Here is a 72,089-nt window from a genome sequence, read left to right as displayed (position 1 = left end):
CAGCATTATATTGCTGCCAACATTCTACATCCTCCTCTGCCATGCCAGGATGGATCACTTCCAGTGAAATGCCTCTAGTTTTTGGGAAATGCTTAGTATCCAGATCTAAAAATAGTATTTTCTGAGGGATTATAGAAATGCTTGGAAATGCATTAACAAACAATAACAAACATCACTTTCAAATCTTTAGACAAAATGTAGATATGCCTAGGAGAAAAGCCAAGGACGATTTCATTCCTCAAAATGCAATTTAGATTGATATGGGAACTTGTATAACTCCCGATGCTGTCACTAAATTAAAACAGCTACCCCTCTGCCTCCTGCAGCAGCAAAGAGATGCAAAAGGAACTATATTTTTCTCTTTCTTCAGCAATGGGAGAGGCACAATGTCACAAAGCTGCACTTAGTCCAGACTCTGCCGCATAGTCCATTTCTGAGACTGCCTGGTATTCTAGGCACATCCCTGTGGCAATAAAAGCCTTAGCATTACATCCTGGCCATGACAGCAGAGGGAATCTGGAGTAGCTAAAAATACAGACCTTACAGCTTCAAAAGTTTGCACACGACAGGCGATTGCTTGTGACCTCCACATCCTCTTCCTCCATGCCTGATGCAGACATCAGAGGCAGGTTGCAAGCAACCTCAGGTCCAAAGGCAACCACGAGCAAGAGCACCATTATTACACAAAACACATCAATGAACCCCTCTGGAGTCAGTTGGGAAGAAATAGAACTGTCCTTTCCCCCACCCCCAGACCTGCCTAACAACTCAGGACAAACAGGTGGGATCTGTTGCTTTGTTGTTCTTTGTGGGGTGATCATTTCTCATTTTTCTTTGCATAGCTAAACACCCCAAAGATCCCTGGCATTAGCATGCACTATAAATCTCCTGGATGCTGCAGCTGTGACTGGATTATTTATAGCTCTGCTCTTACATTACCAACTCCAAAACATCACACAAAGAGGAAGGTAATAAAATCTCCTTCTCTCCAGCCGTGCTCTCCAATCTGAAACGGCATTTCCAGGAGCCATTTTCACTGAACCAGGGAGTCCAGAAACAAACACATTCTTATTCTCCCACTCACAGTCAGACAGACTCACAACTCTCATGCACATACACAAGCACACATTCTTCCTCTTCCTCACACACAGACTCAGGCATATATTTGAAATTTCACACACAGACTCAGGCATATATTTGCAATCTATTTCTTTTTCTTGATCTCTCTTTCCTGCTCATATCATGAACACATACTATACTGTAAGTACAAGCAGAATTTGGCCAACTGAAAATAGCCCATATTTACATCTATTATAGACAACAGATTTACAGTCTTGTAAGTAAGGTCAGAATCAGCCTCTTATTCTAACTCATACGTAAATATCCATAGCTGCTCTTGAAGTTGTCGCTTTCCTCAGCCCCCTCTCTAGGCATTAATCATTCAACATTTAAGTAAGCCATCATCCACTTGCTTCTTTTTGCTTTGTCAATGAAATTTTTTCAGCGTTAATTATCAGATTCATTCTCTACTGAGATTTTCTTGGCTCTTTTTAATTAGTGGGTGTAAGTGTCGGTTTACAGTCATCTTGTTCCATCTTCAAAAATATCCTGTGTACCATCTCAATTATGAAACACATTTTGTGTGTGAGAGAGACTGTGAATGTGTTTGAGATTATGAATGTGTAAGCTTTTGAATGCATGGATGAAATTGTGAATGTATGTGCATATCCATGTGTATGTACAAAACACATGGAAATGTTTCAGCTTAAGGAAGTTTGATGTTTTGGAGATTCTATTTTACTGTTTGGATTTTATCCTATGACAAAAAAAATTCTAAGGATTCTAATCCCAATGGCATACTACTTTCAATCAGCCAGGATGCAGAGCAGGCAATCTGATTTCTGAGCTATATATGCTCAGAGGAAATAGTGGGATAAGGATCCAGTTTTATCTCATGGTTTATTATGAAAAAACTGTATTTTTTGGGTCCAGCACTCAAGTGCAATCCTGCAGTACCAAACTTATGTGCCCAATTTAATTCACATAAGCAGCCCCAAGATAACAAATGAGAGTGGTGCAAAAAATAACAAATCATGATGTAAAAAAATACATAGACTAGAGATTTTAGGTTATAGTGGACATTTTTTGCCATAGAAACTAAAAATAGTGTGAAAGAAGCTGAATTACATTTGAACATGTAAGGTCATTAACTGGAAACTGATTACGATCACCTTTGCATGTACACATAGACCTTCACAGTTACATACACCTCTGAGATGGAGATCATTTGTGACTGAAATGTTTGTAACTCTGATTCTTTCAAAAGCTTACAATTGAACATTGACAATGCAGTTTTGTAAACTCTTCTATATAGAAACAATGTTGCTTTCTGTTTTATTAGTTTTCATTGTTTGTGTTTAATGCAATACTGTACTGCATTTGCATGTTTTTTGTTTTGTTTTGTTTTGTTGTGTCCTGTCTCTGCTGCTGCCTGATTTCTTACTTCCAGTTCCAAATAAGGTGTGCGATGACTGGTCAATTCGTAGCTCTGAAGTTTTAGTGTACAACTTTCACAATTATGAAAGGTCTACTCAACTATTCCAAAGCCTAAGCTTTTCCAGAGCATAAACTGTTCCCAGTTTCCTTATTATGCCGGTAGTCTGCAGCCTTAATGCAATCGGATGAATATTATCAAGAAACAACTCCTTTACTGGCAATCGTTACTGTTACCAGATGCATAGAAATGCCAGCTTGGGAAAAGACAGGCATTCAGGGGAGATTCTTAGTTCTCTGTAAAAAGAGATTACTAGCCAATGTTAGATCCGAGTCAAGAAAGTAAAGTAAATAAGATCCACAAAGCAATAGTGGAAAGGTGATGACTCTGAAATGCTTTCCTTCTGTTTGGACAAAGGTTCATGCTTTCCTATTCCAAGTACAGCAATGATGTCATCCCTTTTCATAAAGCCTCCTCTTTGTGGGGAACGAGATGGTTAAAGGGAAAAAGCACGTGATATGAAGCTTTTCATCTCAGGGCTACAGACACGAATTCTATCCAGATTTATTAGTGACCAAAATGTGTTACCCTTAGAGAGGTATTCAATATTTTTGCAAAGTTATTATTATTATTTGTATGATCATAATGCCTAGGAGTCCTATTTGTGGACTGCAACACAGAGACCATTTGGTAAACAGTCCTGTGGACTGATAAACTCATGACTAAAAACACATGACTTATGGGATATGTTGCATAAACAGAAGTATCTAAGGTGTGTACATATACATAGCTTATGAATTGTCAAGATTTATAATCATTGCAAGACATATGCAGGTAATATTTAAGGAATAATGTATTTATATTGACAGTGTGCTTTATGGCAGGCACAAGGAACATTTTTTGACCGGAGACCACTGACCCCAAGAAAAATCAGTCAGGAAACACGTACAAGTGAGAATCAAATTAAAGAGAGAGAGAGACTCATCTTAGTCATTCTCAACTTGTAGGTCTGCAGCTCTGCTCTTGCTCTAGCCCCGCTGTAGGAGGGAAAGGGGTGCTGAGGCTCAGAGACTTGCCACAAGGGTAAAGCATGAACCTTGCTGGAGATGAGATCAAAGTAAGCCGGGGCTGGATCTGGCCTGCAGGACATAGGTTGCCTGCCCCTGCTTCATGGACTTGGAATACAAATAATTCCCAGTGTAAAATAGGCCTAAGGATGGCATATTCAGGAAGGGCAGAGAGTTGATCCATTCCACTTAATTAGTGAGGCATTGTTTAGCCTTGTACAACACTAATGGGAAACCATCACAGGCAAACATTCAAACCTATTTGAATGTAGAAAAGTAACTTTAGAACAAGACAGGTTCGCGGACTGCTAAAGGGAAACAGAAGGCAGTTTCACTTTGGTGTACAACACAGAAAAGAAAGAAGCACTCTGTCTTCAGTCAGGCTGTGGCCACACTAGCCCCTTCTTTTGGCAGGAGTATGGTAATGTGGCACTTCGGGATATGCTAATGAGGCACTGCCATGAATATGCAGCATCTCATCAGCATAATGGTGGCCGCACGCACTTCAAAACTTCTGGTTTCAAACTGCAGCCGCCAGTGTAGTTGGGGAGCTTTTCGAAACAGACCCCTGATTTTGAAAGCCCTTTGTTCCCAAAACTAGATGGGAATAAGGGACTTTTGAAATCAGGGAGTCATTTCAAAAGGCCAACGAGCTACATGGGTAGCCATGTTTTGAAACCGGCAGTTTCGAAGCACATGCGTTGCCATTATGCTGATGAGGTGCTGCATATTCATGGCAGTGCCTCATTAGCATATCCTGAAATGCCACATTACCATAGTCCCACCAAAAGGAGGGGCTAGTGTGGCCACAGCCTCATTGAGGAAACTCCTTGTGGAGCTGAGGAGTCTTCATTAACGTTTGAATCCTGGTTCTTGTGAAACCAGCCAGCTCTGCAGACACAATGAAATTATTTTGGGGGGAAGGGGGAACATACTTTATTAGACAGGAAAGGTAACTATTAACAAGTGTATGCCCTACTGAATTTTTTTAATTTTAATTTTAATTATAACCATTTGTTTCCATCACTCCCTCTCACTTCTGTTTGAATCTCTATTTGTTTTGAAATATACCTTCTTTTGTTTTATTACAAATGTTGTGTGTGATACATAAGCAATGATTTAAGGTCGTGGTTCTCAAACAGGAGTACGTGTGACCTGGGGCTCTGCAGAGGTCTTCCTGCAGTACGTCAACTCATCTAAAATTTGCCTCATATCACAACAAGCTACATAAAAAGCACCAACAAAGTTAGTACAAACTAAAATTTCACACAATGACTTGTTTATACTGCTGTATATATTATACAATGAAATGCAAGTACATTTATACTCTAATCAATTTATTTTATAATTACATGATAAAAATTAGAAAGTACATTTTTTTAGTACTAGGATTTGTTATGTTTGTCTGAGTTTGTAAGCAAGTAGATGTTAAGGCAGTAGATATTTGGGGATATGCAAGACAAATCAGACTCCGAAAAGGGGTACACTAGTCTGGAAAGATTGAGAGGCCCGGCTTTAAGATAATGTAGTAAAAGGAGCTGTACTAATCCTGTGGGGCAGAGGATCTGGGATTTCTTTGAGTAGCCAATGTCAGGGACTGAATATTATCGATTCAGTGACTGGGTGAACCTCTTGTTAACCTGCAAAGCAAAGACAGGCACACAACCCCCTGAGAATGGCTGATAGGCTGGTGGTGTTAAGAAGCTAACAGTTAGGCTAAGTCTAGACTGAAGAGACCTGTCCGCAAAAGATATGCAATTGAGCAATGCATTTGCGTCTCTCCTGCAAACAGATCTGTCAGGACAGGCTCTCCCCACATCTGGCCTGTCTACACAGCTCCAAATGTTGGGAAAACCCCCTCTGCCAACCCATCTCTTCTTCCTTATGGAACAAGGATGACCAAGCTGTCGGCAGAAGGCTCCTGGAGAGGCAGACTTCTGTCAGGAGACCTCGGGGCTCCTGACAGAAGCCTGCAATCTAGCCTTAGCCTTAGTTACCACATGCAAGAATCTCTCACGCTGAAAGCTGGGGCTAGGAAGGTGAAACACAGTCCTGGGTGCCCTAAAAACCATCAGATGGATTCCATTGTGCTAGACACTGTACAAACACACATGAGTTTGCACTTTCAGTTCAGTTGCGAGAGGCTGATGCTGGCCACAAAAATACATTTCAACAGGCTCCAACTGGCCACTTTGGTAACAGCTTCAGGCCAGGGACTGGAGGGTCAGCCTCTCCAGTTAAAAGGGCTATGTCTACACTAGCCAAAAACTTCGAAATGGTCATGCAAATGACCGTTTCGAAGTTTACTAATAAAGCGCTGAAATACATATTCAGTGCCTCATTAGCATGCGGGCGGCCGCAGCACTTCGAAATTGAGGCAGTTCGCTGCCGCGCGGCTCGTCCAGACAGGGCTCCTTTTCAAAAGGACCCCGGCTACTTCGAAGTCCCCTTATTCCTATGAGCAGATGGGAATAAGGGGACTTCGAAGAAGGCGGGGTCCTTTCAAAAAGGAGCCCCGTTTGGACGATCCGCGCGGCGGCGAACCGCATCAATTTCTAAGTGCTGCGGCCGCCCGCATGCTAATGAGGCACTGAATATGTATTTCAGCGCTTCATTAGTAAACTTCGAAATGGCCATTTGCATGGCCATTTCGAAGTTTTTGGCTCATGTAGACACAGCCAAGGTGAGGTATTGGAAATGGTAGAAAATAGAAGCTGGCCCTGGTTTTACCCAGGCTATAGTACTGTGAATGAACAGAAACCTTCAGTTTCTAGGGCCATCAGCCAGCACTTTTAATTAATATGTAAAAATGGAATAAACACAGTTTACATTTTGTTCAATGAAGGATATAAATAAGCAGAAATAACAGTATTTTTTTCCAAATAATGGAGGATCTCTCCAATATAATGGGAGTTGCATTGATCAAATACTCAAGCACTGAGTTGGGAATACAGCCCAGGATTTTATTGCTTTTATTTTTTACACATCTTTTCGTGTGCATCTCTGACATGGGTAGCACACAACCCAGAGTAGCTGTGTAATGTGTTATTCAGCCATTATCATATTCAAAAGCAGTATTACCTCACTTAGTCATATGAAGGTTTAAAAGAATATGAGCCTGATTCTCATTTTCACTAATGCCATTTTACTGTTTTGGCAGTGTAACCAGAGCAGCATAGAAATAAAACTTGACAAGGAATCTGAATGAGTGGGTGACAATAGCCTACTACTGTTTCTGTTAGTATTTTGCTGGGATCAGCACAGGGATCATAAAAAAATTCTGTGGTTGATTAATATGAGTCCAGTTCCCAGTGGACAACTGTTCACGTTGCTACAAAAACCATTAGTAGCAACACAACTGATCCCACTCTTCAATATTCAGCAGAGAGGCTGAGGATCAAATATGCCATGGAGTGTGATCTCCCTTTTTCCCTCTGGTATCTCCAGGTCAGGGATGGAGTATATTGGTTGGACAGTGTGGGTAAAGTTTGTGCTTTCACTACCTTTGCTTTCTTTTTCCCAAAGATAAAGAATTTTGGTCATTAGAGTGATCAGTCCAATGCCTTTCATCACCACACAATTCTTTGAAAGAATGTTTAATGCAGTCAGTTTTCAGTATTGTATTTTTGTAGGGCTTTTTTAAAATTATTTTCATTGTCTGTAACACCGACTTAGCCTTTTAAGCTCATATTTCTTTCTGACTAATCTTATCCTTTTCCACACAGCAAGTGACTTTCCAATAGCAAATAAAACGGAATTGAAATCAACACAACCCCTTTTTTATTTACTTATCTCTCTAGGAACTCCCATTTTGATATTTGCTGGAAAGTGCAAAGTCTTGAATTATTGCTCCTGCAAAACCACCAGAAGTTCACATAAGCTATGTCTATACTATACTTATTTCAAAATAACAGCTGTTTTGAAATAACTTTGCTAGCATCTACACTACACAGATGCGATTTCAAAATAAATTCGAAAGAACAGGTGTGTTATTTCAAAATTGGTAATCCTCAAGTTGTGTCTACACTTGCATTCCTCTTTCGAAAGAGGCGTGCAAATGAGGGAAATTGAAAATGCAAATGAGGTGCAGATTTACTGGCACCTCGTTTGCATACTCTTCTTTCGAAAGAAGAAAAGGAGCATGGACGCAGCTCTTTCGAAAGTGAACCTCATCTTCGAAAGAACCCTTCTTCTCTTTTTTAACCTTGATAAATCAGAGAATTGATCCAATATCAACAAGATGAAATTCAGAAAGAACATGTGCAAAGTACTTTGCTCAGGAAATCAAAATCAAATGCGCAACTACAAAATGGAGAATAGCTGGCTGGGTAGAAATACTAATTATAAGTATCTGGGGTTATAGTGGATCACAAAGGCTGTGGCTACACTAGCACCCCCCTTTCGAAAGGGGGATGCTAATTAGCCACTTTGGCAGATGCTAATGAGGCGCTGCCGTGCATATGCAGCACCTCATTAGCACTATGGCAGCAGTGCATGTTTCGAAGGTGCTGCTTTCGAAACACATGCAGCCAGTGTAGACAGGCCTTCCCAAAACTAAATGGGAAGAAGGGGCTTTCAAAATCCGGGGGTCCTTTCAAAAGGCCCCCCTCTACACTGGCAGCGTGTGTTTCGAAAGCAGCACTTTCGAAATGCACGCTGCTGTCATTATGCTAGTGAGGTGCTGCATATGTGTGGCAGGCCTCATTAGCATCTGCTGAAGTGGCTCATTAGCATCCCCCTTTCGAAAGGGGGGTGCTAGTGTAGCCATGGCCAAATTGAGTAGGAATCAACAATACAATGTGGTTGTGAAAAAGATTAATATAATTCCTGGGAGCATTAACAGGAGTGTAGGATGTAAGACATGGGAGGTAACTATCTCAATTTACTCGCCCTGGTGAAACCTCAGCTGGCACACTGTGTCTACTTGTGAGAATCACACTTTAGGAATGATGAGGATAAACTGGAAAATCTACAAGAGAGTAAGAGATGTGATAAAAGTTTAGAAAACCTGACCTATGCTGGCCTATGGGGAAAGGCATATGTTTAATTGTGAGAAAAGAAGCCTCAGAGGGCATTTGATAACAATCTTCATATATGTTAAGGACTGTTATAAAGAGGATAATGGCAAACTATCCTGCATGCCCATGGAGGTAGGAAAAGAAATAATGGGCTTAATCTTCAGCAAGGGAGATTTAAGTTAGATATTAGGGAACACTTTCTAACTATAATGGCAATTAAGCTTTGGAGCAGGCTTCCAAGGGAGACTGTGGAATCCCCATTACTAGAAGGTTTTAAGAACAGGTAGGGCATACCTGTCAGGGACGAGCTAGGTTTACCTGGTCCTGATTCAGTCAGTGTAGGGGAACGGACTTGATAACATCTCAAAATGCCTCTTAGTTATTCATTTGTATGTTTCCATGAGTAGTTCAAATCTATCTACAGTAAAAGCAGCATTATCTGTCTCTGTACCAACCAGAAAGCTCTATAAACCAGCTTTTCTGATCTTCATGGAAAGTGTTACTCCTGTTGATGCAGAGCTGGTAAGCAGCTCCTACCTGGCTCCCCCTGGCACTCCAAAAGTGGTGACATGTCCCTGCTGCTCCTAGGCAGAGGAATGGCCGTGAGATTCCAAGTGCTGCCCCCATTGCACCTCAAGCACTGGTTCTGCAGCTCCCATTGGCCAGGAGCAGTGGACAATGGGAGCAACAGGTGTAGGTAGAGGCAGCACACAGAGCTGCAGCTGCACCTCCACCTAAGAGCAGCAGGATGTGTTGCTGCATGAAGACAGCCACTCCAAGTGAGTGTCGCCTGCATCCCCTGCCTTGAGTTCCCTCCTGCACCCAAAACTCCATCACAGAGTCCAAATTCCTTACCCCTCCTGCATTCTGAACCCCTTGGCCTCAGCCTAGAGCCCCCTCCTGCACCTCAAACCCCTCATCCCTGGCTCCACACGATCTTGCACCCTTAGATCTCACTGCCTCCTACACCCTGAACCTCTTGTTTATGGTTTCACCAGACCCCACATCTCCAGCCTAGACCTAGGCCATACCCCCTCCCACACCCAACCTCCTTCCTCAGTCCAGAGCTCCCTACCACGCTCTAATTCTCTGTTAATCAGACTATTTCACTATCTGCCCCTCCCCCTGCTTCTTCAAACATTTCACATAACAAAGCTTTTAACATGGTTATGTACAAATGGTCAGCTGCTCTCCATTTTAGAGAGACAAAGTGGCTAAGATAGTATCTTTGATTGAACCAGCTTCTGTTGGTGAGAGAGGAAAGCTTTCCAGATTACACAGATCTCTTCTTTAACCTGAAAAAGAGATCTGTGTAAGCTCAGAAGTTTGTCTCTCTCACCAACAAAAACAGGTCCAACAAAGATATTACCTCATGCACCTTGTCGCTCTCATATCCTGGGACCAACATAGCTACAACACCACTGCATACGCCCTCCATTATAGGGATGTAGTACATTTGAATTCAATCACTTGCATGTGCACAATCTGCATTTATGGATGCAAATTGGATAATTAGGTGCAAAATTACTTGATTTGAATATGCAATGCTAGAACTGAACATATAATGTGCAACAAAAAGTAATACTATTAATATTTTCTTCACAGTCTGCTACTTGACTGGGACATTGTAATTTTAATAAAAATTATTTGTCTACTTCACAAACAAATAATTTGCAGCCTTGCGGATTGTTTATGAACTGTCCACTGTGAGTAGTTCAGGTTGTGTTGTTTAAGTATATAAATGAAGTACTGATAGTGGTTCTGTTTTCTCTTTAGATAGCCTGTATAACTAACCAGCTCAGAACAAACTCTGAATTCCATAACCAAATCAACAATTTTAAATTTACTATCAGTGAATATTAAAGCTTAAAATTCAATTTTGTCAGTAACTGCACAAATAAAGCTTGAGTACTAGAATGTTCATGAAAAGTGAATAATGAAAAGTTGTAAACACAGCTGCATCAAACACTGCTTTTGATTTCAAATATTCATTGATTTTCCCCATTATTCATGCACCCCAACTGCTGTTCGTTCAGTGTGTACAAATATGTGGTTTGCATACAAAAGCAGCAGCATTTACAGAAAAAGAGAAGCAAGCTGAAAACATTCCCCTTAGAATCTGTGGGATTGTGAGGGGTGTATGTAAGACAGACACAGCTCAGCAAAGGGTCCCTGTTCTTTGAAAATAACTCTCACCTCATGCCTGACAAACTCACTATACCAAACATGTCTTGAAGGGTATTTTTTATCCATCAGGGTAACAAGTAAGGTATCTAAAGAAAGACTCTACCCTATCAAGATTGTTTGTACAGGAAATATTTAAGCAATAATGTGTTTACACTGAAAGGCTGATTTATGGTTGGGGAGTAAAAGCTAGTCATCAGGGGATATGTTCTTAAGGGTAGTCCACTACTGGACCACCATCAGAGGGGCAAATGGGGTAGCTACTCTGACACCCAGGATTTAAAAGGACCTGGGGCTCCTGGCCACCAATACTGTAGCAGCAGTAGTGACCAAAGTCCCAGGATATTTAAATCGCCACAGGAGCCCCTGCAGATGCAGTATGGGCAGTGCCGAAAGGCTGGCTGGAGAAGGGTAACTCCCAGCCCTGCCCCTTCTGCCAAAGGCCCCCCGCCCACTGTTTCTGTGGGTCTGCAGCCACCCCTCCCCGAACATGTTACCCAGGGGCCCAATAATTCCGTCAGTAGCCCTGGCCCACTTAAGCAGAAATTGTCATCCCATCCTGGTCAGCCAATGATGTTGTGCTTGCTCCATCTCAGGACTATCAATGGAAAATTACCAGAAACAACTGCAGTCAATCACAAAAAGAAAGGTGACAAAAGAAACAGGGTTGCCAAGCCCTGACTGGAGACAAAAGATTGTTTCAGTGTAACACAGGCACTCTGTACACTTCCACTGAGAATACACTTTGTGAATGGGTGGTGTTCTCATGAATGTTTGATCCTTGGTTCCTGTAAAGCAGGGGTGGGGAACCTACCGCCCACAGGCCGCATCCTACCTCCAGCTTGCCTGGATCTAGCCCACAAGATTCAGCTCCCCACCCCTTCATCAGGGAGCTGGCACTGACATTCCAGCCCATGGCTCCCTAATGTGGCTGATGCACCTGTGCTGGCTTCCCAATGTGAGGATGGGGGAGTGATGAGCCTTGTGGGCTGGATCCAGGCAAGCTGCAACTGGATTGGGCCTGTGGGCTCTGCCTAGCAGGGGGAGGAAGCAGCTCTGTGTGTTGCCAGTCTCCCTTTCCCCCATCTAGGAGAAAGGCTGGGAGTGCTGGCCTGGAGGCTTTTCTTGGATGCTCCCATTGTCCAGAATCATGACCGGACGCAGCAGTGTGGGGGAGAGCCTGGGAGTGGTGGGAGCACAGAGCTGTGCATGCCCCCAGGGAGCTGCACCAGATAACCACCCCCTGTTGCCATCACATACCCTCCCTCCCATCCAGATGTGCCCCATCTACTCCTGCACCCACCCTCCTGCCCAGACTCCTTACTCCCAGTCTGCTCCTGCACCCACCCTCTGACTCAGACCCTGAACTCCCATCTCACTAGCTGGCAGCCCCCTCCCACACACTGAATCCCTAATTTTGCCCCCTCAGCCCCCAGAGCCTGGGGCCCCCACAAAATGTTCTATTCCCAGGCCACCAGAATAGTCTGGCCTGGGGGAAGACACAAACCTCAGTCCTCCCTTCCCTTCTCCCCCATGGGGCTGGAGTGGAAAGGGAGTGAGGTGTCTCAGTTGGGGGCCACATTAGTGAGGGTTTATTTTGTTTTGTCTTGTTGTTTTCACTTCTCGCTTTTGTGTGGCTCCTGACTGATTTTTCTGGGGGTCCCTGACCCAAAAATGTTTCCCACCCCTGCTGTAAATCAGTCAACTCAGCAACAGAATGAACCTTGGAGAAGAAACCTACTTTATAAGATAGGCAAGATAATTATTAACATGTAAACCCTTCTTCATGTTTAATTATTTTATTTTGCATTGTAATCATTTCTTTCCATCACTCTCTCTTGTATTCTAACTTAAACTCTGGTCTTTCTTAAATAAGGTTTATTACATGTTAATATGGCTATGTCTACACTAGCCAAAAACTTCGAAATGGCCATGTAAATGGCCATTTCGAAGTTTACTAATGAAGTGCTGAAATACACATTCAGCGCCTCATTAGCATGAGGGCGGGCGCGGCACTTCAAAACTGACGCGCCTCGCTGCCGTGCGGCTCGTTCAGACGGGGCTTCTTTTCGAAAGGACCCCGCCTACTTCAAAGTCCCCTTATTCCTATGAGCAGATGGGAATAAGGGGACTTTGAAGTAGGCGGGGTCCTTTCGAAAAGGAGCCCCATCTGGACGAGCTGCGTAGCAGCGAGCCACGTCAATTTCGAAGTGCCGCGCCCGCCCGCATGGTAATGAGGCACTGAATATGTATTTCATATTCACTTCACTTCATTCATTCACTTCATTGGCATGGCCATTTCGAAGTTTTTGGCTAGTGTAGACACGGCCTATAAGTAAGGTAAGGAACTGCTGAGAAAGTTTAAGGTTTAAGGTAAAACTGGCAAACTGGTGTATACTGCTCCTTTAGGACAGAGATTCTGGTATTTGTCAGTAGTCAGCATCAGGGGATGAATATCAATGGGGAAAGATCAAAGGGGCTTAGGAACTGGGGTGCATATCTTGTTAACCTGCAAGGCAAAGAAAGGCCTGGTATAGCCACAAGAGAGCGTTTGAGTAGCTGAAAGGCAGGTGATGTTAGGGAGTTACCACAAGCAGGACTCTTCCATGCCGGAGACCAAGGTGACTCGCAGTCATGGGAACCTCATCAACTCTATACAAATCCCACATTAGGCCTAAAGGAGTTAACAAGAGCTTGTAGATGCAATCAGGCTCACCCCACTATGCCTGCAAAAGTGTCAAACCTAGGAGGAGTTAAAAAGGCTGAACCTGGCTCAATTAGGCCCTGACCAGGAAGGTGAGAAGATTTCTGGCTCTCACTCTGGGGCTACATCTACACTATGGAATAAAGTCGAATTCATTGCAGTTGACGTTTTACTGCTAGGTTTTATAAAGTCGAAGATGAGTGTCCACAAATGTCCAGAAAGTGGAAAAAGCATGTCTCCATTGCCTTAGGTACATTCAACTGTGTCAGCAATGCATTGTGGCTACCTATGCCACAGTACATGTAGCCCCATTTCATTCTGGCTTTTTGTGCCAATTGGTTATGGGGAAAAATCTGCCCCAAGTGCTTGTGAGTGTTTGATCTCATCATACCAGAGTGCAATGCTCCCGCACCCCTACAGCTGGAAAACAAGCAGCTGGCTGATGGAATTTTGGAACATTTTTGGGCCATTTTCCTGAAGCCTGCCACTGGCTCACACTACTGCACAGCATTAGCATGTATCCTGCACAGCTTATAGGCATTGCACAGTGTGTTATGGACACTTCCTGAAGTGTTCTGCAGTATTTAATTAGACAAAGTCAGTGAGAGGATGAGGATGATTCAGACTGAAGGACTGGAGAGCAGGAATGCAGAGCTGCTGGCTGCCCTGGATGCATTGCTTGCAGTGGAGCGCTGGTTCTGGAGATGTGAAACCAGCACACGCTAGTGGGACAACATAGTTTTGGAGGTCTGGGATGACCAGCAGTGGCTGCAGAACTTCCACATGTGCAAGGCCACTTTCATGAAATTTTGTGATTTGCTATCACCAGCCCTGCAGTGCAGTGATACAGGAATAAGACCTGCTTGGACAGTTCACAAGCAAGTGGCAATTGCTCTGTGGAAGTTTGCAACACCCAACAGTTACTGGTTAGTGGGAAATCAATTTGGTGGGGGCAGATCTACAGTGGGGGCCACAGTGATCCAGGTAGCCAACGTAATCTGTGCCCATCTGATGTGGAAGACCATGACTCTGGGAAATGTGCAGGACATAGTGGACAGCTTTGCTGCCATGGGGTTTCCTAACTGAAGTGGGGCAACAGATGGAACTCACACCCCCATCCTGGTTCTGGACCACCTAGTTTCAGAGTACATGAACTGCCAGGGGTACTTCTGTATGGTGTTGCCGGAGTTGGTGGATCACAAAGGTCATTCCACCAACATATACATGGGATGGTCAGGAAGGGTGCACGATGCACACATCTTTAGAAATTTAGGTCTGTACAGATAGCTCCAGCATGGGACTTTCTTCCCAGACCACAGAATCAAGATTGGTGACATGGAGATGCCCATAGTGATCCTGGACGACCTTGCTTACCCTCTGTTGCCTTGACTCAGGAAGTCATACACAGGCACCTTAGACCACAGCAAGGAGTACTCCAACTACAGGCTGAGCAAGTGAAGAATGGTGGTGAATTGTGCTTTTGGCCATTTAAAAGCTAGATTCAGGTGCCTTTTGACCCATTTGGACCTTTGCGAAACCAACATCCCATCTCTCCCTGCCCCGCTGTTGTTGCACTGTGCTGTATTCTCCATAACATTTGTGAATCAAAGGAGGAAAATTTCATGCCAGCATGAATTGCAGAAGCAGATGCCCTGGCCAGTGTTCATGCACAGCTGGACACAAAGGCATTCAGCAATGCACATGCAGAAGCAATGGCAATCAGAGAGGCTTCGAAAAACAGCTTTATGAATGAGCAGCCAGCCACATGAATTTGCTGCATTTAAATATTGTGATACCACTTCCACCCCGCACAATGATGTGTGCTTGACCTTTATGAAAGCACCTCCAACTTCGCCCCACCCCATGTGAACTAATAAATGACATTGGATTTTCACAAAAACATTCTTTTTATTTAGGGGGAAAGGGTTAAGGGGTATGAAAAGGAAGGGAATACTGGTATCATGTGTGGTGGAATGTGAGCCTTTTGCAGAGTGGAGATGTCCTGGGCGTAGAGCGCGAGACTGTCCTTGGCCTCTTCCTGCCCCCCCACACCCCTGTGTTCAGGGACCCTGAAGAGGGGGAGGTTGAGCCATATCAAGGGAAGGCCAGGCAACAGGGTGAGGAGGCCCCATAAGTCCTGTGGTGGGTGTCCCCCTGCAGCTCCAGCATGAAATGCAAGATGTCAGTTTGCTCCCTGAGAGCCATAAGGAGCTCTGTTGAGTCCTGGTTCCTGGATCAGAGCATGGCTTGTTGACACTGCAATATGCTTCGTCATCACTGCTGTGTCCACTTTCAATCAGCAGCAGGTTTGGCTCACTCCCTGTCTGCCTTTTCAAGCTGCTGCAGAATGAGCTCCTGTTTGCACCTTTTCTTTCATCTCATTGCAGCAACCTTGTCTCACCAACTCAAGCTATCTGTTGAACATAGTGAAGATCGAAATTTAGATACAATTTTTAAACGTGACAAACAAAGCCCTTACCCATAGAATGAATGGGTCTCTGATTGACAGACCCTGCAACTTTTGTTTTCCAAGGCCACTTTTGACTTCTTAAGGATGACAATGCAGAACGGAAGCAGAACAGAAGCTATTAGTTATCCAGACCATTTCACTGTGGCCATGGTAAGATCTTGGTGGCTTAAAGATGGCAGGGGTGTTTGAAACAAAGCCCTGTAAAGTGCAGAAAAAAAAACTTTCTCAGCAGCTCCTCATAAATCCTATGCACGGGAAAATCCATTTAAAGCATGGAAAGCCCACAATGGACATGTTGGTGTCTGGAAGCACGGTCTGCACCGCCTATTAGCCATGTGGTGGGGGGGTGGTTCGAACCCACTGGCCGCATGGTGAACTGGAGGGTGGTCAGCCCTGTAAACCCTAAAGTGCAAGAAAAAATCTCTCAGCAGCTCATGGTGGGCTATGGGGGTGCTCAGCCCTATAAACTATAAAAGCATGGAAAAAACTTTCTTGGTGGTTCATGGTAAGCTGGTGTAGGGGGTGGTCATCCCTGTAAACCATAAAGCACATAAAAAAAACTTTCTCAGCAGTTCCTCATAAATCCTATGCAGGAGAAAAGCCATTTAAAGTAGGGAAAGCCCAAGCTGGACGTGCCAGTATCTGGGAGTAGGGTCCACACAGCACAGCAGCCACCTGGTGGGGAGGTGGGTTTGAGCCTGCCGGCTGCATGGAAGGCTGAAGAATGGTCAGCCCTGTAAACTGTAAAGTGCAGAAAAAAGTTCTTGGTGGTTCCTTGTAAATCCTTCGCAGCTGTGTGGTTGTGGCAGGGTGGGGAGCTGGGGAGCCTTCAGCAGTGTGGTGGGAGGGAAGAGGCCCAGGAGAACCTGCCAGCCTTGCAGAAGAGGGAGATGGAGAGCATACCAGCCACAAGGAGCTGTAGGCCAGTACTGGGAAATTTAAATGGCCAGGGAGCAGTTCGATAATGTTAAGGGGCCAAACTTTAATGAAACTTCTCATGCTTCTTCTAGGTTGCAAAAATAGAGATCAGCTTCCTAAGAATAACAGACTGTGAAAAAGAAAATATGCTCATACTGTGTGAACACAGGTCGGCAAAATTTGCCAGAATGCAGTGTGGTGCTATGATACGAGATTACGTATTGGTTGCCTGGTATGGCAAGGTGTGCTATCATGGAAGCCACAATAAATCAGGCCTCCACAAAAACCTCAAGCAAACAAGTACCTGGGTGAGACCTTTATGGAGATCTCCAAAAAGCATAAACACTCCATCCCCAGAAATCTTAATAAGCTATTCTAAAGGGCATAGATTTGCTATGCCTGAACTGCAACCCACTTGAAGCAGTTTTAAAAATATGCTCAACAGAAGTAAACCTATACCTCAACCCAGCTGAAATCCATTTGTAGCATTCTAAAAAATATACTTACCAGAAGAGTCCTCTCCAGCATTGCTGGACTCCAGAGCATCAGGTTTGGATGAGGGGACTGGGTCCAGGGTGATGAAGGGCTGGCATGATCAGCTTCTGCAGGCACCTGCTGACTGTCATTAATTTGACCTTTTAAATTTGAACTTGGTGTTACACTGCATTGGAGAGGCAGGGTGCAAAGTCAACCTTAGTGCCCCTTAAAATCAACCTATTGGTATTTGCAGTGCAGACAGTCACATTGTAAAATCAGGCTAAGTGCCTTAAAATTGACTTTATGCTGTAGTGTACTCATAGCCTGAAAGAAAAGCTTAGCTGGAGTCAGTGAGCTGAGCAGGACTGCTGGAAGATAGAATCTCTTGGAGAATGATACATCTGCAATTGGGAGGCAGACCCAGGATGTTGCAAAAGAAATGTCAGGAAGTGAGTCTGTCACAACGTTACAGGCTGCTGAAGGGGCCTGAAAGAGACAGGAAGAATTCTATTGGTTCAGGAATAGCCCTGTGGTGGGAGAGGGGAAAAAAAACATCTTGTAGCAGAACTAGCTGGGTGGTAGACAGTGATACAAAGTTCTGAAGTGAGCCTGTAGAAGAGACACAGAGAAAGGGAAGCTGATGATACATTGGGAGTCTGTCCAAGAAGAAGCAAAAATAAAGGCTTAAGACAGGGTTAGGTACGAAAGAGCCCAGGAAGACTGCCTTCTCAAGGGTCACTGGACCAGAACCCAGTGGAGACATAGGACATGGGTTCACCTACCAATCCAATGTGAAGCTGCAGCACTATTAGTTGTTGGATTATTACTGGTTTACTGCTGCAGGCTGAATTAGAAGAAGAAGCAGACTACCATAGGGCCAGAATGGCTGTCAGGAAGGGAAGCTAAAGGATAAGAGCCCGCCATACAAACACAGTATCAAACCCAGCCATTAGGGGAATGCATCAGCCAGCGAGTCACATGTTTACATGGATACTTGCTAAGGAACTACACTATAGTATAAAGCAGGGGGGGAATAAACTTTTTATGTCAGGCCCCAGTTTTCACCCCTGCAACTAGCAGGGCTGCCTATCCTGTCTAACATAATCCAAACCAGTGGAAATGTTGATTATGTTCATATAGAAAAAAAACAACTTTCAGTGCATGTATGAAAGTAAGTCTGTAGAATGTAAAAGCTTTATTAATCAGTATATAGATGTGAATACACATACATAAAACCAGTAACATATTTCAACATTTTTAATGAGATGGATGAGCCTGAGACGCAGCAGCAGATCATGCTGTGCCCCCCTTAGGAAATTTCACACACACCACCCAGGGACCCACCCCCAACTTTGTGCTCCTCTGGCGTAAAGTAGATCAGTCACATCTTAGGGATAATCACATTTGAAGCATTCTCTCACACACAGGCTACATCTACACTAGCCCCAAACTTCGAAATGGCCACGCAAATGGCCATTTCAAAGTTTACTAATGAAGCGCTGAAATGCACATTCAGCGCCTCGTTAGCATGCGGGCGGCCGCGGCACTTCAAAATTGATGCGCCTCACCGCCGCGCGGCTCGTCCCGACGGGGCTCCTTTTCGAAAGGACCCTGCCTACTTCGAAGTCCCCTTATTCCCATCAGCTCATGGGAACATAATCAGCTCATGGGAATAAGGGGACTTCGAAGTAGGCGGGGTCCTTTAAAAAAGGAGCCCCGTCGAGACAAGCCGCACGGTGGCGAGGCGCATCAATTTTGAAGTGCCGTGGCCGCCCGCATGCTAACGAGAAGCTGAATGTGCATTTCAGCGCTTCATTAGTAAACTTCGAAATGGCCATTTGCGTGGCCATTTTGAAGTTTGGGGCTAGTGTAGACACGGCCACAGAGACACAAAAGTTGGGCTTGTCTTAGTGCAAGATAAGCATGCACTCAGAGAGGGATTTGGGATCATCCCCATCTTCTCTCCCACATCTCCTGTGTCTGCAGATCTGTCTATCACACCTTGGCTACATTACATGTGTACCACCGCCCTTCCTTTGGTTCATCATCCTTTGCTGTGCTCTGTCTGGCTCAGAATGTCTGATTCAGAGGACAGCCTGTTAAGGCAGAGTGACCTCACTGGTCTATAAAGCACCATGTACATCTATGGTGCTCTGATTGCAGAATGAACAAATACATAATTCCACCTCTGCTACAGTGACTAGCCAAATCTTCATTTCCTTTCACATCTACTACAGCAACTATCTTCTCCATAGTATCCTGAAGTCCCAGATGCCAATACTTCAGCATGTAGGACATTCTGCTGTCTGCCCGCTAATAAGTGCAAAGAAGCATGATCATGTTGCCTCATCCTGTGACAGCTCCACTAGTTCCCTATTCATTTCAGGATTAAATTAAAAATGGCCCTTTCTTGTTTGTAAAATTCTGAACAGACCAGCACCCTGGACCTTGTCTCTCTGCATTCTCTTCTTTGTTCTCTCTTCCTTCCCTCAAATTCAGCAATGTTGTTATGAGAATCTTTCTTCAGTAACTCTTGCTGTATGGAACAAGCTTCTCCCATTTCTGCTTCACAGCTCTCCTTCGCTCTTAAAATAATCCCAACCAATATTTCTGTTTTCTTTCTTGCTTCTAGCTAATAATTTCTTTCTCCCTCTGCTATTATCAAGGGAGCCAACAAACTTATTGGGCCCCTGGGTGGTGGAGTGGCTCTGTGTTCCAGGAAGAGGTAGAGCTTCAGGGAAAGAGGTGGAACTGGAGTTAGCCCTTAAGCGCTGCCCCGGGCTCTGGAAGTGACTTAAAGGGCCTGGGGCTCTGGCTGCCACCACTGCCACAGTTAACGGGCACTTTTGAATCACCAGGTCCCAGCACAGTTACTCCTTTGTCCCCCCATCAGCAGGCCTGGCTATTATTTATTCCTGTAATTTAATTATCTAACTTTGCAAAACATTTTTGACTAGTTGGTAAGAAAAACACCAAGGCTGTGTCTACACTACAAAAATAACTTAGAAGTTGCAAACTTTGAAGTACAACTTCAAAGTAAGCAACTTCGAAGCTGAGTGTCTACACACTCCCTTCTTCAAAGCTAAACCTCAAAATAGGGCACTACTCCCTTCCCGGGAATGGAGAAAGGACTTTGAAGTTGGGGTCCCTACTTCAAAGTTAACTTCAAAGTAAGGAAAAACGTGTAGACTCTGCTAGCTACTTTGAAGTAGTGCCTAACTTCGAAGTTAACGTCGAAGTTAGTTCCTAGTGTAGAGGCACCCCATGTAAAATAAAACTGTATTGTGGGCAACTGTTTTGCACTACAGTTGTTTTTATTTTTCCCAGGTATTCTTTTGCAGCTAATATTTAAACATGCAAACCTGCAGCAAATGTCTGACTTTTTCTTTATACTCTTCTTTCCAAAAGCAGTATCTTCATTTTTGTAATACTTTTACACTTTGTGGATCTGTTATAATTTATAAAATACAGCTGTTGTTTGATTGTAGTTAACTCACATGATTAAACTAAAAAAAAATAAAATGCAATTAAAAATGTACCACGGTTAATCACAGTTTATGCACAATGTTAAATAACAGAATATTAATGGAACGTATTGAATATTTTGGATGTTTTTCTATGTTTTCACATATATTAATTTCAATTCAACACAAAATACAAAGTGTACAATGCTCACTTGGTTATTTTTATTACAAATATTTTCACCGTAAAATTATAAAAATAATATTTTTCAATTCACCTTATACAAGTATGGTAGTGCAATCTCTTTGTTGTGAAAATGCTACTTTCTAGTGTAAATTTTTTTATACATAACTGCACTCAAAAACAAAACAGTGTAAAACTTTCAGAGTGTACAAGTCCACTCAGTCCTACTTCTTGTTCAACCATTCACTAAGACAAACAAGTTTATTTACTTTTACAAAGGGGAAAAGCTGCCTGCTTCCTATTTATGTCATCTGATAATGAGAACAGATATTTGCATGGCACTTTCGTAGCCAGAATTGCAAGGTATTTACATGCCATATATGCTAACCATTCATATGCCCTTTGTGCTTTGGCCCCTATTCCAGAGGACATAGTTCCATGCTGATGATGTTCATTAAAAATGTGTTAATTACATTTGTGACTGAACCCTTTGGGGAAGAACTGAATGTCTCCTGCCGTGTGTTTTACCCACACTCTGCCATATATGTCATTATCACCATATTACATGTTGTTCCTTTTTAAGAACACTTTCACAGCAGATATGACAAAATGCAAAGAAGGTACAAAAGTGAGATTTCTAAAGACAGCTACACCACTCAACCCAAGGTTTAAGAATCTGAAGGGCTGTCTAAAATCTGAGAGCGCCGGGATGTGGACTATGCTTTCAGAAATCTTAAAGGCACAATGCTCCAATGTGGAAAGTACAGAACCCAAACTACCAAAAAAGAAAATCAACTTTCTGTTGGCAGCATCTGACTCAGATGATGAAAATGAACATGTTGTGGTCTGTACTGATTTGAACTGTTATTGAGAGGAACCCATCATCAACATGGACACATGGATCCTCTAGAATAGAGTCTGAAGCATGGACATTATGAATCATTAGCTCATCTTGCACGTAAATATCTTGCAATACCAGCTACAACAGCTCACTGCAAATGCTTGTTGTCATTTTTAAGACCAAGTTGTAAAGAAATGGGAACCATTATCTCCTGCAAATATAAACATATTTGTTTGTCTGAGCAATTTGAGCAATTGGCTGAACAAGAAATTGGACTGAGTAGATTTGTAAACTCTAAAGTTTTACATTGTTTTGCTTTTGAATGCAGTTATTTTTGTATATAATTCTACATTTGTACGTTGAACTTTCATAATAAAGAGATTGCGCTACAGTAGTAGTATTAAGTGAATTGAAAAATATTTTATTTCATTTTTACAGTCCCAACATTTATAATAAAAATAAATATAACATGAGCACTGTACACTTTGTCTTCTGTATTGTAATTTAAATCAATACATTTGACAATGGGAAAAACATCCACAAATATTTATCTAAATGCTCTTTTACTATTAAAAATGTGATTACTATCATGATTAATCTTTTTATTCACATAATGAATCACAATCTTGTAATCACTTGACAGCCCTACTTACAAACACAGCTAGAATGAGTGTAGATGTATGCACTACAGTGGAAAAGATTACTTCTCATCCCAACAAAGTGTTATCAGTTTATGATGACTCATTTCCAGGAAGGGGAGGAAAGGCCTGAGGGCACCCCCTCAGTGAAGCACATCTTGTCTGTACTGCATTCATTAGAGTATAGGTACAGACATACTAAATCACATTGTAGGGTGAAAATCCCAAGTTCCTGATGTATATTATGGTTTCTGGTAAGAACACTCACTTTTATGCCCAAATTTCATAGTATGGTATAAGACCTAACTAACTCATAACATGTACGATGGTTCACAAATACAGCTAGTGTGAGAGGAACTTACAAACAGAGCCTTAGCTTTCTCATAGTCTGGAGAAAGAGATAATAACCACAGCAACTGTGCTCCAAGGACAAGTCCAGAGGCTGAGAGACAAGCCTGAGCTGCCAGGGATGAGATACCCTCCTCCCTCTCAGCATTCTCTACAAAACATTTCCCTAGTTCACTAATCCAGGGCCCCAGACACAAGAACAATGTGTTACAAATAAGTGGTTTGTTATGTACTCTCATCGTTTTATTTTAACTCCTTCAGACATGGACCTGTGGATCATACCCAATCAAACAAAGGCATCATTACTCCCATGGATACATAAGCAGGACTAAAATCAATGTATATGTTGTTTAAACAGATGACTAAAGAAAAAAAACACCTGTGTATTGTCTAAAATGTTGCTTGTAAATTATGGGCGGAGTCATTGTGTAACCTTTAAGATTATTGTGCTCATCACATCTTGCTGCCAGCAGGTATCCAGGGGCGTGGGACCTCTCACCCAGTCGTTTCTCACCGCCCACTGATATCCTAAATAATCACTTGTAACCTATTGCTTGACAGTGCTTCACTGAGCCTAGCCTGACAGGCAAGGTGGCACTGTGCCTGAGTTGCGCATTATAAACCCCCCTGCTTGATTCTACATGGTATCCAGACTTTGCTCCTACAACATCCTGTGCCCATCAAATCTGGAATCCTGTCTCTAAAACAATGTCTAGAATTAGGTGTTTCAACAGTAGGGAGATGTAGGATAGTCTGCCCCAAGAGACTCTTATAACTTCCAAAACTCTCATAATTACAGATGGCATTAACCCCTGATGCCTGAGGTTTCAGATCTCTTCCAAAACTATTTTAGTGTTATAACTGTGGTTATTCTTGTTGTTCATAGAAATGACCAATTCCTTTTTGATTTTAGCTAAGTCCTTGTAATCAACAGCATTCTGTGACAATGAGTTCCAAGGTCTAATTATTGGGAAAAGTATTACCCTTTTTCAATTTGAAGCTATGAAAGTAATGACAATGAGACCTGTTTCTCGACACAATAAGGCAATGCAGACTTCCAAATTTAAAACCCATTACTGAAATAATACTTAGACTGTATACTGGGGTTTTTATAATAAACATTCTTTACATATATTTAATTAAACCTCATAGCCCCCATAACAGGTAGGTAAGTGGTGTTATTCCCATTTCGCAAAAAGAGCAACTAGGAGGCAGAGAAGTTAAGTGGCTTCCCTGAGGCCACCTGAAGTCATTGTCACAACCAGGACTAAAATTAAAGAGGACCTCAGCTTTCCCCAAGCCTACACTTAAAGCACTGAACATTTATCTCTGTTAAATGACAAAAGGAATGTAATTAACTTGTTTGATTGCAGTCCTAAAAAAAATCAGCACCTACCCTCCATTAAACAAAAATGCCAAATAGCCAGAGAAGTTTGAGATGCATGTACTGCATCTATCACTATCCTAGATCTATCACTGCCCTACAGCCAAGCAGCATATGGTAGGATTGCAATTTGTTCATATGGCTCAGAAATATCAAAAGAATATGCTTTGGGTTACAGTATCTTTGGGCACAATACTGTAGCCTTCACTGAGGTGAGAAGTCCCACTGACTTCAATGGGACAACTTCTATGAACAACGATTAAAGAATGAAGCAGTATTTCCACTTTTCCACTGGCTGCAGCATAGATACAGGGAAGGTGGTGGGGTTAAGTGGAGTGAGTCTGCCCAGGTCTACTCTATGGGGGGGGGGAAAAAATCGATATAAGATATGCAACTCTAGCCACAAAAATTGTGTACCTGGAGTTGACATATCTTAAAATGATTTTTATTACTGTCCCCACAGTGGGAAGTCAACAGCAGAAACTCTCCCACCAACTTCCCTTATGCCTTGAGGAGTACCGGGGTTGATGGCAGTGCCCTGATCATTTGATTTAGCATGGCACTAGGCACACTAAATCAAACCCCAGGAGATCGACCGTCAGCACATTGATCTTCCAGTAAGCATAGACATGCCCTATGTGAGGCTTGTGAAGCAAAGTCTGAATTCTACTCTTGCTCTCCCTAAACATGTTGCTTGCCATCTTACACATTTTTCCCATTAGTTGCCATCTACTTTCTACCTCTTTGCTAAATATTGTAGCCAGGAGAGTTTTTAAAGACAACAGTGAAAATCAAATTTCAACCCAAGATTTTTTAATAAATACAGAGTGTAAAAAAAGCTAATATTAATTCAAATGTTCATTATTTATAAAAAATGTCAGTGAAGGTACCATGCTTATATGGGTTGAAACTCTCTTGTTTGGCACCCTCGGGACCTGACTGGTGCCGGATGAGAGAATTTTCCAGACCACACACAGTCATTATTGTCTAGCATATTACCAACAGTTCCACTGCTTACTGGGCTCACAGAAGACATTTAAGGGTTAATTGCAGATAAATAACAGCACAGAACACTGAGAGCCAAGACTGGTGGCTGTGAAGTAATTTTATGGAACCACAGAAAACTTGGCCACACTCATGACAACTATAATCATGATATATTACAGATGTTGCCCCCTCATTCTGCCTGAGATGAGGGTCTAGGATACTTGGGACCCTGGACTATTTTGGATAATCCAAATGGTGTATGAACCATGATTTAATCACCAGTACGCAAGTGAGTGTGACTCCTTACATCACCCTAGGGAAGACAAAGCTGTCAGAAAATTCCCCACTGCTGTCTGGGTAGGTTCAGGAGATCCAAAGACTATGGGAGTAAACCCAGACAGAAAATCCAGAGTGGAGACCCTAAGGCGGTTAGCAGGGAGGATTCTGCTTTCCAGCATCTCCTTGCAGTCACCTCTTTTCCAAATGTACTGACTTGTGTCTTTCCTTTGGATTCAACTGGGGCAACCGACAGAGGGATAGTGCTGCTTGGGCAACGCACTTGCTCCAAACGTTAGCCCAGGCAATGCAGCATGTAAGAGGGAGCCAAATAGAGAGGACACTCCATCCTTGCTGATAGCATGGAAACAATACGGGAAGTGGCAGTTACGGGTTATAAGCCCGCCTCAACTGGCAAAGAGGAGGATGCCACAGGTCACTTTCATTGATGGGAGGAGTCATTGCACTCCACTGGTCAGCTACTGCCCACCACAAGCCGGGCAGCCCCTGGGCAATAAGGTGCTGACCCACCACATCTGCCTTCCTCATTGGGTGCATGGGGATAGACCACAAATCAAAAAGTAGATGTAATGATTGTACCCACCATAAAACAAAATAATAATCAACTTGCCTCCAGCTCAGTAGCTGGAATGTGCAGACCATGTGTCTGGGACTTGAATCTGCCTATGACTTTATGAACACGGACTCAATATGCAAAACAGCACTCAAAGACCAACAGCTACACAAACTGCATGTCGACATCCCTGCTCTCCAGGAAACCAGGCTTGCAGATGCTGGGTCAGTGAAAGAAGCCAACTACATTTTCTTCTAGAAGAGCTTGAGTTCAGAAGAACACCACCTCTATGGAGTTGGATTTGCGGCTCGGAACAATCTGCTGAAATCTGTCAATACTCCCACAGCTGAATCAGAACACATTTTATCCTTGAAGCTCTGCACCAAGTCAGGATATGTCAACATCATCAGTGCTTAGGCACCCACATTGGCATCACGCACCAAAGACAAGGACCGCTTTTATTATAATTTTCAGAAAGTTATCGAATCCTTTCCAACTGGCAAACAGCTGTACATCCTTGGCAACGTCAATGCAAGAGTTAGACGAGATCATCCGTCCAGGCCCATCTGCCTCAGTCATCACAGTATTGTGAAAATGAACAAAAATGGTCAAAGGCCTCTCAAATTCAGCTGTCAGAATCAACTCTGCATCATTAATACTTTCTTTAACTTGAAAGAGTGTTACAAGGTTTCACGCTGCAAGAAACATCCCAATGCTGTCAAATTTACTCACACATACCACAGTGCAGATTGTGACATTGATGACTCCTTGGTCATCAGCAGAGTGAAAATCATCCCAAAGAAACTTTATATGACAACGGAATGCAGAAAGCCAAAGACCAATACCCTCAATAGTAGAGATGCTCTGAAAAGCTCTGTCTTCGCAGATGATTTCACTTGCAAAATGGAGCACAAACCTGACCAAAAAACTGTTGATGAAGCATGGTCCATGCTGAGAGATGCAATGTACGAATGTGCCAAGTCTGCCTTTGGAACACATAAATTCTCTAACAAAGACTGGATCAATGAAAATGCTGACATTCTTAGGCCTCTTCTTGAAGAAAAACACAAGGCACATCTGAATAACATGAAGAACCCATCACAAAGCACGAGAGTTCAACTTCGACATGCAAGATCTGTTGTTCAGAGAAAATCCACGTGGTGTGCGGACAAGTATTGGGCCAATCTATGTTCTAATATTGAAACGGCATCCGATTTGGGAGACCTGAAAACTACGCATGATGGACTGAAGAAAGCACTTGTACCAAACATTACCAAAGTCGCCCCACTGAACCATTTAAATGGGCAGCTGATCACAGACAAAAAGGTGCAGATGTCCAGATGGGTGGAACACTACTCAAGTCTTTATTCCCACAAGCGTACAGTACAACCTGAACTTGACAACCTAATCCCAACACTGCCAGAAACGTCAGAGCTAGACGCAGAGCCTATGGAGGAGGAACTTTCTCAAGCTCTTGATGCTCTCTCCAATGGAAAAGTGCCAGGAAATGACAGAATCCCAGCTGAAGTCCTGAAGGCAAACAAGGCTGTGCTCCTCCCTTTCCTCTATAATTTACTCCTAAAATGTTGGAGAGCAGGAGAGGTCCCACATGACACGAAGGATGCAAACATCATCACTCTCAAAAAAAAAAAAAAAAAGGTGACAAGAGTGACTACAACAACTACAGAGGCATCTCTTTACTGAGCATCCCACGAAAAGCATTTGCTCGTGTCATTCTCAAATGCCTGCAAAAACTCATAAATTGAGTCTATGCAGAAACAATGTGGCTTCAGGGCTGGCATGTCAACAATGGACATGATTTTCTCTCTTCAACAACTACAGGAAAAATGCAGAGAACAAGGAAAACCATTATTCATAGCATTTTGTGGATTTAACAAAGGCATTTGACACAGTAGTAGATCAGGACTATACAGAGTATTAACCAAGACTGGCTGCCCACCAATCCTACTCAAGCTCATAACAACTTGTCACAAAAACATGAAAGCAACAGTGCAATATGATGGATCTACATCAGAAGCATTTGCGAGGAACAGTGGAGTCAAACAAGGGTGTGTTCTTGCCCCTACCCTCTTCAGCATATTCTTCTCAGTTCTACTAAACTGCACATTTCAAAACTCATGCAGCGATGTAATTCTCCACACAAGATTAGAAGGCTCTCTCTACAACCTGGCAAGCTCAAGCCCAAAACTAAAGTCAAGAAAGTCCTCATTAGGGAACAATTCTTTTCAGATGATGCAGCTCTTGTCACTCATAATGAAGACACACTACAGTCACTGATGGATTCTCTATCCAGGCCTGCAAGTTGTTTTCCCTGGACATAAGTGTGAATAAAACTGTTGTATTCACTCAAGGTATATGTAAGGGACCAAAGCAGAATAATTTTGTACGTGCAGATCTAGGGGTGGATGCAGAGTCCCCTTACGATGTTGTGACCCAGGGAAAGCACCCTAGCTGCCCTGTGCATGTGAACAATGCCTGATAGTTAGCTTAAGCAGTACATGAACAGATAAGGGGAAATCCAGCGTACTAACTGAATGAACCCTTATATAATCATGACTCAGCAAGTGCAGGAACTTATAAAACCACAGTCCTTGGCAGCAAATTGGACTTCTCTGTTGGACCAGGTGCCGGTGCCATGCAACTTCCTTAGGGGCCATCTGCAGTCCTTCTGGGGTCCCCGACTACTGAAGGATGTAAGATTAATGCTTCTTGCCTTATAGATCTGGGAAATTTCCTTTGGGGTGCTAAGTGCTGATTGCCTCAAATAAATGTTTTTCAACTAGCCTCGGTGTTGGGTGCTTTCTTTTCACTCGTGAACCTCTATCCTATTTCCTGTCCTATTTTGGACATTACAGTATACCTCAACAACCCAATGTCATTCTGGGTAACAGCCCATTAGATGGGGTTCAACAATTCTGTTACCTTGGATCTACTGTCACCACAAACCTATCCATGGATGAAGAACTGAAGATCTGAATCAGGAAGGCAGCTACTATTTTTGGCAGACTTGTGAAATGAGCATGGAACAATGCTAAACTCACAGTGAAAACAAAGATACTAATCCACCAGGCATATGTATTGAGTATCCTGCTATATGGGTCTGAGACATGGACCACCTACTCAAACCAGGAGAAAAAAATGAACAGTTTCCATCTTCGCTGCCTCCACAGAATTATGAATATCAACTGGCAAGATAAAGTTTCAAATGCGGATGTCCTGTCAAGATATGGCATACCCAGACTCAAAGCAATCCTCTACAGCAGAAGACTACAATGGCTTGATCATGTGAGAAGAATGGGTGACGAATGTCTTCCCAAAGAAATCCTCTTCAGTGAACTGTCATGTGGGGCATGAACCAGAGGAAGATTAAAGCTAAGATTAAAGGATATATGCAAAAACACCATGAAAAAATTCAACATTGATCTTATATCATCAGAGCAAAATACCTGGCGACGACTGCTACGACAGGGAACATCATCCTTCAATAGTATATGTGCAAGTCATGCGAAAACTTCATCTTAGAAGGAAAAACCCTCAGACTCAAGAATTCGGAAATAGACTGACGTGTTTATTGCAACTGACTGTGCAAATCCAATACTGGACAAATAAGTCATGAGAGAAGCTGCAGATTCAAACACTGCCCATAGATCCTCACCACTGCTGCTAACCACTGTCTCTGGAGATAAAAAGGGGGCCATAATGACAGATGTTGCTGGACAATAGAGTTATGGATTAGAGAGGTTCAATCTGTACCAACATGTAAACCCCACTCACCCCTCCAAGGTATTTGCAAATCAAGCCTTGAGCTACTGTGATGGATTACAATTAACCTAATTCATCTATCCTCTGACAGTTCAAAAGTGAAGTTCAGAATATCAATCAGCTGATGCATAAATAAATAAATAAATTTAAATATTTAAAAGTAGATTTTTAAATTATGTACTTATGAGTCTTCAGACTTTCATAGTGCCTACAAGCCCTAGTCATGGTCCAGGCTTGTGGTAAATGCTGTATGCTTTATTTGTAACAACAGGAAGTAGATGAATTGATTTTAAATTATTTTTAATCTCATCCTGTCTCTTAAACAGTGGTGCTGCATATCCACACTATCTATTGGGGCTTCACATAGCTAGACAACAAAGACATGCTTACTTTGATGTCGTATGCATTTCCATGGCAACCTTGTTACCTCATACAAAGACTATGACCCACAGGGATTGTGTATGGAAAAGGAGTTTAGCAAGATGCTCCCAACAGTCTTAGTTAACTGCATTAAGCATAAGAATTCCTATAATCACCCCATTCATTTAAAACAATATTTTGTGGCAGGTAATGTGCCAAATGTTTATGATCCAGCCAGATTCTTTACACCTGCCTTCTTAGGCATGTCCCAACGAAGCTGAGGATTGCACATCTCCAGGAAAGAAGAAAAGGGTGGAGACCTTCCAAATGACTGATCTTCTACCAGAAGGAGGCTTCAAGCCCTAACTTGTAAAATGTGTGCAATTTACTAATGTAAAAATAAAACCATCAGAACTAAAAAGATGCTGCAACCGGATCATGGAAAGCCCTTATTTCAGCTGCTCCTTCATTGCACACATTCAGCTGTCAAGAAGTACTGCTTCCTCAGGTAGCATAAAGGTTTCTGCATGAAAAGAGATACACAGCTGCATGGGAATTTCTGCGTCATTTCCCAATACTTACTTGCAACTTCCAGATAGCCCCCAAGAGCACTGATTGATTAATCAATTTGCTTTGGTTTCTGGTCCTTTTTTAAATGAGCTTGAACAAATGTCCATGTAAAGATCACACATGTAGTAAAACAAAAAAGCAGTCCTGTAGCACTTTAAAGACTTTCATGGGACAGACCCACTCCTTCAGATCTGCAAAAGAGGAAGTGGGGCATTCCCATGAAAGCTCATCACCTAATACATTATTTTGCTATTCTTTCAAATGCTACAGCACTGCTTTTTTGTTTTGTGAAGATACAGACTAACACGGCTACCCCTCTGTGACCACATAAGTAGTAGTGTCTCTGGGGCCTCCATCCCTTCCATCCCCCAAACAGTAAACATCAAAGGGTACAGCTACCCCCTCGGGAGGTGGAAAAGGGGAAAGCTGATGGGGCAAAAAGCTACAAGTGAAATTTTTCATGTCAAAAGCATAAAAATACATTTCTTCAAATAATGCTTCCTTCTGATGTAGTACAGGGAACAATCCTTCACTGTAGGAGGTGGAATAGAACCGAGGTACAAAATGCCCCTTTTTGACTTGACACTGCGAGCTCTTGAAGGAAGGGATTATATTTATGTATAATGTACACTGTTAACCCCGGGCTGGAGCCCATACCAGAATTTGTTCCTTAGTTTTAGTTCCATAGATTTTGGCTCTTCCTTCAAATTATTTTTTCTTTATAGAAAAGTAAAAGAAAGAATCAGTATGAGGAGACAAGGCCAAGTATGCCAAAGTGATCATATTAAAGGACAAAGTAACATAAGTTCAGAGACCTGTAAATTCTAAGATCTGTAATACCAGCAACAGGCCAGACACTGTACTCCTGCCACTGTTTCTTTCTTCACAAAAGGTGCCTGCCCTATCCCAGCTGTACACCAATCTAAACATGTTTAATTTTTCTCCTTAAGTCTTCCACATGCTTAGTGAAAGAATCATAAAAATGCGGGCCTGGAAGAGACTTTGAGAAGTCATCAAATCCAGTTCCCTGTACACCTGATTTCCTGCATATCCTAAGCCACAGAACTTCCCGCACTGAGTCCCATAAGACAGAGCGCCACAACTGGTGTGCCACGGCACACTAGTGTGCCTCACAGCCATGTGCTGCGAGTGCCATCTGCTACCCTGCACATATTCCCTACTACCTGGTGGGAGAAGCATGTGGTGGCAGTGGTAGTGGCTCTTTGGAGGTGGCAGCAGCAGTGGTGGCAGCTTTGGAGTGGCGCAGCAGGGGCAGCAGCTCTGGTAAGTCACCAGCATCAAGTTAGAGCTGAGGGTGGGCCTGGGGGGCCTGGCTCTGGGGGAGATGTGGGGTATTGTGTTATAGTGGGAAGCTGGTGGTGCCTAGTTCTGGAAGAGCGGTGTGGGATTACGTTACATAGGAGGGCTGGGGATGCCTGGCTCTAGAGGTGGGGAGGGAGACTGGATTATAGTTGGGGGTGCCTGGTTCTGGAGGAGGGGGAGGGGATTGGGTTTTTTATATAGATATATATTGGGTGTGCCTCAAAATTATAACTAGTGCTGAAGTGATAAAGATTGCTGAGCACTGCTGTAAAGAGACCTTTAGCTGAAGTAGGGATGTCCTCAAATCGTGATTTAAAGCAGGCGTGTCCAACCCGTGGCCCGCAGGCCGCATGCGGCCCTGGACAGCTAGTAATGCGGCCCCACAAAATCATAAACTTTTAACATTATTATGTGATTTATATACATTAACTATATTATATATTTTATATGCGGCCCAAGACAATTCCTCTTCACTCAATGAGGCCCAGGCAAGCCAAAAGGTTGGACATCCATGATTTAAAGGCTTCACATTATAGAATACACTATTTACCCTAGTTCAAACCAGCAAGTTACCTGTGCCTCACACTGAAGAGAAAGACAAAAATCCCCAAGGGTCTCCACCAATTTGACTAGAGGGAAAGCTCTATGTCCTTAACTACTTTCTTTCTCAAACTTTGTTTCATGATCTTGTATACAACTGAGGTCAAACTAATGAGCCTGAAGTTTCCTGGATAACTTTTTCCCCTCCTTTCTTAAAAAGAGGTTCCAGATCTCCAGGAATAGGATATGACCTCCCACATTTATGAATTAATTAAAAATTCTTTCTAGTGAGCTTGAAATTTTATGACCAGTTCCTTTAATATTCCTGGATGGAGATAATCTGTGCCCCTTGATTTGGTTCCATTGAGCTCTTTGAATTTGACTTCCACCTAACATGTAGTAATTTCTACTTCCATCGCCTCATTTCTTTTAGTCATTCTGTCACTATCTGTAAGCTCCTCACTAGCCTTTAGCTAAAAACTGAAGCAAAGTATCCATTTAGGTGTTGGACCATGCCTAAATTTTTAACCTCAAGCCCAACCTCAGTGCTTAGCAGTCCCATTTCTTTCCTTGTTTTACTTCCATGTCTAAAGAACCTTTTTTAACTATGGCTGTGGCCACAGCATTTCAGAAGGGGCATGGTAATGAACCACTTTGGCAGGTGATAATGAGGTTCTGCTATGAATATGCAGCACCTCCTTCGCATAATGGCAGGTGCGCGCATTTCAAAACTGCCGGTTTTGACATGCACACTGCCCATGTAGCCAGGGGCCTTTTGAAACAACTCCATCCCCAGTTTCGAAAGACCCCTCTTCCCAAAACCAAATGGGAAGAAGGGGCTTTTGAAATCAGGAGTTGTTTTGAAAGGCTCCTGGCTACACGGGCAACTGCGTTTCTAAACTGGCACTTTTGAAACATGCGTGGTCGCCATTATGCTAATAAGGTGCTGCATATTCATAGCAGTGCCTCATTAGCATCTGCCATAGTGTTTCATTACCATGCCCCCTCCGAAAGCAGCAAGTAGTGTGGCCACAGCCTATGGGTTTAAAGCTTCCTTCACAAAGTCCAACTATGCTTGACTTTTGACCGTTCTCATTTTTCTATACTGTAGCACTTCATTATAGACAGTACCTATGCCAAAAGAAGGGATTCTCCCATTGGCAAAGATGATTCACCTCACCAAGAGGTGGCAGTTAGGTCGATGAAAGAATTTTTCATACCTCTGACCAGCACTGTTAAACCAACCCAATTTTTTAGTGTAGATCAGATTTTTCTGACCTCCACATAGGTTTCCCTTGGTGATCCAGCCCTTCTTCCACTCCTTGTAGGCTGTCTGCCTTCTCTAAGGCCTGGTTTATCCTTGAAAATTAGGCTGGTTTAGCTATGTTGGTCAGGGTGTGAAAAATCCATGCCCATGAGGGATGTAGTAAAACCAACTTAAGTCTCCACGAAGACAGCACAAGGTCAATGGAAAAATACCTCCATCAATCTAGGTACTGTCTCTTGAGGAGGTGGATTATCTACACTGCCAGGAGATTCCTGCCTCTCAGCACAGGTAATGTCTATGCTAAAGTGCTACAGTGACACAGCTCTTAATAACCTGCCTATGATGCTTGTCATCCAGTTTGGTCTACAAGCCTTGCCTAAGAATTCTTCCCCATTACTTGGGATATAAGGGCCAGACACATTTTGCAATTCTGAGAAAATAATTCCAAGCTTTCTCCAAGCCTTGAATGAGTCAAGAGAATCCACTTCTCTGATTCCTTAATTTTTAATTTGCACTTTTGAAATCAAGGACGCCTCATTGCAGACCTATCCAGTACAGTATTTTATAAAGATACCAAAGTAAGTCTGACTGGTTTATAATTCCCCATGTCCTTTTCTTTCCCCTTTTCAAAGATAGGTTTGTCCTTTCTTCGGGGACCTCACCCATCCTCCAGGAGCTCTCGAAGATAGTTACTAACAGTTCTGAGATTTCTTCTGCGAGCATGCTACGATGAATTTCATCAGATTCTGCCCACTTGAATATATCTCATTTATCCAAATATTCTTTAACCTGTTCTTTTCCCTATTTGGGCTTGCATTTCTTCCCCCTTCATTAACATTAACTGTGTTCAGAGAAGAATGCCTGGGACAGATTTTGATCACAACTGTTTAAAGCAGGGGTGGCCAACCAGTGGCTCTTGAGCCACATGCTCCTCTTTGAGCAATGAAATGCGTTGGAGCCGCGTGCCTGGACTGCTCACCGCCACTCCACACATGCACCCCAGCACCCAGCAGGAGAGATGTGTGCAGGCAGCAGCAGCAACTCTGGTGAGTCCCAGGTATAATGGGCACTGGGTTAGAGTGGGAATGGGAGGATGGGGATGCTTGGCTGTGAGGGAGGGGAGTGGGACTGGGTTAGAGCAGGTGGCTGGGGGAGCCTACCTCTGGAGGAGGGGAGGAGACCTGAGCTAAAGTGGGGGGCTGGGGGTGCCTGGCTCTGGGGAAGGGAAGGGGGATTGGGTTAGAGCAAGAAGGCTGGGAGTGCCTGGCTCTGGGGGAGGGGAAGGGGATTGAGCCACATATTATTTATTTATTGCTAGATAGATAGATAGATATAGATAGATAGATAATATATAGCTCTTTGCACTCTATCCACAGCTATTTTGGCTCTTAGTCTCTAACTGGATGGCCACCCCTGATTTAAAGCAACCCTCCTGCCTTTGATCTGAACGTACTAAAGTCTTACTGCAGCCAAGGAGGAGCTCCTATCCTCTGACACACACTATCCTTCACCCCAGCCCTTGGTGTATTGCATCAGCAAGAACTGCAGCATGCTGTAGCCTTGAAGCCATTTGCATGAAGGACACAGAAAAGAAGCAAACAGCCTGAGCTTGTAAGTATGTACACCAGTGCAAGCACTCAAGATTTTTGTGGTTATTACACAGGGTTCTCTTATTCCTACCCAGGAGAGAGGAGAATCAGTAGCTGGAGAGGTAATCAAAGGCTATAGTACCTGACCATGATTAAATGACTTTGATTATTCCTCTGGAAAACGGATAACAAACAGAGTGGGTATACCCTTGCTTCCTTAGTCTTGGGATCCTTAATTAGTATTAATAAAGCATTGACAACTGTACATAAAAGGGCTTTTCCTTACAGCAGACAAAAGTATTAGGATATGCTTCGGTGCTGGCCCCTTCACAGAGGCAAAAAACAAAATAAACGAGAGGACAGCTGGCACAGTCAAAGTCAGGATGCTTAAGTGGTCGTTTGACCAAAAAGACTGAGGAAACACTGCCCTAAGCTTTCACCATGGCTGCTTTCTCTGCACATTCCTCCAGTGACGCTGATTATTACCCAGTGTGCAGATAACCCTGAGTCAAGGCTTTGGAATGAGCCTAGCTGCCAGGAGCTGCATGCTCTGAGTGGAGAGTTACAGTTTAAGCCAAGGTGAAGCTGTTTCCTTCCAGCCAGCTGTACCCTGCCTTCCTCTGCTTCACACAGCCAGCCACCCCTTCACCTACTTGCAGAAAAGGGGATTTAAACTTGGTCACTCTCCAGCACTCACACAGGGATCAGTCCCGTTGAGAATCTCCCAGCCTAACAGTAATCCTGACGAATTTAGCCTCTACTGATAAATCCCACCCCATCCGCTGCCATGCAAATCCACTTGTAAATTGCCTGAACAATAGGAATACTGTAATCAGCCCTCCCTCTGGCAGCCTGCAAGGAGGGAGTGGGGAGGGAGGAGGATGACAGTGGGGAATTCTGCTCCGCTCCTTGAAGCTGCACAGGCATGTTTCATGTCCCCCATTCCAATCCTTTCTGCAGAGGGAGGGGGGAGTGTCACATGACTGTCTAGTCCGGGGCCCAGTCAAGTGGAGTTAATTCCATCTGTGTTCACATGCCATGGCATTCCAGTGCCGCCTCTCCCAGGGTTTTGCCTCTGCAAAGCAGCCAAGAACAGAGCTGCTGCTGCTGCAGCAAGAAACTGGGGTGGAGTTTCCAGCTTTATTCACAGCAGCGCTAAACAAAGCAAAGTTCCTTTCTCTTTAGCAAAAGAAATAAATAAATAACCCAGCCTTGAAGCCAGCCAACCCCACCTGACAGCTCCAGGTATTTACTCACAGAATGTTCACCGCTGGGAAGAAAGCATAGCTTTTGCTTTAGCTCTCTTTTCCAGAAGGAAACAATAGGAAAAAAGCAACCCAGAGCAGGGAAGGAATAGTTATTTTCCTTCTATGAAACCATTCTTTACCCCACATGGAGAGTAGCAGCAAACAACTTTTTGAGCTTTCTGATGAAAGGGCATAAAGCCAACAGAGACTGTGCTTTAGCTACGTTCAGTTTGAAGGGGTAGAAGGAGGGGTTCTGATCTGATGCCAAGTCAGCTGAAATGTAAGAAGCCTGACCCTCTTCAACCTTACCCCCACCCCCACCTCTTTCAGATAACCTTAGAAGGGCGCAATGGGAAGGCAATCCACACAGCAGCAGCAGGAATGCGATATCACCCAGTCAGCAGGCTTGTATGTATGTATATGTGGGTATGAGCCACTCACATTTCTTTGGCTGCTGCAGCCACCATGGGCAAAAGAAAGAAATCAAACAAGCTCCATTTCACAAAGGCAGGAAGCTAGCTGGACTGCACAATATAATTACCTTTAAACTACCTAGCCCCAAGTAACCTAGCTCATTCAACCTGTCTGGAAATCACCCTGGACAGGCTGTCCCCCCCTTTACAACTCCTCCTCCACTTATCTAACTGCTTCCCTTGGCTTTTCGCTCTCTGTGGATAGGTTCTTGTTTTTAATTGGGTAGCTGATAGAGAGTGGTGGGTTTGCTATCAGAAACTTGAAACAACATTCAATCCCACACTGCTGTTATAATGGGTAAAAACCAATGTGCACCAAGAGAGAGTTCAATTCCTGCAAAACCCTCCTTGGAGGATAAGAAATGTAGATTTAGGCTGCACTGTGCTATTCTCATGTTAAACACGTGTAAAGAAAGATACTTCCCTGAGATTATTTGTGAATCAGCCTCACTGCTGACATGCATTTTTCCTGTTAAAGACAGAGAAAAGAAGGATCTTGTCTGCAGTTGTTTCATATTAAAATACCTACAAAATCCATTCCCTCCAAATGTTCTTTTTATTAGCAATTCCACGTGCATAGGCTGAATTACAGAATGAAACATCATTATAAAATGTCCGAAGACTTTGTAAACAAACCCAATATCTTTTTTAATAACAGAGAGGTAGCCGTGTTAGTCTGTATTCTAACAAAAAACCAAGCAGACTAACAAAATAATTTATTCAGTGATAAGCTTTTGAGGGGCTGACCCACTTCTTATCTCCGAATCTGAAGAACTCCATACCCAGTATCTTTATGGAATTTACACCAACACTGATAATATTTTAAATTATGTATTTTTCCTTTCATTTTGGAGTCCAGTTAGACCCTCTCCGCCGCAGCAAAACAGATATAAGGGAATATGTGCAGTGGTTTTGGTAGAAGATGAATGCTGTAATGGGTTCTGATAGCTGAAAGCCAAGGGGGAAGCTGTTCTTCCTCAAGAATTGCCTTTTAAGAGTCAGCATTACATTGACAGTTCAATATTCTACTGAAAATTTAAGGGCTGTGTCACTGTGGCACAGAGAGGTTGCTAAGGCACAATATAAAGCATCCTACTACAAATGGAGAGTGGCTGCAAGAACTGCAAACCAACCACTACAGGAGTAGTATAGTTGTGAATCTCAGACCTGAAGGGAAACAAGGGCCTTTCCTTGTAGAAAAGAAAAATTCTGCTTAGATACAAGACACCTAAAGAAGTAAAGAAAATCTTAGTCCAGTGACCCCTGCACATTTAAGGACTGCTGACACACAGTCTGAGTCAAAAGAGATGGTCTTTTAAAATAAAGGTTCACGTGAGCAATTTGGACTAAAAAATTGGAAAAGCTGGGGTCATAGTAAGTCACGACAAAGATAAAAGGATTTGTTTAAAATAAAACTTGCCAAGATTACTAGGGTGACAGGTCTCAGTCAAACTTTGCAACATTTTCAACATATGTAACACATCCGCTTTGCTACAATTGTGTTAAGTTTTGTTCAAGCATATAAATTTCTAGCTAAAAAAGAGCTGCCAAGATTTTTAAAAATATCCCCTGCCATGCATATTCTGCTCCATTTCATAGCAACTAAAGAGCCAAAGCTGTTTAAGGAAATGGCCAAAATTACCTATTCCTTTAAAGCTGTTTGCAAAAAAAAAGTTTAAATATTTCACCCTTTAAATGAAAATGAGAGGTAAGAAAAATGAACACCTATATCAGTGAGAAATCAGTGAGTATATAATAGTAAGACAAACTCCAGCAAAGATTAGGTTTTTAGCTTGAGTAACTGATAAATCCTAAGAGGAAAATGGCACTACAAAATATATAATCAACTGAATCTCTGTAACTGAACCCCCACCCTAAAAAAAAAAAAAAAGATTACAGCTTGTTTGCCAGCTGTGAACACCTTTAAAAAGAAAAAAGCTGATGGAGTGGGATCAAGGAAATGCTGCCTGATATGCCCTGACTGGATGCTTAATGGGTGACAGTAAACATAAAGTTCACATGATTACAAAAAATATATATAAATAAACAAATGACCTTCCATACAACAAATTCCTTTTAGCTTTGGCTAACTTCAGTTAACTGCAGTGTTACAATTCACTTCAGGCTTATTTTCCATGGATGTCTACTGTCTTTTGCTTTTCCCTTGTCTGCTAAAAAAAAAAAAAAAAAAAAAAAATCAGTCCCTGATAACCGATAGTTATTTTTTAAAACTTTTGGGGAATACTTCGCTACATTTCCTTTCCTAAATCCATCAAAACAGAGATTTCTGTAACTGATGACTGCCTGCAATATCACAAAGGCTGCTCTATTTTATATATTTATTTAAATCAGGACATTCAAGTTTCTAGGAGATGGTTAAATACTGAATCTCCTGCAATTTTTCTGTTTTAATGGCAATTACAATCCACACATTAACCCATAATAAGAGGAAAGTAATATTAAAGTGAAACTTTATGCATCTGCAGTAGGTTAATCTGTAAACCACAGTTTTAATCCTGCTCTAATTGGGGAATAAAATCCTATGTGGGAGCTCCATGTTTAAAGATATACATTTAAATATACTATCAATATAAATCCACACTTTTTAAAAATGGGTAAGTTTGTAGTCAATAATTAACTCACAATTGTCTGTTGTGCATTATTAGCCCAAGTTAATTACCTCAGAACAATAGTTTATAAGATCTATAAGCATCAGTACAACACTTGGCAGAAGATTAAAAAAAATACAAGGTCATTGTCTTAACGCATGAGTGTAATAGGGATGAGATTCAAAGCTGGTAGGAAAGGACCCACAAAGTAGCTGCAGACTGCAACTACAAAGAGGAATAAGGAGGCATAATGCAGACAAAAAGACCATAGACTTAAGGCTTCCACCATTTCATTTGTCACTTCTACCAGGAAAAGAAACCAAGCTTATTATTAGCAGCAACCAGATACAGTACACGGCCAAATGCCAACTAGACTTTTAAAAGTGCCTCTTCACCTCATAGTGTGTTTTCCAGGGTCCCCAACATTCAATGAAACCCGCAGCTCACGAGGGATGACATAATGCCCTAGGGACATCCCTCAGTTCTGTTAATGATTCTGCAAAGGGACTTATGCTTTTGTTTTTGTTTAAGGGTTACTATCCTTCCTCCCATTTGCCTCACAAAGAGGACAAAGTTCATCCTAGGTTTGTTTGCATTTTCTAGCCAGTCAGAGGCCTGTGTATTTACTTTGCCTGTTGACCACCTAATAGATATTCTACTGCCCCACACCCTCACTTCCAAAAATGCAAATATCACTTTACAAAGTTAATAAGATGAACAATCACATCTGCACATTGCCAATAAGTACAGATTTTAATACAATGCAGTGAGTAATCATTCTCCACTGCAGAGGGGGAGTGACAGGACAAACCCTGAACAGCCTACCAGCTTAGTTTTCACGTAAAAATGTTCACCAAAACAGAATAAAAATCCGGTTACTAAAGGCACTAGCTATACTCAAGAGCTGCATAGACTGCATAAATTGTTAGCTTGACTTTTTGTGCTGAGCTCAGTTACATAATCGTGCATCATCTAGAGTCCATTATCATTGCCAAGCTTCAATGAACACGTTTTTAATTGACTAAAGTTATCAGACACAATGCTGGACTTTTCAATAAAAGAGGGTTGAATCTTGCTAAGAGTTCAGTCCTCATTAATTTGTACATGCAAAGGATGTATTTTATGTAAAAACATTTTGCAGCTGGAAAGCTTTAGGGGGGAAATGAGATGCAGAAACAGTAAACAGAAAATGCTTAGTCAGCAACTGTTACTGCAACATTAAAGGTTAAATGTAAACAGGCACAGAGCCAAGACCTAGATAAATTTGATAACATCATCATCATCCATATATGCGAGTGTGTGTACAAATGCCACAATTATCAGAATGAAATCCAAGCTTTTGGATAAACAGACTTTTTAAAAGGAAACATGGTTTGCATCTGTTGCCCAAGCTCTGAGAAAAATAAAACTTGCTACTCAGGAAGTATTAATATCAATTGAATTTATTACAAGTTACTAAGCTCCAAGGCACATTACAGTGTTCTGTTAACTACAGAAATGTATAAAGGACAAACAGAGCATGTTTTCCATGTACAGCATTTTGCTCTACTGTTCAAAAGCATCCGTGCACCAATAAAGCAAAAACAAAAACACATGAAGATTAAAAACGTTCAGATCAATAGAAACAAACTGAAACATTTTCCTTACAAACTTGCAACAAAAAACGCCCCCATACCACCCCCCACTGTTTTGCAAACAAAAAACAAAACAAAACAAAAAAAAAGAAATAAAGTGAAAGACTAACACTCAGGGCTCGTAAAACGTAAGCTGTCACCATTTTTGTAGCAATTTTTATAGGCATCAACACTGGCCTTGGCAAAAAAAAATATTTTTTTTGTATTTTTTTGTTTGTTTTTCTTCTTTCAAGAAGTGCATACATTTACAAAAATACACACCAGCAGCAGGTAATCGCTAAGGGCTATTAACTTTGTATCTAGCCAACACACTGCCAAAAAATGAGAACAGATAGTATGTAGTAACCAAACAATAGTATATTCTGTTTAACAAAAACCAGCTCTATCCTTCAAATGAAGAAGAGTACATACCTTTGTTTCAAAATATAGAAACATACGACGAAAATAATGTCTATACATAAGACTAACTTTTGCAGTTTGTTATATTCACAATTCTACATCTTCAGGAAGCTGAAGGAGTTTGATTTCCTATCTTTAAGGGTCTCTCTCCTTTTTCACTTTAACGTCCCCAGCTAAAATGGTAGCGATCTCACCCTGCATAAATGCCCAAGGCACATTGGAACCTACTAGAGGGCATTTCTCTCCACTGGGGCAATAGACTTCTCCAGTTGCCCCTTGGGCCTTGATGCTCTCTCTGGAACAAGGGAAGCAGAACTTGTGGCTGGGCACAGATGGGCACTGAACAAAGTGGGTGTCCTCCAAGCGTTCGTGGCAAATTGTGCAGCACAGGGGCCCACTGTTGGCCATGGGGGAATCTGGAATGTTTTGGGGGTGCACTTGGTCCATACCAGGGTGGGCATTAGGGGGAGGAGGTGCCACCTGCAGGTTCATGTCTCCGTTGCGAGAAGCCAAGCGACGCTGGCCTGGCACTGAGGCCGGGGACACGGGGCTGCTGCTGTTCCTGCGCGTGGAAGTGGTGGAGTGAACTGAGCTTCCGTCCTTAGGTGAATGGGCATTGCCCAGTGTATCAGCCACTGACATGAGCGCCGCCATGGGGGACTGTCCGTTCTGAGGGGCCGACTCAGGTGGGGTGGTCCGGTTGGAGTGAGGCCCCAGAGGGGGTGGGGGTGGGGGTGGGGGCCCTCCTCCATGCCCCGGCCCAAAGCCCCCAGTTGACATGGTGAGTTTAAGCGCTTCACTTTGGCTGGCCATCCACTGCTGCCGCTGCTGCTCATCACTCAGCTTCAGGGCTCCCTCCGCTGAATCTGAGGGCTCCGGGGATGCCTTTCTTTTGCGCATTCCTCCACCACCACCGCCTCCCCCAGGACCCCTGGAGGCAGCTCCAGCCCCCTGTGTCCCACCAACTCCAGCTCCACCGCGGGGGAGGCTCACCAGGGCTGTGGGAAGCATGGGGCAGCTGGCATCCAGGTAGGGCTGGGGCAGCATGTCTGCACCCACCAGCTCCTTGAAGAAACGCACAGACTCAGGCAGCAGGTCACCCAGGAGCCGCCAGTCCCCTGAGCCATGTTTCTTCTCATACTCCAGGTACTTGAAGCCAGAGGAGAGGCCACGGCCGAAGTCCTTCATACAGTCCTGGTACATCTGCTTGGCCACCCCCGAGGCACTGGAGAAGACGGTGCCTGAACCGCTCGGGTACTCAATGAAGAGCTTCAGCTCATAGTCCATGCCAGGCTTCGAGACAGCATCAAAGGCGAAGACACGGCCAAGAAGTGCATGGTCCTTCTTGAAGCGGACCTCATATGGTGTGCAGCCAGCCAGGGTAAGCAGTGTGTCCCGCACGATCTTGGGCTTGCTGGCCCACTCCTCGGCCCGGTTCCGCAGGCTCTCACTGAGCTCAGCCAGCGCCTCTGCGTTGCGCTGCTTCTCCTTTAGCTCCCGCTCTTGATCACTGCTGGACACTGAGCCGGGGCGCTTACCGCAGGCCTCAGAGGATGAACTGCTGCCACCCCCACTGCCACATGTGCCCCCTTGGGAGGAAGCAGAGGAAGCCGGGGGTCCCCCACCACGGCCACTCAGCCCCCCATGCGGTGGAGGCAATGCCACGCCAGAAGCAGGGGGACCATTCAGTAAGGTCTGTGGAAGTAGATTGGGTGGCACATTCATCTGGGCCCCGCCAGCCCCAGGAGGGAGGCCAGGCACAAGACCCCCATGTGCCCCACGGCGGGAGGAGGAGGAAGAGGAGGATGAGTTGGGGCTCTGACGGTTCAGTTCCGGGGGGCCATCTTCAGGCGGCTTGGGGAAACCATTGGGGCCACCCAGCCCATTGGGCAGGCGAGCAGCGTGGCTGCTGCCCAGACTTCCCGGGGGCGGTGGATATTCAAAGCGGCTGCGTTGGTCGGCTGCAGCTGCACTGAGTCCATAGCGGTCCAGGCTGGACTGGGGAAGTCCTGCAGAAGCTGCTTTGGAGGAAGCATCCACATGGTTGAGCTGCTGCTGGGCCGCTGCTTCTTTAGCTGAGAGTGGCACAGCCTTGACCCCAACAGGAGGTGGGGGGCCTGGGGAACGGCCATCCTGGAAGCAGCCATGCGCCCGCTTCAGCTGCCTGGCTGTCTCAATCACAAATTCAATACGATCAGCACCCTCATAGTTCACGCAGCCCCGGCACACAGGCTCAGTGAAGTCCCAGATCATGGCCCAGGGCATGCGGGGCAGGTCACACAGGTAGCATGATTGTCTCCGAGATGAGGACACCTGTGCAGCGGACATGGTGGAGCTGCCTGCTGGAGCTGCCTGCTGTTATGGAAGGGGTGGGGGTGAGAGAGGGTATAGCTGAGTCTTCCACCCCCTTAGTGAATACTGAAGGGGGGGTTCTCAGTCCTGGTGCTATTGCCCCTTTGGGCAGGGGCTGTGTACCTTTTCACTCACTGTGGCTGTTGGACAAGGCTTCTTCTGCCTGGTGCTGACACTGTTGCCCCTGTGGGGTGGGGGGGTTGCTTCTACTTCTCCGATGGGGGTGGGGGTCGCCTTCCAGCCGCTTCTGTTTCCCTGGGCTGTCGTGTTCTCTGCAGTGCCTCCTCCGGGAGAGGGAGTGTGCGATAGAAGACAGGAGTCCCCTTTCTACTCGCAGCTGCTGCCTTACGAGGTCAAACTCAGCTACCTGCTGATCCGCCGGTTAGAGCAGGGACCACCGGGAGCTGTTTGGTCCCGGGAGCCCTGGCGACTTTCCCGAGTGCGAGGCGTACAAGATGAGGGAGAAGCCCGAGGGCAGCGGTGGCAACTCCTCACGGCAGCAGCATGGCGAGCGGCACCGCCAGCTCCCCACTCACATCCTCGATCGCTCCTCGGAATTGGAATTTGGAATCCTGAGTGTCACTGTGTGCTACTCTGCGTTCCAAGCCCGGCTCTGCCCCTCCTCCCCCTGCTCTCCCCCTCCTCGCGCTTCCTCCCCTCCTTCTCTCTTCCCGGCTCGGATGCCACCTGGGTGGAGCCCTCACGTCACCACCATGCTCTCGCTCCTCTTCCCCCTCCCTCGCTTCCCCTCCCCCCTCTGCAGTTCCCCTTTCGAGCACTGACCAGCTTCTTCCCCCTCCCCCTACTTCCTCTGTCTATGGACCTGGAGCCCACTTGTTGCGCTGGCATTGCGCATGCTCGGCATTCTGCCCGTTTCCTCCCTTCTTGTGTGTACAACAGCTGAAGCGATGCAAGTTACCGCTGGAAATGAAAGAGAGAGACATACCAAGGGCTATGTTTGGAAACTTCAACACGAGATCGCTCCCTCTCCCTCCTCCCCACCCCTCATGGCAGCTTCTCCAAAATGAAAACGCAGCCAGGAAGCACATGCAGAATAATAATTTTTTCTTCTGGCTGGGCTTTCAAAGTTCAAATGTCTCGTTTGCAGGAGTTTAGCTACGAATCACTCCATTTAGACTCTCTGACAATTGCACAGCTTCCTGCCACTAAGTCCTTTGGTGGGTTTTACGCTTCGGCTATTAAAGCAAACGTGCCAGGGACACCAAACTAACCATGTTTGCAACCTTTATTTGATTTAATTTTTTCAATGATCTTGGTGACAGAATGACACAATTTCAGTAATCCAATGAATGCATGGCAGCCTTTCTGCTTTTGTTGTGTTTAAATGAGCCAGCTTTGGTGAGTGTTTAAGACAGAACTGAGAAACGTGCTGTGCATTGCGCGGGGGTATACGAGAGCTCAAGCAGGTGAGTAATCGGTGTGATATCATCTCACTAATGCTAAGAGACATAGGATTTCCCCAGTGTTGTGAGAATTCAAGCCTTTCATTTTTTTTTAAATAGCCTTTGCCTCAAAGGAGTAACAAATGTAATATTCAAAACAGCCTCTGTTAGCGCAAATTAGTTGTCGGTTCATTTGACTAACGGAAAAAAATCTTTTACTTTCTAGACTGTGATTCTGAAACTTGATCATCCTTCTCTCTCCTTGTCATGCATGCCAGTGACCATGCTCAGCAAGCAGGAGGGGCTGTGGATTACCCATTTTTATTCTCACTGCAGTCACTTTCTGTTTTGCAAACAATGAAATTGCTGTCCACTCCCAAAGAATAATAAACTTTCATTGCTGGGATTTGATTACTAAGAAACTTGCAAGTATTCCTCTGCACACTGCTAAAAGCATTGCATCACTCACTCATATTCCAGCTCACCCACTGTAACTAGCTGCTCAGCCTGAGTCAATATTCACCAGGGAAAATTGTTAGACACCGTAAAACTGAGAATATTACAGCGGGTTATGCTGAATAACCTATTCATTTATATTAATATTTATTCACTTCTCTCCTTTATTGAGAAAAATCTCCAAAAAAAATTGGCACTTGATTTTTCTCTCTGTCCTATTGAGGCAGTTCTGATTGCCATGGTGCAGTCCCACTTTTCCCTAGACAGTAACTCCTCACTTAATGGCTGTCCCAGTTAATGTTCCATTGTTACGCTGCTTATCTATTAGAGCACATTCCCGTTTAAAGTTGTACAATGCAAAGATGTGCAATGCTCCCTTATAACATGGTCTGGCCTCCTCCTTTGCTGACCACTAGCAAGATTTTCTGGTTTTCAAGATTTTCCAAACCGCCATCCTTGTGGGGGTGTGGAACCAGGGTGGGCTGGCAGCCCCCTATCAGCTCCACTAAGTTCCCTGTAAAATGCAGCTGGGCAGCCGCGATTCATCTGCCCCTTCCCCCCGCTCCTGCCCTCTCCCTTGGAGCTGCTTCTGCAAGACTTCTGCCTGCTCTCTCTCTCTCTCTCTCTCTGTGTGTGTGTGTGTGTGTGTGAGAGAGAGAGAGGGGGGGGGGTGCTGATGTCCAGCTAGCCAACCACTCCCGTTTGAGCCCCTTTCCCTGCGTTCCCCCGCCCCACCTCCACAAAGCAGGTTACAAACAGCTACAGATTCTTGAGTGATGCCTGAACTTCCTGGTCTACAATACTGTACTTAAAAGGGCATCGTACTTAAAGGGGCAACGCACATCTCTCTCTCTCTCTCTCTCTCACACACACACACACACTCACACTCTGTATGCGTGTGTGTCTCTGTCTCACAAACAAACTCTTTGCCACTCTGCAGCCATATATTCGCCATCCAGACAAGAGAATGGTGCACTCCAGCGGGATAGTGTGGATTCATCATCATTTGCAGTTTCTGCAGGGAAGTGTTTGCAGCCACTGCCTGGTTTATTGTGTTTCCTCCCTCCAGCCTTAGTCCATGCTTCCTTGGAGAATGTGAGGCTACATTAACAACAACGTGTTAACCCCTGAAGGCTCAGCCGAGTGCTAGTTCATCATTTAGTAGCAAGACGTTCCTTGGGAAATATTCCACCCTCTGACTCCATCACCTCAACCAAGTTTCACAATCATCATTGCTGTGTACAGTATTAAACTGCTTGTTTAAAACCGTTTAAATTTATCCTATGTATGTACGTAGTGTCTTTTGTCCACTGAAAAAAAATCCCCTGGAATCTCAACACCCCTATTTACAGTAAACTCTTTCATAGCTGGCAACCCCCGGGAACAGGAAGTTGCTGGATATTCTAATATTCCGGATAATAGAGAGGTATATCTAGCAATGCATAACACTAACAAGATTAGATATTAAGAAATGAACAAAAATGTATTTACCAAAACCAGTAGTACTGTACACTGTAAACTTGTACTGTAGTTGCTGTATTTATTTGTATTTACTTTCACTATACTGTACTTATGGAAAACAATAACTAAAATTTATTTATGGTTAAAATGCTGGTTATTTGAGAGTTCCGGATAATAGAATGCTGGATATGAAAGAGTTTACTGTATATTAATTCTTAAAGGGGTAACTGGATACACTTAACGTTGTTCTGATTAAAGTAACATTTTTGAAGAACATAACTACAGAATTAAGCAAGGAGTTAGTGTGTATACACATAGGCATATAGTACTAGCAATCGGTCAATTTACATTGCACTCTTCATATTTCACACTTTGGTGATATTATTTCTTGTAATAAATACATGTTCCTCAAATCACCAATATTTCTCAATTTACTGTCTAATTGTCTAAAACATCTCAATATAGCTGGCTCAATTCCATAAAAAAGGCAGTTCTAATTTGATATTTTTATCATCTTATTCTTTAAGAGAAAGCTTGAAGAAATGCATACAATAAAGAAGTTTCAGAAGTAGCAAGTGCAGATAAAATACAATAAAAGAAATCAATTCTGACAAAGTGACCTTATTTATAAAAAGGGGAAACCTCACAGAAGCACCAAGTAGAGATTAAAGTCCTTGAATTATCTCAGTCTCCTTTATGCAAATTTTTATGATCTCCAGGAAAAGTGGATTGCACACTTGGGATTTTCATACCTAAATTGTGGACAAGTTAGAGGCTTCACAGAAGCAAGATCCAACCAAGGCAATTGGAAAGCTAGTTACAGTGAAAGTCTGCTTATAACCACAATGATTTTGTGAAGGCTGCAAGATTTGTACATTAATATGATTTTACTTAACTAAATAAGCATGTATGCTCTCTGATTCCTGCTAGGGTGAGTTCTTCTCCTCCCCTTTTTAACTGCTGCGTGTTAATCGCATAAGAGGAGAACGGGGCTAGGGGAAAAGATCACCCCTTCCCTTAAAAACTCAAATTGAGTATTTTCCCTTTATCTTGAGTGTCTGGGAATGCAGAAGTCTAGGATATCCTAACTGTATTTCATTCCCAGTCTTATACATACTCAACAAATGACAAGGCACTCTGTGTTTGAACTGCCCCTCGCCCTGGCTCCTTCAATCCACTGAATTCTTCTTCAATAAAGCCTTTTTTGGTAACACTCACCTCACAGTAACAGGCAGACTCCTTGAGTGAAAAGAACTGTCTTTATAGAGGGTATAAATAATCATCACCTTTGATATAATCTAGCCTCAGAAAACCATTTACAGGTGATGTCAACTCCCTTTATAGTTTGTGACTAGAAAGAAACTGAACATTACCATCTGTGACCGGACAGAACTTGCCTTTAGTTTTATTTGAAGGGATACACACTTGTGGAAATATGTTTGTTTTTCCATAACGATTAAATCTTTATTTAAACTTGGGTCATGGGCATGTATTGAACCATTATGCAAGTACCACTTAGGGATGAAATGCCAACATAGTAACAATATGGCTAGTAGCAATGGTGATACCAGGAATACTGATTGAAGAAGAGAACTGCAATGTAAATGCAAATAAATGCCACAGCCCTGGCACCTTCAAAGGGAATGGGTTGTCAGTATCAATTTAGTCTGTTAAAGGAAAATAGATTGAATGGTGGCGATGTAACAAACACAGATAAAATCCATTACTGTATTAGTCCTGGAAGGGTAGCAGTGTGCCTTTTTGGTCACCTCCCTTCATTCTTCAATGTTCTCTACCATGCTAGCGGTAGGGCAATGGAAGTCCAGATTAGTCTTCTTGGATTTATACCAAACAAGTCTGATGTTTATTCAGCTCTGAAATAATCTTGGAATTAAAATTACATTTGGAGGAGGAAAAGAAGGAATCCAAATAATTAACGATTTAATTCAAACAAACAAAAAAAGTACACGGGGGGTGTAATAATAGGGTAGAGGATTTGCTGAGAGATACAGCTAAAGCAGCAAACAACTGATATATAAATATGTATTTATTTCTGGTCAATACATTATTTGCGCTTTAGATGCAGCTTTAGGGATTCTGTTCAGATCACTGCAAGTTTATGACCTACCAGTAGCCCCAAAGACCCAGGGGATATAATTTTCACCATCAGAAGTAATATGCCATAGTCCTTCCTTTAGCTTAAGGATAAATGCTCCAGTTTGAGACCAATGACCCCTTTGCTGTATTCCCATTTCCTTTTCGTTTACCAAAAATATGAATTAAGAGCACAGATGATGCTATAATATAAGAGAAGGAAACAATATAATCAATGGAAATAGCAACTGTATGGATACAAACCAGTAGGCATCTTTCTAAATGCAATTAGGAGATATAGGAAGTAGAGAGTACAATGCACCATTAAGAAGCCCTAAAAACAAATCTAATATGTGCCTGACTAAAAACCAGTTAACTGCTTCCATGCCATGCTTGTGCATTAGCTTCCCGAATGCTGCATTTAGTAGTAATCTCATGGCAAGAGTATTATTATTAATAATTGAACACCAGAACGTTGTTAATGATGAACACAGAACAATGCCAAAGTTTTCAGCTGTAGTAGTTACAACCCCTGAACTATGCATTTCTAGAGTAAAAGATTTGGTTCTAAATGGCCAGTCCAAGGATATTTTAAACTATTTCCTGATATTCTGCCCAGTTTGTGAATTTTTTGTACATAATGCAGCAGTCATAAGCAAGTGAATTCGTTCTTCAGGAGCTCATCTACAGAACTGGTATTTTCCCTGTGGTCAAAATAGCAGCCATAGCTAAAGAAAAAAAAGCAGGAAGGAAAAGAAATATCAGGAGCATGATTTACATAAATTTACCTCTGTACAGTAAAATATAAACAAAAATAATGCAGAATAAAATTTCTGGTTTTAGTAGAACAATTACTATATTAACATGGAAAAGTGGTCAGTCTGTGCAGGAAAGTGTGTCAGTGAAATCAAATCACACTTTAGGACAGAATTCTGGAATTTTGTCCAATTAAAAGATAAACAGCAGTATATTCTTCTATATGCTGCCAGGAAACGACAAAACAGCAGGTTGAAAAGAAAAAAAAGAGTATAAGTACAGTAAACTGTTTCATATCTGGCAACCCTGGGACCAGGAGTTTGCTGGATATTCAAATATTCTGGATAATAGAGAGGTATACCAAGCAATGCATAACACTAAAGAAAAACAAGATTAAGTATTCAGAAACAAACAAAAATGGATGCAGAGTACTTTATTTAACAACAGTAGTATTGTACACTGTAAACTTGTACTGTATTTGGTGTATTTATTTGTATTTACTTTCACTATACTGTATTTATGGAAAATGTAACTATAATTTATTTATGGTTAAAATGCCGGTTATTTGAGAGTTCTGGATAATAGAATGCCAGATATGAAAGAGTTTACTGTTTGTGTTTCTATTTACCATTTCAGTTAACTCTTCTCATCAGATTCCCTGTGCTAAAATTCTTCAGCTACTGGGTCCTCTTGATAAGTGAAGGATTTGTTTGTTTTCAGGCTACTAGATAGGAATTTCCATTCCTTTATTTTTATTTTTGTAAATGGTAACAATGATCTATCTTTTTATTCTATAGCCGCATTCTCTCAAGTTGTATGTTCTTGCCATGTGCTGGTTTTTTTATTGCTAATTTTCCTTCTTTTTCTTGTCATATTACTGTTTTCTGCACTATTGCCTACATAATAGCATTCTGAAATCCAGGCCACTGCTTACTAATAGGTTCTTCTATCTATGAGCCCTGTTGCTGCCAATGATGATGCTAAGCACTGATCCAGGTGTACGAAATAAATTACTTTTTTTCTAAACAATGCATAGGTCCAGTTTTTATTCCAGAAAGCACGTATGTATTACGGTTCCTCTATTAAATCCATCCCAACCAAATGCTATACAGTTTATGATTTTTGAAATAATCTGTGAACCCAAATTTCTGGTCATCAACATTTGCCAAATTTTACAGTGTGAAATCAGGCACCTATAATTAATTCTGTTTGCTGTGCAAATGACTACTGCAAGTTAGTGTTTTCTATGCAGTGTGTTTAGATGCTGGGTCCTCTTGTTATTTTATTTTATCCTTGGATCGTGTATTTATCTTGCATCCTGGGAATGTCATAAACAATCAGCAGTAATGAAACAACTGAGTCGGTACATTCTGGTTTTTAAAGGTTATTCCCACCAATAGCCACTTGCACTTTTGTGACAGTTAAGAATCTGCCAAACATTAGCTTAGTTACCAGCAAGCCAGTCTCCCCGCTTCCCTCCACTGCATACACAGATTGTTTATCAAAACATGCTGCCAAGAAAAATATCCCTGCTCTTGGCCTCCACCAGTGATTAATAACACTTGAGAATTGAACAAAACTTTACTGTGTTTAAAAAAAAAAAGAAGTGGGAGGTGGGAAAGAGGAGGAGAGACAGCCAAATAAGAAAAAAGCAAGCAAGCAAGCATACTCAAATCTTTCAAGCTGTATGACAAAATATAACCTCCCTTTCCCGCTGGAAGGAAGCCATGTGAAAGAAGTCAAAGACTCCCTCCTCCCGTCAACCTGGGTTTAAATACTGATTAACACTGTGCTATTGAAAGAAGGATGTTTAGGGGTACAAGACAAGAGTGGGAATAGGCAAAAGGTGAAGAAGGTGAGGAGTTTTTCTTTTTAGTTGGACTTCTATCAAGATGAGTTATGGTAGGAAGACAGAAAAAATAAAATTTACTTTTTTTCAGAGTGCTGTTAAAATTCCCTAAGGGATACCAAGTGCCGAAATTAACTCAGTCCAGGCATAAGGGGCTGGCGAAAGAGGGGCTTTCTGCCGGCAGGAGCATGTCCACACAGCCTCTTTACTGCCGGCACTCCCCTGTGCCTACAGCCAGAACTCGTGCAGCTGTGCTAATGAGCTGCGTGACCATGCTAATGAGCAGCCATTTGCAATTGTGAGGCTTCCTATTAGCATGGAGCTGCCGGGAGAGTGACTCTGTGTAGACCCAGCCTTGGTGTATTACTTTTAGGCTACGTCTACCCTAGTGAGTTTTTTCAAAAAAGCCAGGGCTCGTTTGAAAAATCCTGTGGCGCATATGCACATAAAATGCATTCTTTCGATATTAAATCGGAAGAATGTATCACTTTTTCCAGCAGCCCTCTTCCACTCCCAGATGAAGAAGAGCACCTTTTTCCAAAAGATTCCTTTGGAAAAAAAGTGTGGAGACATCCCAGAGAGACCTTTTTTTGAAAGAGCAGTCCTCATGGCACTGGATTTTTTGATCTGTGATGTTTCCTGGCCTGTTCTTTCAAAAGAGCATCCAGGGTATGGATGCTCTCTGTTGAAAGAGGGGATCGATTTTTCAATCCACTTTTTTGTGTATGGTCACAATCTTTCAAAAGAAGTATTTTTGGAAGAGATCTTCCAGAAGAACTTATTTCAAAGGACCGCTGTAGTGTAGACATAGCCTTAGACAGTATTGCTTAGATGAATCAAGTCATGGTTTGAGCACTGGTCTGATAAACCCAGGGTTGTGAGCTCAATCCTTGAGGAGACCATTTAGGAGTCTGGGGCAAATAGATTAAAAAAAAAGATATGTCAGGGATGGTGCTTAGTCCTGCCAAGAGGGCAGGAGACTGGATTCAATGACCTCCCAAAATCCCTTCCAGTTCTTTGAGATATGTAAGTTTTCAAGCAGCAATCCAAGATAGCTGCAAGCTGACAAAGAAGCACGAATTTCCTTGCTGTTCTATGGTAAAGCTACAAAATTTGTAGAGATGTTTGCTCTTGGATGTCTCATCTCATGCTTTTCCCCATGTGGAACTTTAAGCAATATGTCCTGTGTTTGGTATGACAAATTTTTTTAATCAGAATTATAAGAAAAAAATCAAAATATTTGAAAAAGGAAAGGTGAAAAATAGGAATTTATAAAATATATATATTGTATGTACTATAGTTTTCATTACTCTCCTAAAGAAATTAATGTAATAAAATGTAATAAACAGCCCTTGAACAGAGGGATATAGACTAGTGAAAACAGTTTGCTGAAATTAATAGTAGTGGATTGACTCAAACCTCCACTTTGGAATTAGTGCCAGACATAGTTTTCCTGAATCCTGTCCAACTGCCTGAGCGACAGACAATTTTCATTCTATTTGTGCTAAAGGCTTATGACTAGTGCTGGAAAATGAAGCCCTTGCCCTTGATCTCAGTGCAGATTAAAAAAAAAAACACACACACACACACAGAACGGTGCCAATTTGTTTCTTCTGCCAGTAGAAGCCCTTGTGCCTTGGGTAATGCAAAACAATAAAAACTTCTCATGAAAACTCTCCATTGAAAAGAAGCCCACCAAGAGCCATGGCTCACTGTTGCATTCATCAGCCAGTTTCCATGATTCTCACAATGTCAGCAAGATGCGGAAGGTCAGGGCAGAATATATCCACGAGCCACTACTCAAATTTTTTCTTTTACATCTCTCACTGCTCAGCATTTGGTGACACTGGATATAAACATACCGTAAATAACAAAATTCCTTTTTCTGCTAATGCTGATTTTCCTACACTCCAGTACTGAGTGCAAAATTTGTACTGTGCCCTTTTGTCTGAAGCTAAATCTATTCTGAAGGATGAAATATACATGTGAAACACCACTCATAGAATTATAAACAGTGGCTACACTGTACTGCTGTCAGCCAACTGATCTGCAATAGCTTTCTTCTAGGTTATTAATAAAATCAGAATCCCAAGCAGCAGGCATTTGCTTTCATTGTACAGTCTGCACTTGTGACATGGTACATGTGGAAAATTTTGAGTGCACTGCAGTGAATGGTCTGTGGGTTAGTTTTTAGCTTCCGCTAAGTACCTGGCAGGCTGCCATAGCTGAAGGATTCTGGGAACTGAAAGGCTCCCAAGTACAAACCGCCAGCATTAAGTAGTCCTGACAGCTCTGCTCCTTCCACACTTGGCAGCAGTTCAAAGTGCTCTTTCATTTGAAAGGCTGGAAGGCTGCCATGTGCAATGCAGATTTGCTGTGCCTGCTCTCATAAGGAACTGATAAATGCCGTTGCTGTTGCCATGGGGACAGGAGGCTATCAGAATGGCCTTGTGATCTGCAGCCTCTCAGCTCTGCAGGGTTTTGTTTTTTTTTAAAGATGGTGAAATAAATGTTCTAGAAAAGGTTAACTCTTGAAGGGCAGGAAATGATGATTTGAAAAGAGAGGGTGAGGTATTGCACACAGCTCTTCCAAATAGTTTTGAAGATTATCTGCCAATGATTCCCAGTTTGTAAAAATATGTCCTTGGATTTTTTGAGGGGGAAAAGAGAAGGAGAAGGGAATCCTTTCCCTTCATTCTCTCCCACCAGAAATCTCTTTCATTTCAATGTTTTCTAACAGAATTAAAAGGCTGCTCTTTCTTTCTTTCTTTCTTTCTGTAAATACCCCTATTTGTAGTTTTCAAATGTTGGCATGTATGAGTTAATTTAGAGCTCAGTTGTGCAAGCTGCCAAATGCCATCAGATCTCCTTTACGTCACTGGGAGTTGCAGCACTCAGCAGGATTGGACCCATTATGTTGATTCCATGTACAGTTGGTTGATATATGCAACATGAACGAAATGCTGTGATATGCAGCTATGCCTTTTTAAAAGATCTTTTCGTGACAGTATAATCCCCGAAAGGGAAGCTCAGCCCATCATGTTCCCCAAGATTAAAATAAATATAGCCCTCAGCTATACACAGTTTGAGAATGGTTATGAAGGAGTCTGTATATCTATACATATAGATAAACAAAACGCATAGATGGAATATGTTTTAACAAGCAATGTACATCCATTTTACTGTGTACGATTTTCAACACATTAGTCTTTTTCTGTTTCTGCAATAGAATAAAATTAGGTCCTCTGAAGAAGATGTTTTGATGAAACACAGTAAATTCAAGTCTGTTGAAATAAGGAGAATTCTGAGCCTGACATTAACTCATGGAACAATATAGTGTTATCTTTTCTACTTGTGAGACCATGATATAAAACTCAGGGATATAAAAGTACAACATTTATAAAGATCAAATATAAAAAAACATCTGTGGACAAAGTATGCATAAAAAGCAAGTCTTCAAACAACCAAGCATATATTTATTAACATTTTAAATAAAACATAGGACTAGAACAATATTTTGAAAACTTTGTACTTTGTCAAATATTTATTTCAATGCTTCCATTTTTGAATGCTGAATTTGAAACAAAATAAAAACCCAATCTGGCCTCTTTGCCTTTGGAAATCAATATATCTGTATCTAACTGTGTATGTTATTTTTAATTAATTGCTGAGTTCAATCACCATGCTAGACCCTGATGAGAGTATCTGAAATAAAAGTTTGAATGAAGATGGTAGTCATGTGGAAAACAAGGATATTGTTCCAGGCATAACAAGCAGCATGGAAATATTTACAGTACAGACAACACATACAGTCTCAGTACATTGAGTGAACTCCGTTTTAGCAAAATGCAAAATGATGTTGAAGGGTATTAAGGTAGCTGTAATTTTTATTGAGTTTCACATTTAATATTTAATTTAACTAATATGGGTCATGTGCAAATCTAGATAAAAGCTACATGTACACATTTATGAAGCTATTTCAACACTGCACTCAATGCTGCACTTCCACCATCCCTCACACTACACAATGTTAGGTCAAAGGAGACATTTCTTCATAGCAGTATGGTTAAAAAATCATTTTGAGATGTTAACTGTAATTTAACTGTAATTTCTTTACCTGATACTCTCTAGGTTCTTGCCTATGGTTGTCATGGCAATTCTGGCCTGCTCCACACATTCTGTTCCTCTCACTGGAATTTCCTGATTATTCAGAAACTCTCTCTTCCACCTCCCCTCCCCAAAAAAACAACAACCCTGTTTCATTCCTATAACAGCAGACAAGCTTATACTGTTAATGTTAAAAATCAGCTAAAACAAACCTGTTTGCACCACTCACCTGGAAATGGAGATAATAAGATAAACATATACATTGAAACAGCTGCTTACATTTTATTTCAGTCAACAGGGTATAAAATGAAAAAGAAGGAAATGATGGAATGATAACTGCATATAGAATTTCAGGTTCCTATTCACAGGGCCCTAGCAATACACATATTATTTAGTTCTTTTGGCTGCTAAGTGTCTGTCAGCAGAAAAATACATTTTTTCGTTTGTTTGTTTTCTGCAATGTGACAGACACATTTATACCTACAGTGAGAGCACTAGAATATATTCTCCCTGCTGGGATGACGGAATAGAAGACTACATTTTTATCAAGGGCTTTTGCTGACATTTAAATCATTAGAGCCAAGCTAAATGTGATTTATATGTATCAACAGAACCTAAAGAAAGATATGCACAACCTTATGGGATGTCTATATAGTTATTTGATAATAACAAAATAAATGCTGTGGTACTTGCTGTGTATCTTTTAAAAATATACAGTGCATATAATGTATACTTAACTATATGTTTATAAAAATGTACATATTTTGATTGTTGTTATGCTTGTTATGAGGCAAAAAACTGAAATATGTGAAGCTATCATCACCTTTAATACTTTGCACATATGTTCTATGACTTTGTCTGTTCATTGTGTGTAGATTAGAAAATCTTTGAGGCAGGGAATGTACCTCACTCACCATGTGTTTATACGATGCCTACCACAGTGAAGCCCTCTTCCTGGCTAGGGTTCTATCTTTTACTGCAATTCAAGTAATTCATACTAATAATTGTAACTCAAGTAACATTTATAAGTTACAGCCAACAATTTCGATGACATATTTTTGTTTTGAATGTGTCTGTATGGGACATACAGAAGCTCACTGCTCTTTTCTCTGTCTCTATTTCTTTCTCCCTTTCTGTTCTGTGGTTTTTTGTAGAAGCCATTTTGATGTAATCTTATAGCTGGAAGCTATTTAAGCATATTATAGCATTCCAACCTTGACAGTCTCTTCTGTAGTAATGTAGTGCTGCAATCTGTGATATCAAGTGAAACGTTTGTGACGTCACCCTGAAATTGCAAAGCCAGAAAAGCTTGCAGTTTGTCAGGCTCTATTCAAGGACTATGCAGTCGTAAAGATTTTTTTCTGCAGATAGTCACCCTGGATTTAGTTAATTTTAACCTAATTAAATACTACCAAAAGAAGCCTTTTATGTAGAGAAAAGCAGCTGTAAGTCTGTATAAGGAATTAACAACCATACCAGTCTAACTAGTTGTTCCTAATTCTGTTTCCAAATTTTCATTCTGAAAGTAAAAACAACATATTTTACTAAATTACTGGACAGAGTGATAAAAAACATTCTACGGAATCCATTTTCACTTACATGCTGATATACACCTTCAGCATGTTTAGAGAAAGAGAAAGTTTCAGGAAACAGCATTTAGGAGATTTAATTATAAACCTGTTAAAAAGTTCTTAATTAACTTTAGCCCCTTATTTTTCCTTTCATACATTTGTACTATGTATACAAAAACAGAACCTCATTAATCCAGACATTTTATAAACAGCATGAAAATTACAGTCTCTCACTTCTCAGCAAAGATTGAAGAGCAAAATGCTTGAGCAACTTCTCATGTTCTTAAGACCTTGATATCTTTACAAAATATATTTCAGTCTAATTATTAGTATACTATGAAGTGTCATAATTACAAAGAAATTAGTTTTCAAAAATACACATTGTAATACTTTTCCAATTTTTAAAAAATTGTTTGTTCATGTACCTGCAAATTCACAAAATTTAGTACTTTGCAAAGGATATCCCAGTTAGTGTAAATTAGAAAAGTTCTGCCATGCACATTAGGATTATTATACCTTTAAAAAGCCAACACATGCTTTAGCACAATATTATGTTATTACTGTTAACTTTAGCTTTGAAAAATCTTAGAACATTTCCCAGAGGGATCTATGGATTATTTCTAGGGAAAACATATCAAGAGTCTGCGTTGTGATTGTCTCGATGGTTGGTGGTGTTGGAGTAATTTTGGCAAGATAGGACTGAAGACCCAATTGCTATGTGGAGTCTAGTCAGGCTGAAAAATTCAGCAACAGACATTTTACCAACGAAACACTTTTCAACAAAGGTGTCATATAGCTGAACTGCGTGCTTCTGACATCTTCCAACCTCTTATTATTGCAGCTGCTATGTTGCAAGGCAGAGTATAGCAGAGCTAAAGGCTGGGTCTACACGGCACTCTGCCCAGCGCCGCTGCCAGCAGAGCTATGCAAAATGAGCTTCTAGAGATTGCAAATGGCGTGGTATTTGCATACTCCTAAAGCTCATTACCATAGCCCCATCAGAGTTCGGCATTGGCAGAAGGGAGTGCCGGCACTGCAGAGGCCATGCGGACGTGCCTCTGCTGGCTAAACCCCCCTCTGTGGCCAGTCTCTTATGCTTTCTGTTGACATAACTTAGGAAGTGTCTACACACTTAAAGCATTCTGTCAACAATGTCTCGACAGAACTCTGCATGTTCCTCGACAGCATTATCCCTCAAACACTTGAGGCATAACAATCTCTGGACAGAGTAGTACTGTTGACAAAAATGCAGTGTAGATACTTCTGTCGACAGAGAGGACTTCCGGTTGCCAGGCAGCTCTCTTTCTAGAACTGCCATTCCGCTTTCAGGGACCAGAGGGCAGTGCAGTCTGGCAGTTCTCTGTCGACAGAGCAAGTTGTGTGTAGATTTAATCTGTTGACAGAGGCTGTGTCGAGATTACCATATCGACAGTGACTTATGCTGACAGATGCTTCTAGTGTAGATGTAGGAAAAGAAATGCTGAGAGCAGTTGTTTTATTGTAAACAGTAAGGCCACGTCTACATGGGCAGCCTTTGTCGACAGATAGCATCTACACACAAAAGCAGATCAAAAGATCAAGCCTCTCTGTCAACAGAGAGCAGTCACACTGCCCTGCCCTCTCCCTACAGAACATCTGACTGGAAGCTCTGCAGACAGGGCTGCCCAGGGAACCGGAAGCCCCCTCTGTTGACAGAAGTGTCTACGTGGGTACTGTGTCAACAAAACACTGTTGAGAGAGGTGTTATACCTGATCGGGAACAGGGACAATGCTGACAACTGAACAGCTGAGTTTTGTTGACAAATTTTTGACAGAGTGCTTTAACTGTGTAAATGCTCAGTGAGTTTTGTTGACAAAAGCCTGTTCTGTCGATAGAAGGTGGCCCATGTGGATGTGCCCTAAGGGTTTGACTTTATTTGCAAGTTGGAAACATATGGTTAAATAATAATTAAATAAATAAATAATATTCTAGTAATTTAGTTTTGATTTTCACAGTGTAACAAACAAACAAACAAAGCCAAGCCCCACCCCAACCCTTAAACACAACGCTAATGTCCCCTAGTTATGTGTTCAACATAATGGCTAAAAAGGTACTTCTTAATAATGAGTTACTGTAGCAGTGAATGAAGTAAATTCTGCACAAACATGCTTACATGTGCATGCATTTACACACAAATCCACAAGGACTTTCCATCAAATACATTCATACACAAATTCACACATACAGAGCAAAGCAATAGGAATGTCTACCTGTCTCAGTTACTTCTAAATCTTCTAGCACCTAGGTATCTATGTGACAATTAGATACCAAATATATTATGTGCTGTAGCACACACTGCCACCTGCGTATTGCAGAGATACAAATAGGATACATAAGTGCACAGAGGAATTGGAATGTTTCCACTAGACTGTTGCTGCAATTCATGGGTGCTAGGGAGTGAATTTCAGTCACCATTTTCTCCATTAAATCCCCAGATTGTTTTATACAGAAGCAAGCTAAAGATCCTAAACAGGCAACAAACGGACCCAAACGGCAGTTGACAGAGGATCACTGACACCACAAAAATTAAGTGCTCATGCACATGCATACGCACACAGAATTCAAGGCCAGATCCTCCAGTCCATTACAACTGTTTTGTGTCACTCTATCAATGCAAAGCAGTACTAAAAGTATCTCAGCCAGTTACCTGAGCATTCCTCAGTATAGGGAAGAGAAATCTTTAGACTGGATATAGCTATTGAAGCGGCTTCTGTGGTACTTCCTTTCTTGAGTCCCCTTGCAGTGGTTATAGAGGTGGGAAAGGGAGGCCTAGCCAGAGCATCCTTATACCTCAGTTATTTTCAGTGACTAGAATAGGCCCTTTGGGGGCACTGACTACCAGTGTAAAAGCAAAGTAGTCTTGATACTATTCTAGTTTACACTGGGGACCAAGTGCTAGCAGTGAGACAGCCCCAGGGTGGTTCAGAGATGGCTAAAAGCTGTCTTTGCACCACACTCTTGCAAACTGTGCAAAGAATTGGCTAGGCAAAACTTGGCATCTGGACAGAAATCTCTACTCCCAAGTGCTTTTCAAAAAAATACCCCGTATCATCTATATTATTATAAAAGCAGAGCTGTCTTGCAATCTGTCCATCCATCGCATTGTAGCCACTCCCACTGTGGGAGTGCCATCAGCCATTCTGAGCACACGCCCCACAGCTTGGTGGGAGAAGCACGTGGCAGCAGTGCCGCTCTGGCCTGGCGGCTCCAGCGGTGGCCCTAGCAGATGCTCCGGCAGCCCTGGCAGCAGTGGCTCTGGCAGCTCTGACAGCCCTGGTGGTGGCAGCCCCGGAAGCTCCAGCAGCCCCAAGCAGCTCCGGCAGGTCCGGTCATTTTGCCAGCCCTGGTGGCCCCAGCTGTTCTGGCAGCCCCAGCTCCTGCTACAGCGGCCCTGGCCCCAGCAGTGGCCCCAGTAGCAGTGGCTCTGGTCACTCCAGTGGTCCCAGTGGCTACAGCCACTCCAGCAGCCCCAAGTAGCTCCAGTCGCTCCTGTGGCCCCAGCAGCGGCAGCCACTCCAGCGGTCCAGAGGTTCCACAGCCACAGCAGCCTCAGGCAGCTCCATCGGCTCCAGCAGTGGCTCCAGTGGCCAGCCCAGCCACCTCGGTGGAAGCAGCAGCTCTGGCCGCTCCAGCAGTCCCAGTGGCACCAAGCAGCCCTGGCGGCTCCAGCCCCTCCAGCAGCCCCAGCGCCTCTGGTGGCCCTGCCCACTCTGGCAACCCCAGTGGTCCCAAGCAACCCCTGCGGTTTGAGCCCCAGCAGCAGTGGCCCCAGCAGCTCCAGCAGCTCTGGGAGTCACTGGCATTGATTTAGAATAGTGGGGGCTGGGGAAGCCTGGCTCTGGGGGAGGGGAAAGGCATTTATTTAGAGCGGGAGGGCATACGGGGAGCCTGGCTCTGGGGGAAGGTACAGTACTTCAGCTGTAGTCACCACAAAGAGGTGGGCCCTGCTAGTATATATTATTTTTGCTGTGTCCATCCGTCTGCCCAGACAAGGTTCTACCAACCTCCCTTCCCCCGCTGCACTGTGCCAGCTCCAGCCCCTACACAGCCCAGTCCCCCAACAGACCCCACACACACACTTTGCCAGCTCCAGCCCCTCCCCAGGGCAGTGTGGGACCGGGGCCAGGCCCAGCCCCCCACCATGCCAGCCCCCAGCCCAGCCTCCTCCCCCAGCCAGCACAGGGCCTAGCTCATACACTTTGGATGTGTATGACAAGAAGTTTCTGTCTAGAACTTTCTTCCAGCCCCACTTCCACTTGCAAACAGAGCTGCAACAGGGCCTCTAGCTAAATATAACACTATACAAATTCTAAATCTCTTTCCCTTTAATATTATAGATCACAAGCTAAGAAAGCATAAACTTTGGTCAAGAGACCAGAGAAAACGTGGGTAATCCAGGAAGTGTTATAGAGATTCAGTAGAAGGTGTACTTCTAAATGAAATCCCTTCTTGCAGTGAGTTGAAAGAGCTTTTCCCAGCACAAAAACTGGAAGAGACATACAGGCAGCTATTTAATTTCTGCAACACTCAAGTCACTCTTTCCTCTCTGGCCTGGCCAGTCCTCAGACAAAAAGTGAGTCCAGTCAAAAGAAATACTGTTCTGAGTTCCACAATAACCCTTTCCATTGGTTCACGACTCTTGCCATTCTTCCAAAACATCCTTCCCACCCTTATCTGTGGAAATAGAGGCTGTGCTTTTAAGGGCTGAGCTTCCCAGACAAAGAATCTGTGTGACACCAACACTCTTGTTAATTCGCAGGCAGTTGGACAGTTCTTGTAAGCACCTTAAGAACTGTGTCATCACTGAATACCATACGGTACCACACATAAAACAAGCTACAAAGAATCAGGTGGTTAAAAGCCCCACAAGAACTGTAACTCTGGAAATGTGGGAGACAACTGAAGAAGGTTTAAACAGTGTTTTTCTTTGTATCTGCAGGGAGTGGGGTCCAGCAAAAAAGGCAGATACAAGAAGATATTATTGTGACAATAGCAAGTTCTGAAGCCTTTGATGTGTTCAATAGTTTTAAGTGAATTCAGGACTAGGAGGATAATTATGAAACTGTAACAGAAATTTTGAGGACTTCTGCACTCCCTGTAAGTTGAAATACGTGAGAAAGATACTTTTCAAGTACAAAAGTTAAAAAAGGTGAGATCATAGAAAAGCTTGCGACTGGTCGAAGGCTGAAGAGTCACCCAGTCCAAAATAAAAGGATGGGCAGTATTCAGACAATCTGGTCATAACAGAAGTCCAAAATACTTAAAGAAAAGAGACCTAAGGCAGAAAGACACATGGGGCTCAAATTCAGAGTCTATCAGAAACAGCACACGGGGCTGCACATGCTGAGGCAAACAATACAAGCCAAGACAATGCTCACCATATGGAAAAGGTGGAAAACTGCAATGAATTACATCGCTTTGCAAGGTTCCACTCACCAGCAGAATCTGCACAAGTGTGGGAACAATAAAAAGAGCATCACTAAATTGGAGGAATTCTTCTTAGGTACCATGCACAATATTGCAGCAGAATATGAATAGGTTATTTACTGATTATAAGTTGGACACAGGTGGGCAAGCCAATGTGTCGCCAGAGACAATGATTTTAGCACTAAAAAAAAAAGTCACCATCAGTGACTATGTGAGTAAAATTCAGCATTTACAGTGGTGAGATCTGGTATACCAAGGGTGTCTGAGAACTAAATGTTTGAATAAATAACAAATTGGAAAAAATAATATTTATAATAATATCAAGAAAAAGGGTATCTATTACCAGATAAAATAATGTGCCAAAACCTCGATCTCATCAAGAGGGTATACTCACTAGAAGAACAGGGAACTAAAACAGTTGAGAACATCTTCCAAGCGATATGTAACCTGGGCTATGTCTACAATAGCCCCAAACTTCGAAATGGCCATGTAAATGGCCATTTTGAAGTTTACTAATGAAGCGCTGAAATGCATATTCAGCGCCTCATTAGTATGCAGGCGGCCGCGGCACTTCGAAATTGACGTGGCTCGCTGCCGCGCGGCTCGTCCCAACAGGGCTCCTTTCCGAAAGCACCCCGCCTACTTCGAAGTCCCCTTATTCCTGTGAGCAGATGGGAATAAGGGGACTTCGAAGTAGGTGGGGTCCTTTCGAAAAGGAGCCCCGTTGGGACAAGCCACGCGGCAGCGAGCCGCATCAATTTCAAAGTGCTGTGGCCGCCCGCATGCTAATGAAGCGCTGAATATGTATTTCAGCGCTTCATTAGTAAACTCCGAAATGGCCATTTGCATGGCCATTTCGAAGTTTGGGGCTAGTGTAGACACGGCCCTGGAGAATACAGGACAATGCTGAAACAGCCTCAAAGGTCCAACCAATAACACAAGGCACCTGAAAGACTAATTGAATATCCTTAGAAAGTTTATGAGATATGTTAAATGTATTTATAATTATGTGTTACACAACATTTTGAAGTGATGGTGTTAAGTTTTGGCTTGGTAGGGAAGATGTGCCTATAAGGGCTAAGCTTCCTTGTCAAAGTCTGAACAGGATGTTTGTTAAGACATACAGCAAACTAGAATCAGACAACACATAATGCATAAGTCTTGCAAGTGTAAGGGGACTGTAGGTACATTAATAAAACTCAATGTGGGTTTTCTGGTGGGCTGATGATTCCCATGGACAATGGAGGAGAGACCAATGCTCCAGACCAGCCTGACTGACAGGGTGGGCAGACTAATGATGGAGTCAGGGGCATAGGGGTTCTTGTGTGCTTTGTGAGCTGGAATTACCCAGGCCAGACAAAGTGGGGCTCAGGTAAGGAGGGAGCAGAACCATGCCAAGAGAACCAGTGAGATGTGTGCTGGGAGCAGGGCTGCAGCAACGAAAGCCAGGGAAGTAGTCCAGGAAGCAGATCAGTGTGATGGGAGCGGAGCTGCAGAAGCAGCCAGGAGAGCAATAGCAGCTGGGGCCAGAGAAGCAGCCCAGGGAACGTGAGGTAAAGGAAGCTGGGATCCTGAGCAGAGGCACAGCACAGGGAGATATCACCAGCCAAGAAGCCCTGCAGGCCAGACCTGGACGGGGATCCCAACCCTGATATGTGTACAGACAGGGACTGGCTGACACTGGGAAGAAGGGCCCTGCCATCTAGAGCCTGAAGGCATGTGACCACTGCCAAAGCAAGTGTCTGACCTGCAGCAGCCCTGCAGTACAGCCTGGGCCAAGAAGGTGGCATGGAATTTGTGAGGGTCAGACTGTGAACTTCCCTTACCCATTAGAGATTGCTGCTTGTGATATCTCCTACCACACAGCAGGGGGACATGTTTTCCTTTAACCTTTCCCATTTTTCCCTTCTTTGTAAACTGACTGTTGTTTAATAAATTGTGGCCGCGTCTACACGTGCACACTACTTCGAAGTAGCGGCGCCAACTTCAAAATAGCGCCCGTCACGGCTACACGTGTTGGGCGCTATTTTGAAGTTGAAATCGACGTTAGGCGGCGAGACGTTGAAGTCGCTAACCCCATGAGGGGATGGGAATAGCGCCCTACTTCGAAATTGAACGTCAAAGTAGGGCACGTGTAGACGATCCGCGTCCCACAACATCGAAATAGCGGGGTCCGCCATGGCGGCCCTCAGATGAGGGGTTGAGAGATGCTCTCTCTCCACCCCCTGCGGGGCTCTATGGTCACCGTGTGCAGCAGCCCTTAGCCCAGGGCTCCTTGCTGCTGCTGCTGCAGCTGGGGATCCATGCTGCATGCACAGGGTCTGCAACCAGTTGTCGGCTCTGTGGATCTTGTGTTGTTCAGTGCAACTGTGTCTGGGAGGGGCCCTTTAAGGGAGCAGCTTGTTGTTGAGTCCACCCTGTGACCCTGTCTGCAGTTGTTCCTGGCACCCTTATTTCGATGTGTGCTACTTTGGTGTGTAGACGTTCCCTCGCAGCGCCTATTTCGATGTGGTGCTGCCCAACGTCGAAGTTGAACGTCGACGTTGCCAGCCCTGGAGGACATGTAGACGTCATTCATCGAAATAGACCATTTCGATGTCGCTACATCGAAATAAGCTACTTCGATGTAGCATGGATGTGTAGACGTAGCCTGTATTTGCTTTGAATTGTTTGTAATGATCAGTGGGTCAGGGAAGTATCCTGTGAAGTGAGAGCACTCCAGAGGGGGGACACTAGCCCCTGCTCTAAGCGAACATGACAAGGTTGGAAACTGAGCCTCCCAGGACTCCTGGACCCAGTCTGGTTGAGGTTATGAGGACTCTGCCATACAAGAGAGTGGAAGGGAAGCTCTCGAGGTCAGGTGGGACTCTGGGTAAAGCAAATAGGCATGAAGACTCAGATTCTTTTGCTAGCCCATTTCTCCAGGATAGTGTATAAGCCAGAAAAGTTCCCATCATACTGGGACCATTCTCCTGTTTACACAAGCATCTTAAACAGTCTGTGATCACTCCAATCATGCCCCCCAAAAATACCAAACCCTGTTGCTGCTTCTACCAACCTATAAAGCTGCTGACCGTCACTAAGAAAATCTTCCAAACAGGCACTGAGTTCACATATCTATCAGCTGCAAGAAGGTAAAAAGAAATCCTACTCTAGAGTAGTGTGCTAATGTTATGCAGACAAATGTCCCAAAGGAACTAGGCTGAATCTGTGTAATGAGGGGGACTGGCATTTAATTCCCAGTTATTGGGCTTGCTGGAAGTCCCATTGCCTTAGAGCACCCTGCCCCCAAAAGGCATCCTTTTGAAAGAAAAGAACAGCAGGTTGAACTGTCCAAAGTGGCCTACAGAGGCCACCTGCTGGAAGAACAAGTGAGAACTGATCAAACTCTTCACCTAGCAAGAAGGGCTAGGAGTGAGCAGAAGCCAATTAGGACCCATCACACCAGGTAAAAAGAGCTGGCTGCTGCCTCCAATGGGCAGCCATGGATGAAGCAAAGCAAATCCCCCATTGACCCCAAAAGCCTGGTCTGTTTAGGTGCCTATTACTGGCTGCCCCCTTTTGACTGAGTCAGCATGTAATATGTCCTTGCTCATAGATGCCCTCCCATCTGTGGCAATAGCCTTGCACTGTATGTTTCTCTTTGGTATCCCCTAGTATGCTCTCCCTCAGACCCAGAATTGCTTTTCTCAGCCTTCATTTTCTCTTGATTCACCCTCTAGATGTTCTGTGGCTTGGCCCTCCAGACATGCCACAAGAAATTCTAAACCCCTTCTGGGGTAACACAAACAAGTCCAAATCAAAGTCCACGTACATCTACTACAAATACCCATCCTTCCCTTCTCAGGATCCACTGTGTTTCTGTTGTTGGGTCCACCTCAGGGCTTCCCCTGCAAGAGCCCTGGCTGTTAAATTCTCCCTAGGGAAGAGAAGTCCTGGGATAGTCCTGTCTCTTCTCCTGTCTCTCTCCAACTGAGCTCCCATCCTTTCCTCTGGCCAGGAGACAATCAGTCAATCTTTCCCTGTGATGGAGCATGACTGAGCTTCTGTCTCTTGCCTTGCAGTTGATAGTGGTTAAGCCCTAACACATAACCCCCTTCTCCAGACAGTACCTGTCAATCTTCTCTCAGAGTTGCTCTGCTGGGCCCTGCAGGCATTATAGCTCTTCCCTTAATACACACACCTGAGCAAACAAATAGTTTCTGTCATCTAGCACATGTTCATAATGTTCTTCCCAATATTCTGTATCTTGTATGTCTATTTGCTGGGCCTCCTCTGCAATGGCTAGCAGCAGGTTGAAAGTAACTTAAAATTCCTTACAAGTACTGTCCTACTGTTTCACCACAGCTCAGTGAGCTGTTGCCAGAGCTGCACAGCAGGGGACACCCCCTTACTTTCACCTCTTGCAAACTGGTCCCAGTACTCTCAAATCTGCATAGACGCAGCTGTGACCCCAGCCAACTGCAGCTGCCTTTGGGGTTGGAGGAGAGGTCCTCAATCAGGAGAAGGATATCTATCCTCCCTGAATTCACCCATTTGTTTTCCTCTCCTGCAGGAGCCTGCTCTTGGCCTGTAGGGACTGAGGACCCACTGTCTTATAATTTCATCACTGACAGAATAGCTAGTGCCTCTTTGAATTGTTGCTAATTCTTCTCATACACAAGGTCTAGTCTTGCCTGACCAATTCTTGCTCTTGTTTGCTTGCCTCCTCAATCATTTTCCACCAGGACACTTCCATCTCTTACAGTTCCCAGTTTGCCTCAAGTAACTGTGTTGCCGGGGCTTGCTTGCTGGGGTGTTGGCCACCTCCTTCATGGCTTTTTACTCTGTTCACTGCCTTAGAGCTCTCATTTTAGTGAACCATCTCTGACCACGGTGACCTGGACCTAAGACTTAGGAGAACTTAGGAGCAATACTGAGATTGTTGATCAAAGAGGAACCACTCCAAAACCATATAAGATGGTCCCTCTGCCAAGAGTAGCTTAAGTCTGGAACTTAAAGCTTCTATGAGTTGCATTGTTATTGGATTGCATCATTACCAGACTAGTAATGGTGTAAAATTGGGTTCCTGTATTTCACTTCTGACTTTGCAGAAATTTCAACTTTCTTAGAAAGAAAAAATTCCCTTCTATGTGAATGTCTTTTCTCAGAGATCTTGGATCTATTGATCCTTCTCTTATGGATTGGGTCCTTTAACTACAATGAAGAGGTCTGAATATCTGTTTGCTCTTCCTGAGTTTGTCAAAAGCAGGAGATGCTAAGATACATGATTAATGCAACTTAATTTAACATTATGAGCAGTCAATGCCAAAATATTTGAGAACAAATATTCTCAATGAGCATTTTGCCCCCAAAACGATCTAACCTCTATCTTCAGGGAACCAAAGCCCCCAGTTTCATCGTACTGGAAGTTATATCTGGTTTACGTAGGTGGTGAGATCACTTAGCACAAGGGGACAAACTCTCAGGCTGCATCTACACTACAATTCTGTTTCAAAAGAACATCTTTCGAAAGAGAACATCAAAAGATGCTCTTTTGAAACAGAGAGTCCACACACACCAGCGGGGACTGAAGGTTTGGTCCCTTCTTTCGAAAGGCCCCAGCACAATTTCAAAAGAGAGCATCCACACATGCCAGCCCACTCTTTCGACAGAGCAGGGGTGGGAAGTACTACGGGCAGGGTCGCATGGCAGACGAGTCCTTCCGGGGCCACCACCCACCGTCCCCTTAAGGGGCCACCCCCCCGGACCTCAGCCTGCACACTCCGATGGCCAGCAACCCTGTCCCCAGGCAGAGCAAGAGAGAGAGCGAGGGAGAGCAAGAAGCACTGGAGGTGGCATCCTGGTTCCCCATGGACCCCGAGCAGCACCTCCCCTCCATTGCAGCTGTGGCCAGCACCCTGGCCGCAGTTCTGGCCGCTGTGCTGCAGCAGCTCCAGATGGCCACCACAGTAGCCACCCTCCTGTAAGCCATCCTCAGGGTGCAACACCCCCAGCCGATCCCCCGGGTCATCCGCCACCTGTGGAGCTTCCCCTCAAGCGGCGACTGGTGGGACCGGCTGGTGCCGGAGGACTAGGGCAACAACCAGTGGCTACAGAACTTCAGGATGACCAAGGGGACATTCCTGGAGCTGTGCCACTGGCTCGCCCCAGTCCTCCAGCACCAGGACACACACCTGAGGCCAGCGTTCCCCCTGCAGAAAAGGGTGGCCATTGCCCTATGGAAGCTGGCCACCCCAGACAGTTACCGACGAGTTCAGGGTGGGCAAAGCCACTGTAGGGGCTGTCCTCATCGAGGTAAGCTGTGCCCAGCTCACACCTAGACTGCTTGTGGGGGGAGGAGGACAGCCTGGCGATGGGCACTTGTCGGGAGAAGGGAGGGCACCCCAGGGCCAGGGGCAGGGATGGGGACAGGCAGGGGTGGGCACCCCGGAGCCAGGGGTGGGGTTAGAGACTGGCAAGGGTGGGCAAGCCACACCCCACCCCATGCTAATGAGCGCACTCCCCTATGCCCTGCAGGTCATCCGGGCAATCAACAAGGTGCTCCTGAGGCAGATGGTGCACATCGGGGACCTGGACGACGCCATCCAGGGATTCCAGGAGCTGGGTTTCCCCAACTGCTTCGGGGCCCTGGATGGCATCCACAACACCATCCAGGCCCCGGAGCACAGCCGCGGGGCCTACGTCAATCACAAGGGCTACCACTCAGTGGTCCTGCAGGCCCTGGTCGATGCCAACGGCCGGTTCCAGGACATCTATGTGCGCTGGTCCGGCCATGCCCACGATGCAAGTGTCTTCCAGAACTCAGGGCTGGGACGTCGTATGGCCGAGGGGACCTTCATCCCCCAGCGGGAGCTCCCCATCGAGGACACGATGATGCTGCCCTGCATGGTGGCAGACACAGCCTACCCCCTGCAGGCCTGGCTGATGCAGCCATACACCGGGCACACCCAGCCAAGCTAGGACCTTTTCAAGGAGTGGCTGAACCGCGCCTGGAACACCGTTGAGCAGGCATTCAGCCACCTCAAGGGGTGTTTTAGATGCCTCTACACCAGGCTGGAGGTGGGCCTCCCCAATGTCCCAGCGGTGGTCGGGGCCTGCTGCACTCTCCATAACCTGGCGGAGGTGAAACGTGAGCCCTATATGCAGAGGTGGGCCGCCGAGACGGGGCACGGGTATGAACAGCCCCTTGCCGCCCTGTGCCACCAGGCCCAACAGGATGGGATGCGTGTAAGGGAGGCCCTGTGCCAGGCCTTTGACTGGGGGCCACGGTAACCCCCCGCACACATCCCTCCCATCTGTACCCTGCACACTCATACGCCCCTCACTGCACCCCACACACACACACACACATAACCCCACCCGCACCCTGCACACACATGCACACCCACCAGCACCCGTGAACGGGGGACACAGGGTAAACCATAAAAATAAACATTTACTATAATGAAAAACTGTGCTCCTTGTTATTCAGGGGGAACTATTTACATGCATTGGGGGAGGGTGAATGGGGAGAACTATATACAGGTGTGGGGAGAACTATTTACAAGGGAGTGGGGAAGGTGGATGAGGAGAACTGTCTACATGGGAGCGGGGAGGGTGGACGGAGGCCGGGGTGGGAGGGCTCCACCCCTCCAGGGGGCTCGATGGCTGGGAGCCCCATTGCCTGTTCCCACCCCTTCCACCCCAGGTCCAGGGACCACCACCGGGGTTGGGCTGGGGCCAGTGGCACAGGGAGGTAGGGGCGCAGCTTGAGCGCAGCCCCCGCATCTGCGCCAGGCTCGGCATGGGACTCGGGGGGCAGGGGGGCTCGGCCTCCACCTGGCCAGCCCTGGCCAGCAGGCTGTGGGCCAGGCGGATGAGTCTGGCCGGAGGGAGGTGGGAAGGGATCAGGGCCTCCGGGTCAGCCTCCTTGGCGGGGGGGTGTTCAGGGGGGCAGGGTGATGGGGTATTGGGGTGGGCGGGAAACCGCTGGGTGGGATGCACAGGCAAGGGGGGTGTGGGGGATGGTGGAGGGGCGACGGGGGGTGTGGGTGTGGGAGTGACCCACGATGGAGCGGCAGCAGGGTCCAGGTGGCAACCACGGCCTGGGTGAGGGTGTCCAAGTTGGACACCACCCGGTCCCATGCCTGCCGTTCCATGGCAAGCCACTCCCGCACAATGTCCCTCAGTTCCTTGAGGGCGGCCATGTGGGCTGTGTCCCCTGCCTCCTCCTCCCCAGCCTGGTGGCGTCGACGGAGGGACCAGTGGTGGCCCCATGCTGGCCCTGTCTGAGGCCTGGGCCGCTCCCCCTCACCCTCGGTGGTGGGGCTCCCTGGGCCCGTCGCGGGGCTGGTCCGACTGCTGGCTCCTGGAGCTGTGGAAACAAAGGGGGAGAGGAATAGGCCATCAGTCCCATTGAGGGACCCCCTGAACCCACCCCTCCGTCCCGCCCACCCATCTCTGCAGTCCTGCAGGGATCGCATCCGGGGTTCCCGGTCTGGTTGTGGGAGCGCTGGCTCTCCTCTGGCTCCCTCGGTCCCTCCGCAGCCCAGCAGCCCATGGTACTGTCCAGCCCACATGGTGCTGGGCGCTACACGTCAGCCCTGTGCAGCCAGGGCGGCGGGGCCGTCTGGCCTGCCCGTGCCCTGGGGGTGATGTCCTTGCGGGTGGGCTGCGGCCACCCTGGGCGGGACTGCTTGCCCCCTCCCCTGACCCTGCGTCCACCAGCTTGCATGGTACATACCTGTGGGTCCCTCCAGGAACTTGGGCGAG

At 44.1% G+C, this 72,089-nt stretch overlaps 1 protein-coding gene across 1 annotated transcript; it reads right to left on the bottom strand.

Moving 5' to 3' along the window:
• Positions 1-41,121: 41,121 nt before the first annotated feature.
• Positions 41,122-44,813, bottom strand: IRF2BPL (interferon regulatory factor 2 binding protein like). Its single transcript, XM_074996730.1, has one exon. The coding sequence runs from the start codon at positions 44,145-44,147 to the stop codon at positions 41,955-41,957; it is 2,193 nt and encodes a 730-aa protein (XP_074852831.1). The 5' UTR covers positions 44,148-44,813; the 3' UTR covers positions 41,122-41,954.
• Between the last annotated feature and the right edge of the window lie 27,276 nt (positions 44,814-72,089).

Source organism: Carettochelys insculpta, chromosome 6, assembly GCF_033958435.1.
Source record: "Carettochelys insculpta isolate YL-2023 chromosome 6, ASM3395843v1, whole genome shotgun sequence".
Classification (NCBI taxonomy): Eukaryota; Metazoa; Chordata; order Testudines; family Carettochelyidae; genus Carettochelys; species Carettochelys insculpta.
The sequence above is the reverse complement of the archived record's forward strand: the minus strand, read 5'-3'. Positions and strand labels throughout refer to the sequence as shown.

What these genes read in the sequence shown, in the direction of transcription:
- IRF2BPL (XM_074996730.1), bottom strand. Translation starts at nt 44,147, where the DNA reads ATGTCCGCTGCACAGGTGTCCTCATCTCGGAGACAATCATGCTACCTG.